Source organism: Anoplophora glabripennis, unplaced genomic scaffold (assembly GCF_000390285.2).
Source record: "Anoplophora glabripennis isolate ALB-LARVAE unplaced genomic scaffold, Agla_2.0 scaffold95, whole genome shotgun sequence".
Classification (NCBI taxonomy): Eukaryota; Metazoa; Arthropoda; class Insecta; order Coleoptera; family Cerambycidae; genus Anoplophora; species Anoplophora glabripennis.
Window position 1 is genome coordinate 655,835 of NW_019416252.1, and position 59,232 is coordinate 715,066.

A 59,232-nucleotide genomic window follows, 5' to 3' on the forward strand; every position below is an offset into this window, starting at 1 on the left:
TATATATATATATATAAGCTGTGCGACCTTGATACCACTTTATTTTTGTGTTAACTTTTGAAGTTGATATTTTAGAGTTTGTAACAAGTGACATTAAAAACATATTCTATTTTCGTCAAAGACATACTTAAATTTTGAGGTTCTGTTTCTGCCAACATTACAGTATTTCATTAGTTGTTTAACCATTCAACTTTATCTTGACATGAAGTTAACAGGAGTGTCGAAGTTTTAAAACTTTTTTTGCCGGTTTTGTCGAAGTAATGCTTTTTACAAACCATTTTATTGTGCCACTTTATACATTACTTTATTCGGAAAATATTTGTCAAATAACTACTTGTTTAATCCCACAGTACATTTCTAAAATTAAATAAGAATGCGTCTAGTAAAACCCAATTGTATTTAATTAGATTGTGCTCAGTATTGTAATTTAAAACAGAAAGAGAAGAAAATGGTAGTAAACATCGGGGGGACTATTTGCCGTTCCCATAAAATGGTTTAATATTGTGGCGTAAATCATCAGACACTTGTTTTGCATTAAATAAAATAAATATAATCTGTGTGTACTCGGTATCAAGGTATTATTTGGTGGACTTGGAAATGTAATGTACAAAAATATTTTTTTAAACGTAGATAATTATTTAATGTTTACATTTGTTAATTATAGACACTTTTGTCTTTGTGTATTAAACTTCGGCACGTGATTGCTTCTCATGTTTATTTTAACAACCAGTGTTGGGCTATTATCAATCTAGATTACCAATTATACTTATCACAACTAAATTTCACATTTTATAATATTGCATGCGTTATCTTTAGACTGCTCTCGTCTACCTTTTTGACATTCCAGTCTACCGACGTTATGATGTCACAGTCACCCAATCAAATTATCGGTTTTGATTTACCAGTCACTTGAAATTTTGATTTAAAATTATTTAAGATCTTATCGTCCTACGATTTTTTTTGTTTTGTTATTTAATCGGTTTAAATCGCCCCATTTGCCGCTGTAGGGTTCCAATAATTACGAGTAGAGTATGAAAATTATTCGTATTTATTTATTTATTTATTTATTTAATTATTTATTTATTTATTTATTTATTTATTTATTTATCTAGTTACGCCACCCCACAGTACAAGACCAATTACGGGATAAGGGTTTACATAAAGAAAACATAAAAAAGCAATATTCAACAAGACAAAACAGTTACTACGTTTACTACATATACAATTAAAATCGTACTATCTAATTACTTTACAAGTAGTTTTTTATATCAATAATACTAGCATCAAATACATCAAGCTGTTTTTGGGTAGCAGTGTAATTTTGACACAAACTGTAAAGGGGCGAAAACTTCAAGCCATTTGTTCGTGGAGTAAAGTTTTAAAGCTTAGTGTTCCAAAGGTAGATACATGAAAATTTAACATGTGTAATATATTCGGACTATTGGTGTTATTATGTATTACTTTATATAAGAATATTGAGGAACAAAGTTTCCGTCTATCAGACAAACTAAGATCTATCTAACAGATGCTATTAAGGTGGGTGTACGTTGTCAACTTTAAAGGTTAAACATGTTAGATAACAACGCTGGATCATCCAAAACCTCTAGAAAATCTAATTAAAAAACCAAAATTTTTATAAGCAGACAAAACAATATTCTCAATATGACTACTAAAAGTTAATTTTGTGTCGAACTTGTACACCCAAATCAACAATATGATTGACTCTATGCAAGACTCTGTTCAAATTATAACTAAAAATTGTGACATTATTTTTCCAGGAATAAGACAATAAATATATTACATTTACAAATATTCAACGGCAATTTATTCAGATGACACTAGCATTGACAGCATCTAAACTGCTTTGTAACGTTACACAGAAAACAATTTCATATCAGCATAAAGTAGACTGTTCACATTAACATTAGCAACGTCATTAATTAATAAATTAAAAGCAAGGGGCTTAAGACGGAACCTTTAGGAACACCAGATGTTGCTTCAAATTTAACAGACTGGAAACCACGGTATTCTACTTACAAACACCTATTGTTAAGATATGAAACTAATATATTATTTATAATTGGGCGGAAAACCGTACGAATTAAGTTCACCTAGTAGAATACGGTGGTCAAGTGTGCATGTGTCAAAGGCTTTAGAAAAATTGATATAAATTACTCCAACTTTTCTGTCCGCATCTTAGCTTCTGAAATAAACTGTAGAAAAATGAACAAATTTGTGAATGTCGACTTTCCTTTAACAAAACTATGCTGAGCATTGTTAATGCAGTTTCTGACTTTATCATATATTGAGTTATATAAAGATATTTCGAAAACTTTCGCAAAATTGGAAATTATAGTTGTTATCGGACGATAGTTTTCAGTGTTATGCTTGTCATCCTTTTTAAAAATTGAAGACACGCGATACTTTCCAAATAGCAGGAAATATGGAAATATAAATATGTCCGTTTTTAAGCATATATTAAAAAGAATAGTGAGGGATAAGTGAGAACGTGTGCATAGTCTAACTATAAATGATGGTATATCATCAGGCCCCTTTTTGAACCTAGGCTTGAAACCTCACATTCTGTGAGAAATAAACTAGGAGCTATATAAGCACTTTTAAAAAACAAAGCAAAGGCATTGTATGTTACAGATCATATACAATGTTGTCACTATTTTTTAGTTACATAACGTGTAGAGGTATCTACAGGGTATTTCAGTTCGAGTGAATCAAACACCACAGTACAGGATCGTATTGGTTGGTTGTTAAAATCACATTATTTACGAAATCTTTAGTATGCTTATAACAAATTGATTCAAATTTGGTCTGGTGTTAACATTTACACATGTTTTGTAGGTCAGTGGCGTAGGAATGGGTAATAAAGTGGGATTTTATTACCCCCAACTTCTACTCCAATAACCTAATAATCATTTAGGATTCATGTTTAGATTCCGTGAACAATTTTACATAACAAAAGTATACTTGTTGAAAATTGGTATAATGTATCGTTTTCCCGAAAATCTCTGTTGAATGGGAGACCGTTCTTCTGATAAGAAAGACAAACACTAACTAATATTTCAAATCTTTGAAATAAAGTGACATTTCCTGATAACAGATAAGTCTATTATTGCTTAGTAGTTCTTTCATGGCAATCGTTGTGTACGGATACTGTAATTGACGCACAGCGCAGATTTAAAATTAATATATGGGTGTAATGTTTTTAATAAATTATATCTGTTTAGGGATACCTATAATTACTTCAGAATGGCACAAATGAAATTTTAGAGGAGGTGCCATTGAATATGCTGTCTACCGCACTGTAGCGCAAAAAAAATGAATTCAGAGGAGTAATTCTCCACATTACGAATGCAATATAAATAATCACAGACCAACAAAATTTAACTTTTTTTTGGAAGCAGAAACTTAGATATATTTATCTGTCAGTATATTAAACCATTTTACTATTAAGATTTTAGAAACTCACCTGTGTTAAAATTTCAGGGTGAATGTAGAGCCCACATCTTAGTAGGTGTTGACTTTCTAACAGACGTAAGCTTTTCTTAATTTATTTTATTAAGTTAATTCAAATAAATTATAAAAATGTTCCTAAAAATCTTATCAAATGAAGTCAATGATCTTTGATATCAAAAATCTAGATATGCAAAAAATATCTAACCTCCTCGGCAAGTTGGCTGATGAATTATACCAGCAATATACAAGGTGTATTATAATTAACAGCGCAAATTGAAAAAGCTGTAAGTAACGATACTAGAAGCAAAAAAGTATTAGTAAACGTTGGTCCGCAAGCGAGCCTTTTGCGAGATAATTTAGAAGTTGTGTTTACCAGTTACCATTGCATTGACTTGAATACGTGTAAATGTCATCCTAGTTAGGAAAAGGTACCAGTACAAAATTAAGAAAAGTTATTAGATACTTTGGTCTTTGGTAAGAGTGTAGTTGTTTTTAATGAACACGAAAACAGTCTTTATGTTACAGTTACATGTTACAATTACTGTACAGACTACTTACTCATAATAAAGAAGTATCGTCCTTGTACCCGGATGCAGGTCTGTACTCGTCGCGCATTGAGTTTCGAATTCTTTCAAATGCGTCTGGATCATTTTAAAATTCTTGACAAGCATTAACCTATAACAAACTCTTTAACCGTGTTAACCAGAGTGTCGTACACAAAAATCCAAAGGCTTCAGATCAGGTGATCTTGGAGGCCACGGTACAGATCCTCCTCAATCCATCTTTGGCCATATCGGCGCTTTAGATGTCACAATAGCAGTAACTGGTGCTCCATGTACCACATCCTCTGGTGTTGCTCAAAGGGAACATCCTCAAGCAATCCTCGAAGTATCTAATAACTTTTCTTAATGTTGTATTCGTAGCTTTTCCTAACTAGGATGACGTTTACTCACAATCAAGTCAGTGGTGGTTGGTAACTACAAATTCTCGTTTGAGGACCCATGTCTATAAGAATTGTTCGTTTCTAGTATCGTGCACTTACAGATGGTTCAATTTGCACTGACAATTATAATATACTCTCTATAGTGAACACCTAGTAATTAATAGTTATCTAAAATAAAAATTCAAACCGATCTTTTCAATATTATTAATTGAAAAAACACAAAGGTACCTGGCATGTAATTAGTAAATAATATTCCTATTCCTATTCTTATTCTAATATTTTGACATTGTAGTCTCAAAATTTCAATTTTCTAAAATTTTTGTTATGTTTTATACCTATATATTTTATGTATTTTCAAAGAGGCCATTTAAAAAACCAACCAATATCGTAGCTGCGTGTTGAATTTTATCAAAGATGATGATAAAACAATAAAAATAAAAGATGTTTCTATGAATGATTTTTGTATTTTTCAATTAATAATATGCAATATATGTATTGATTTTAGTTTTTTTTGCATAATTATTAATTAACTGTTTAATAGATATGGTTATAGTTAGAGTAATTGTTTCTCACAATATCATCAGCAAAGAATCTAGTCTAAGAGTTTCCGCATACCTAGATTTAGTCCAATTCACGGAAATATTATTTTTGGGGGCGAACACGAGGGGTGGTTTGCATCCGTTTAAATCCGTTTTAGGCTTAAAAGAAAAAATTATTCGTATGGTTAGGGAAAAAGCATTTTTTTTTATTTTACAATGTTAATTCTAATCGTATAGGCATTTTTCTCATTAAGAGGTTGTTCACCCCTTAAACAAGAAATTTTAACGAAAAGTAGGAGTAAATATGAATTTTTTATAAAAAAATATAGTATTTCTGAAATAAAAAATAAGGATAGCAACAATCCCCAAACACGGAATCACTTCCGAAATATTTGTTTTTTATAATAAGTAATTTCCATTTTGTTTCATTTCAAAATATTAATTAGAATCCCAGATATTTAGAAAAAACTGATTTGGAGGCATACTTTAAGGCTGTATTTCACCCCGTAAATATGTTTTTCCGCCGATAAAAAACAGGTCAACTTAATTTTGCCAATTTGTTTACATAAATGATATTTTTTAATTTTTTTTGAGCAAATATAAATTTTTTATAAAGAAAGTGCAAAAAAAACATTTTTTCCGGAATAAAAAATAAGGTTTGCAACCTCCAAACTCGGAATCACCTGTGAAACATATGTTTTTTTTTATAAGAAGTAATTTCCATTTTGTTTCATTCCAAAATATTAATTAGAACCCGAGTTATCACGAAAATATTATTTTTGGAGGTGAACACGAGGGGTAGTTTGCATCCGTTTAAATCCGTTTTAAGCTAAATGAAAAAATTATTCGTATGGTTAGAGAAAAAGCATTTTTTTTATTTTACAATGTTAATTCTAATCGTACAGGCATTTTTCTCATTAAGCGGTTGTTCACCCCTTAACAAGAAATTTTAACGAAAAACCCGAAACAGGTCAATTTAATTTTGTCAATTTGTTTACATAAATCATATTTTTAACTCTCTTTGAGTAAATATGAATTTTTTATAAAAAAATATAGTTTTTCTAAAATAAAAAATAAGGATAATCACTTCCGAAATATTAGTTTTTTATAATAAGTAATTTCCATTTTGTTTCATTTCAAAATATTGATTAGAACCCCAGATATTTAGAAAAAACTGTTTTGGGGTCGAACTTTGAGGGTGCATTTCACCCCGTAAAAATGTTTTTCCGCCGATAAAAAAATACGTGTCTCTTAATCTTTTATGTTCTACAACATATATAAAAATCTTGAAAATCGGAGTGTTCGGGTTGGGATAGTTTCCATGTAATAAAATTTCATGTTTTCTTAATGTTTTGGACAAAAAATTATATGATATATATTTATGTTATTGTTATCACTATGTTATTATTAATACAATTCAAACTACAAGTCTACAAGTATTAATAAATAAATTTCCACGTTTTACATACATAGACAAGAATGCGCAAAAATATCGAGCTTTTACAAAATTTAGTCAACAAAAATATTAGTCCTCATTAATATTTACCTTTTTGAAATTAACAATGGATATTGAGCTTAGAACTTAGAATAATTCAAAGAAACACACGTTTACTAACGCACGCGCATTGACAATAGCGAACGAAATAATCTATCTTTGTCATAGGCATATTATGTCCACGACTTCGGTACCATGGTGCGACAAAGCGAACGTGATTTTTTTGTCTTTGTCTTTGCAGTGTCGTAGGAGCTAAATAAAATTCAGAAGATAAAAAGGTAAATAAATTTGTAGCTGTCTAAGAAACCAACGTAATAAAAAAATTCGAAGGCAACTTTTCATTATTTTAAATAATCAATCGAATAGTATAGAAAAAACATTGTTTTAGTTTTGTTAAATCATTAAAATTAACGATTAAAAATTTGATTTTGTTATAACTTTCTTATTAAAAATTAAAAAATATGTCTATTTCTCTGGAAAGAAACGTTACATTTTTTTAGAGCAGATTGAAAAAAAAATTACAAAATTCATTAATTTTTCTGTATGTTATGATTTTTTTAAATTTCTGAAATCATTCCTTAACTTCTAGCCTCCCTAACTCTGTTAATTTTAATAGTACGAGAAAAAATCAAGAGGCCATTTTTATGTAGAATTGTATGCTTTACTTACTTTCATTCAAAACTTTTTTTTCCAGCTCTTACTCTTTTTGAGTTATCTTGAAAAACCCCTTTGTTTTATCTTTTTTCACCCTTGGCCGGGGGTTGAACAAAAAATTACTCTCACTTATTGTTATAATATACCTCAAACTAACTCATATAAAAAATTCAGCCAAGTTGACGAAATTTCGATTTAAAGGCTTGTTTAATTGGACTAATTTTCGATATCAAAATCTCACATCTTTTGATAAGATTTTTCAGAAACATTTTTTGAATATTGATTGAGCTTAATATCTTCAAAATAAAGCAAAAACACAAGAACTAACAATAAAATAGATATTGTTAAAAAAAATGTAAGCTGGTCAAAATCGTGAAAAAGTTAAATAGCACCCTGTATAAGATAAAACAAGATCTTAACTATAAAGCATGTTATTTTGAAGTACGCGAGTACATATAAAGGGAGCGTGGCTTGCTGCTTTGAAATAAATGAAACCAATAACAACCTCATAGATTTCGTTATTTGACTGATTCGAAATAAAGCTACATCCCTTCTGTAATAAGTTTATTTTTAAGTTAATAATAAATATGTATCTATCAGAGTAACAATAATTTAACGTAGTAATATACTTTATACAATTTTAGTACATTTCGTTGGTAATAAATTATTGTAATACTGTTTGCAGAACAATAAACGGCATAACAATACTCACACAACCTTTGGCATTTAGAAAAATCTCACATTCACACGTTCACACACAAATTTCAAATTCAGGAGTCCCTATTTAATAGCACCTAGTTGAAAAACACAATTTTTTTCCAAGTAAAAAATATCCTTACTTCAGTTTTTCAAGGTAAAATAGGGAACCCTGTATATATTTTTTGTTGACTTTCCGAAATGTAATACTTATAATGAGCCCTAAATTTCGGTTACTAAACTACCTTATTAATTTAAATAACTTTATTTTCTAAAACCGTGCGACAGTGTTAAAGGCACATAACATATGGATAGTATTTATAAAGAAATATAGTATCTATAGTATAGTAGTTTTATCATTTAACAAACAATATTTCTCTAGGACATCCTTGGTAGTCCTGTAGCCAGGGGGGTCCCAATTGCCTCCTTCATTTAGATGGAGTTATCCAAGTGTTTTATATGTATTTTGAGCTGCAGAACACGAATTTTTTGGGTAGAAGTTTGCCCGGATGTCGATAAGTTTTTTATTAACAAAAAAAATTCTTTCTTATTATTTGACCCATTTTAAGAAGAAAATATCTCTCGCAATTTTTTTGTTAAACGCATAGTTTTCGAGATAAACGCCGTTAAAAACTCGAAAAATGCGATTTTTGCGATTTTCAATTGTTAATAACTTTTGATTGAATAGGTATTTTGTAATTCTGATGACGGCATTTGAAAGTTCACGTCAAATACTACAAATTATGAGTAATTGCAGTGCGAAAATTTTATTTTTACACTGTTATTTGAAGCTATAAACAAATAGCTATTGAGCGTTCTGAAGGGTGCGCCGCCATGTATATAAGAGAGCGGTTGCCTTCTTACAGGGGTTTAATACACGATCTTGACGCGTACTCTTCATTTCTGGACCAAAGAGACGATGAAAACTGAACGAAACATTAACGATTTAATGAAAATTTGCAATATTACAATAATCAAAATTATTATACAAAAATAATTTTATGTACGATTTTCTAAACTGTAAAAGTTTCAAATATTTTTATTCTTACAAGTATTTTTTTTCATACATGCACAGAAAGTGCAGCAAGATATTTGAAGTCGATTGCAGTTACATGCTTTTGTGCTGCACATTGCACAATTGCAGGTAGCTGGTAATTCTTCGGGAGGTGGTATTAAGATGTTTACCCTCTCTGGCAACATTAGATCGTCTTTAATAAAAAATTCATATGAAGTTGGGTCTATTTCGTTCATATGTTAATTTAAAACATTCGTTTGAATATGAACAACGTAAAAAGCCCGTAAGATGTGAAGTCTAATCGAATCAGAAGTCGGTGGCAAATTTTCTATTATAGAATGATTTACAACTACAATCAACATTTCTTATAATGTTAACTAAGAACTTTTCAGCTTTTTTCACGCTATCTTTTATACTTATGTCGGAACAATCTGCAAAATAATTTCAAAATGAAGAAAGAAAAGTATTACAGTTATTTTGCCAAAAAGTCATATTTACCCTTAGCAAAATTTCGTAAATATTCCACAGTTTGATTTCAAAGCTCTCGTCTGTGCCTACTTTGCTTTATAAACGATAATAAAATAGTTTATACTTACTTATATTAAAAGCGTAACGTCGTATAATTTACGTGTTTTTCTAATTATTATTTTTTAAACTTAATAATTTTAATTATTATAATATTGCAAATTTTCCTTACATTGTTAATGTTTCATTCAGTTTTCATCGTTTCTTTGGTCTAGAAATGAAGAGTACGCGTCAAGATCGTGTATTAAACGCCTGTAAGAAGGCAACCGCTCTATTACATACATGGCAGCCCACCCTTCTGAACGCTCAATCGCTATTTGTTTATAGCTTCAAATAACAGTGGAAAAAACAAATTTTCACACTGCAATTACTCATAATTTGTAGTATTTGACGTCTTTCAAACGCCGTCTGCAGAATTACAAAATACCTATTCAATCAAAAGTTATTAACAATTGAAAATCGCAAAAATCGCATTTTTCGGGTTTGCAAAAATCGCATTTTTCGGGTTTTTAACGGCGTTTATCTCGAAAACTATGCGTTTAACAAAAAAATTGCAAGTGACATTTTCTTGTTAAAATGGGTCAAATAACAATAAAGTACTTTTATATTTTGCCAAAAACTAAGTGTTCAGTATTTTACAATTTTTTTGTTAATAAAAAACTTATCGACATCCGGGCAAACTTCTACCCAAAAAATTCGTGTTCTGCAGCTCAAAATACATAAAAAACACTGGGGTAACTCCATCTAAATGAAGGAGGCAATTGGGACCCCTCTGGCTACAGGACTATGGGAAACAATATTATTTATTATGTACCTTTTATTATACAGGGTAAGTCATAATTCGGTGTAAATAATTTAACCAATCTTGCTCTGACGAAAACAAGGAATATATGCTTTCAAACCAAAATACAGTCCGTACGATATCTGTGAGATAGAATGCCTAGAAGACCCCTGCGTCACTTTCTTGAAATTAACCGCATTCGACACCCGAGATAGAAAGACATTGGCGGCGTAGCATTCACCGTAGAAGCTTGCAGCGCATATTGTGTTTTGCAGTTACGAAGGCGTGTTTCTTCGTAAGTGTATCGTCCTGTGCATTTTCAGTGTAATTTCTTATTAAAATACAATAATAGAGGTGAAAACTACAAGAAAGGAATTTATTTAAGTGAAAATAAAATACAATTAAAAAACTGTGTTGTAGCTGCTACAGGAGTATCTTTAGCTAGCTTCTGAAAGTGAAAGTTCTAGGTATGAAGATGATTTCGAAATTTTATCAGATTGGAGTCTGTAGTAGGTTACTTAAACACATGTTTCTTTTTTATCTTTTTTTGTACCAGCGTGTTTATAATAGTATTCTAGTTTATTTATGATTTGTACTCTATTGTACAGTAAGAGAAATAAAAGCGCATTTTAATCCAATAAATCTACTTTATAAGTATATATTTTAATATTCTCAAAACAACACGGAAAATTTCAAGGCACGCCCCTGCCACGGTAAATTGTTACAGTAGTTCTGATAACAAAATTTTATTAGTTTATTCTTTCTTAGAGTTCTACTCAACAAATATTGTGCGGATTGTACTTCTTTTAAAAGTTATAGGTCTTCAAATAGTCTGTTTTTCTTTATTTTTATTTAAGATAGGTTGAGTTGTTTCAAAATCTTATGAGCTTTGACCTTGATATGCGCAGAAACATAATTCCGACCGTCACCTAAATTATTCTACGTCCTAAAAACATTACATCCATTTGTTCACAGTCTATCTCGAGCTCTCGTAGCGTAAACAAGCCTTTGCTCTGATTACAAATATCATAATAAAATGCTCTATTCTTTATTATTTTAATTTAAGCAATAAAAATATATATAACGAACGTTCGCCAGTTGACTTTATTGATACCCGATCGCCTCATTTCATTTCTGGTTGTAATGAGGCACGTGATCTAATTCTGAGTCAATGTTTTCACAACGTGCTTATTAGAGGAATTATGTGGATACGCCACGCCTTTCGGGCATTTCGCGGCTCATGAGATTTTGAAACTACTTTACCTCGATCATTTTTAAAAAAATTTTGATGAAACTTAGCATAAGAGAGTTTTTGAGATAGCCAAATATGATTACAAGTTTATTTACCTAAGACATAGAAGTCGCTAAAAAAACATAAAACAGCCTTTTTAGTTCAATTTTTACATCTAATTATGACTTACACTATATAGACATTTGCTGATAATTCTTGCAAATCAACTCCATAATCTATTTTTCCTTTTTCAGTGTTGAAAATGTCTAGTGCTGGTGACTTTAGACAAAATAATAATTTTGATTTTTAGGCAGTTTTTTAAATCTCAAATTAGACCGATAGACGGGTATATACAGGGTGTCTCTAAAGGGTCCGTACAACGCTCCACCAGATATAGTACGGCTCTAAGTAAGGCGATTTAATTAAACTTGTCCAAAAATGATTATAACAAGTACAGGGTGTGAAAGTTGAAAAAATAAATAACATTTTCTTTAATATCTTTCGATTACTTCGAGCCAATTTCGTGAAATTTAGTATCCGGGGATTTTTTAGGATGAGAAATTCGAATTTATCGACGATTTCGTTGTATCTTGTAGAAAGGCGCCACAAGCGACCATTAGGACGCATTTAAACTGCCAAAATTTTTTTGTGCCACGATGTATTTATTTCACTTTGGGCTATAAAAAATTTTTCCCCCAACTTTTCTGCTTAAAAAAAGCATACCTACCTTGCTAATATCTCTAAAACCAACCGTTTTCAACAAAATGGCATTTCAATTTCTAAATGCATAAAAAAAATGTTTAAAAGTTATTTTCAAAAACATACAAAAAAGTTTTGGCAGTTTAAATGAGTTCTAATGGTCTCTTGTGGCACCGTCTAGAAGATACAACGAAATCGTCGATAAATTCGAATTTCTCATTCCAAGGAACACCCGGATACGAATTTCACGAAATTAGCTCTTAATAGTAAAGATATTAAAGATGTTTTTTCAATTTTGACACCCTACACCTCCGTTATTATCAATTTTTGGAAGACAAGTCTATACTCCGCGGTCGAAATTATAGAGAGTGACTCGGACAAAATATGAAAACACTATTACCATAATGCGTATAAAATATAAAATGATTTTTATACGGTTCAATATTATTTATCTTTGTGCCGCCAGTTACATTGAACGTCGATCTATATTCTATCTATGTCTTTTGAACTTGGTAGGGAATAGGGAAATGCTTTTTTAGTGGGTGTAAACGGACTTGATTTAACCTGTCCTGAGAAACGTCATAGCATAAGCGTAGACGAGAGGTCTAATTCCATGGCTATAATAAATTTATAAATTAAAAAAACACAACTGGGACGTTTTAAAATGCTGTAATAATTAAAATTGATCATAGTGCCGGTTATAGCAAACCGTAAAAAATATTAGATGTTATGTTTTATTATCTTTTTTCAATATTTTCTATATCTTGTTACCTTTTACGCAGACACGCCAATGGATTTTCGTTCCCGGCACGCTTCATCCCCTTACTAGTCCAAAAGCTAGCGATGAGTCACTCTCTATAATTTCGACCGCGGAGTATAGTTAAATCGACTTATTTTGAACCGTACTATGGTTCTGGTGGAGTGTTGTGTGACTAAAATTCGATAGTACGGGCCTACTGTTAGGATGCAAAAAATTTAATTAAAATTTGGGACATATCGTGTTAAATGGGATGAAGCTCCATTATCAATCGAAAGCATTAATCTTTAGGATTTGACAGAAACGACGAATGACGTCATCAATTATATTTTTCCAGAAACATACCCAAATTGTTTTCCTGTTAAAAAGCGCTCTTTTTTCTAATAAACGTTTATTAGAGAAAGGATCAAGTAGTCGTTGGAAAATAATTGAATGCTCGTTTTATTTAAACTTTTTGTATCCTCACAGTAGGCCCATACTATCGAGTTTGAGACACCCTGTACAGACCCTTTAGAGACACCCCGTTTAGTCTTCTCTTAAGCCGTACGTCGTGTTTTGAATAACAATTGTTTTAATTCTCCGAGCTTGTTATGTAAACAAATTTGAACGTGAATTAAGTCGTAACGTAACAAAACAAATCTAAAATACAATATCTTGCAAAACTTATATTATGTTTCAATACTGCAAAAAATAAGAAAATTATTAATGTTTCCTTAAGTAAATTTGCCTTTCGTATAAATATTATGTCGAGCTTTAGAATGCACATTTTTAGTCTTTTACACGTTTCTCATCAATTTATACAAAATTTTCTGCCAAGTGTCTGAAATGTATGGTTAACAGTAATATCATCGACATTTTTTTTATATGGACACTTAAAAGCTGCCTCCCTTAAAAGTCGCGAACTGAACGTTCCGCTAAAAAATTACTATTACCTACAATAAATTCAAGTCTGACTTGGTTCCATTTAAAAAATATTTAATGCGTTTTCATGACGTGATAAGGATATATCTTGAAAGACTTCAGTGTATAAAGTTACTTCTAATAAATTCAATTACTTAGACTAAGTACTTATTTGTGGTTATGGTCAATCGGAATCGGCGTCACATTCCGTTGCTCTCACAGCAGCATCGACGGCCACGCACTGAAAAAAATAAAAATAAAAGGTTTTGAAGTAAATATTGTAAGTATTCAGTATTTTAATGGGCATGGTGTTCCATTCCGGCTGGTACAGGCTTAAAACTGATGGATGGAAAACAGTAAAATCGGTGCTCCGTGTTCTTTTTTTTAAGCTAATGTGGTGCAGACAAATCCAGGTTAACTCGATTGGATTTTAAGTTTTTAAAATAATCAGTTAATATGCAAGTTTTAATGTGTTGTTTTCTCACCAAATTTAATCTACAAGCTCTATGACAAACTCTGACAGATAGTAGCTGGGTTAATTTCCAACTTATATGATGAATTCTTATATGAACGTAGATCCGATTCGTTTTTGTTTAGAAGTTACGAGCATTTTAAAAAATATCATTTCATATTTCTATCAAAGTAGCCTGATAAATAAAAATGATGGTTGCTATAATAACAATAATTATTTTTTGTGTTTAAGGTTTAAATATTAATTAACATGTATTAACCAAATTAGCAATCTTGAGACAAATAATAATTATTGTTGTAGTAACCATAATTTTTATTTATCAGGCTACTTTGATTCAAATGTGAAATTATATTTGTAATGCTTGCAATTTGTAAACAAAAAACGAAATGGACCTATGCTCAATTGTTCATAGATATAAGAAAAAATGTTATTAAAGATTTTCGAGTTGCTGAAATTCAAGTTAGATAGATTAAAATTTATAAATTTTCTACAGAATGTACGGGGGGTGGCATTAAATTTTTGCTTAACAAAATATTGAATGGATTTATGTGTATATGCAGTATTGTTACACTGTTGAAATATCTCAAAAAATTGGTAGACCTTTTTCCGCACCCTGTATATAAATGCATGGTAGTGTAAATCTGTAATATACATAATTATGGATATATACTTTAACTGAACTAAACTTAACCTTACCAAATTTAACATAATCTAATGTTAATCATATGTTATTATTACTGAAAGTGTATTATTTTTATTATGAATTATTTAACACATTAAGCAATTTTTATAACAACATAAAAGATTTCCTGACGTTCTTCATAAGAAATTCTGAAACTGGAAATTTGTTCCTCTGGTTAGTATTTATATTTACTGTATGAATGGATTGTACTCTGGTTCATCTGGATTGAAATTATCTCTTCTTGATTTCTATTGCCTCTCTATATTGACCAAAATTTTCTCTCACCATATTTTTTCTATTGTATTTATCTGCCCTATATTCCGCAACTGCTGATTTTTCTAGGTTATTATTCTTCAAATGACTGTAACAAAAGCCGGGACGCGTAGTCATTCATTTATTAGTTCTCGGAATGGATGGGCCAACTAAAATATTTTCGTCAACACAAATTATCGAAAGTTGAGGGCTTTCAAGTAGGTAGCGTCGTCCTTCGGAGAAATTTACCAATATTTTTAACAAGTTCACTTAGAGTCGGGGCCATGTGACAGACATCTGTTGCGTCTGGGAGGCGCCAGCGTAGAAACCTATATTTTTAATAACGCGCGAAGTCACGAGAAGAGCGTAGAGGTTCCAAAGTAGAATTAAATTAAATTGTGAAATAGATTATGATTGGAAAAGAAAGATATATGATAAGCTGGTTTTTTGACGGATTTTCCAAGGTATAAGAGTAGATTAAACGAGATCGACTAATCCGTTCCGTATTTGCTACACGGAGTCACTAGAGGAGGGCTAGGGTTACTTGTAAGGCACATAATTATTTATATAAAGGTAAATTCAGTCCATTAGATTCCCGCCAATAAGACAAGAACAGAAACTTCTGGACCCAAGAAATGGGCGTGGCGAAGCGAAGTGTCGAATTCGAGAAAGATCTGCAAGAAAAGCAGTTCTTCCTTGGGTTTCACATTGAGCAGTATAATTAACTTTAGAGTCTCGGGTTAATTAATTAAATTTAATAATGGATAAAGTTTTTTCCAAATTTTGCTATGAAGCGCGCATTTCCTGAATCTCAGTACGCTGTCGCGTGTCAATAAATTAATTAACAATGTTGTTCGAGCCGTTATGTTGTTGTTTTGTTTGTTTATTTTGTTTATTGTTGTTAAAACCCGTTCCTGTAAGTTTGGTGTTTCCTTTTGTTTCTCTCAACTTCAGTGTCACCCTGTACAGCCAGTTACTGAATTACATTCTACGTAAGCAATAAATGGCAAGTGCTTGAAATTCATTCTCTGAACATACAACATTTCTAAGTTCCCACGTATTAAATTAAAGTATAATGATAATTATAAACTCCCTTTCGAGAATTAAATAGTAAACTCTTGTGAAATCCAGACTCGTTATATTACTGGTCATAATAGATAATTAATTAAAGGTAGATAATTAAAGCAATAACCCCTCAGGTTACATGACACATGTGCTCCTTTATCCTCATCTTGACAAGTTTTTCCGTTTGTTTAATATAATTTTCGCATGTACAAGGGGGACCAGTCTTCGTGTTCCTTAAGGTGCTGTAGATGATCTGTGCTAAAACGATATTGTGTTTCCCTAAGGTGTGAAATATCTTGTCAGTACATCTTTGTACACAGGGCAGATAGGTTATCACCAGATAATGACTTTTTCCTTGTTCTTAGGTAATCTTCTGATGGCTTGTTAGATATTCATCTAGTTCATGTAGTTTCTAGACCAAATATTCCGGCTGGCAGATTAATAATATTGTTTTAATAATGAACACTACCTTGCATTAATATTTTATACATAGGAATCCGGATACACACTGAGGTATAATATTGAAAAATTTACAAATATACTGCAACTAGTTTGTTCTGATTGAAGTGTTCCTTGGCAATAAATGAAATGGCATTTTGTGGCAAAAGTATCAAAATTGGAAGCCCTGTATAATTTCTACTTACGTCGGAAATGTTCACCCTAGGCGACAGCAGCGTTAATTCTGGATAGATCCAAGGCTTGAACATGGGATTCCTTTGCTGCACCTTCCAGGATTCGTAACCTTCGGCTGCCTTTCTCAACTGCTTAACCACTTTGGGTGCGAATTTTTGCGTGATCTTGTTGACCAGCCATGGAGGCAGCTTACCTTTGGGGTCTGTTTGAGAAATGTACCCCAGGAAACACCCTTCGTCCAAGGTGCGTATCACGAAACCTGTCAAGTGCGAAATTGCTCTAAAAATTCAAAGAAAAATTGCGTGAGTTTATGTTACAGAAGTGCAGTAGCGAGCTGAAAAATGTTTCCAATCTAAAACTTTATACCTTAAAATCTAAAATTAATAAAATCCTGTTTTTAAAGGACCGTACGCAATTTAGGTTGGAAACTTTTTATTGTTCACAGCTGTACATACACACTGAAAGTAGTTTGTAATACATGATACAAATATAAAAAAATTTAGGATAGGTTGCGTTCCATTATCATCGCAATAATTACAACGCAGGTATTAATTAATACGTCTTGACACTTAGGAGCTTGCGATGAGGTAATTCCGCAAACTTGCATGCAAACTATTTAATAAAGTGCTGTTCACAGCGCATTTCCAAACTGTAAGTAGTTTTTACTTTATAGATTTAATATAATTTTCACATGAAGTGATCGATTTTGATGACAGGAACGTTAAATTGTAAATGGGTGTCCCTTTTAGTTTAGATAGTTTATTCCTATTCAGTTGGAAGTAGCAGTAGCAGTGATCTCTTCCATTTCGAAAACTAGTAGGGCAATGTTAAATTAAGTATGTTAAACTTGCCTCCTCGAATCTAACGAGATCTCATTCACTTCTCTATGATTTTTTGATTAATAAGGTCCGAGAGTCAATCGTACATTCCAGTGTTGTACTTTATCTTCATGCAACATTAAGAAAAATTGACTTTAAACGGCAATACATAAGGAATAGAATTTATTTATTTTTATCGAAAAATATCAATATTAAAATACGTGACACCACTTACTTCTCTGTCTATCCCTATCTACGATTATTTTGAAATAACGATTATTTGCGATATACTGACAAATCATCACAGAGTTACGGAATGGATGATTATCCATATTATTATAGAACTGTTGCTGCAAATTTTCTTTATCTCTAGATATGCGAGTATCTACAGTGTAGTATTTTCTCATTGAAATATGTATTTTCTTGTTTTGAACAATACAAAATAACTAGGTAAAAGGCAATGCCTGATTTATTATTTATTTATGTAAGTATGTTAACACAATATCCTGAATCCGTCCCTGGTTTTTGAGTTATGTACGGTTCATCTACGGACCTTACTGATTACCGAGAGTAAGCTACAAATGTTGATCGGAAAACCGATTTCAATATTCTGAACGCTCTCACGTTCACTATTTTAAGGTTATAAAGTGCTTCATTCAGTAACATTATACAATGTTAATGTTCTGTAATAATATGTTTATATACTAAGACATATTTATACAATTAACATGACGAAGAGATCATTTAATGTTATATCTCAATTTCTGGGATTGCACCAGTCTACATCAATGGTTGTTTTAGATAAGAATACTTTCGAATGTGGGTGAGTTATAACCTACTATACTTTAATTTTTAATGCTGTTCAGTGTCTGGCACAAAACATCGCTTTATACTTTTCCTGAAAAATAAACATAAAACACAAAGTCGGACTTAAGACTTACCTTATATATCCTTTCCTAGGAGCATAATCCTTATGGTCAACCGAATGATTAAGGATTAGTTTCTCGTTACCCATATCTAACCAGGACCTTTGAAGAATGAAATCTCTATTTTTCACAGGAGTTGGGCAAGATACTATAAAATATAACATATAAACATCACAAAAAGATCTTCCGGAGCAAACTACTCACAAGCGTAATATCCGACGTCATTATTTGGATTTAGGTATCCTATTTCTATGGAGGCCTGCATATGTTCGTCCCACTCCTTCCTATAGTCTGGGTCGTGAAGCACGTCGAACAGCGTGTTGGCATTCACATTTTGGAAGACTGTTTGTACTTTGACCATCTTAAAGCTACAGTTGCTGGTTGATTTGGTCCATACCTGAAATATACACAGTGTAGCAAAATTCCTGGATTATGTACAATAGTTAAAAATTTAGAACAAATTTTACACCTACAAAAAGGATTTGATACAACTGTTCACTGATGTAACATAAAAATGGAATTAAATTACTTATACAGGGTGTTTTTGGATTAAGTCGACAAACCTTAAGGAGAAATTCCTCATAAAAAAAAATTAAAAAAATCTATTAAACTATAAGAGTTAGGGAAAAAGTGAATGTACACTTTTTGTCAATAATAAACTATTCTATATAAAAACAGCATCATTTTTTATTTTCAGTAGGGCCGTATTAATTTTTTTTATAATTTAACGAGTCTGAGTCCCCATAACTCCGCCACTAGTTGCTTGTGGGACTTCTACTTCTATGGAAAAATGGTATATTATAAGAAGATGTGTCATGCCAAATTTGGCTTAAATACCCTTCTTGATTTAGAAGTTATTTAAAAAATTCGAATTTTAAAAAAAATCTTTAACGCCCTATATTTCGAAAATGAAGCGTCTATGGAAAAAAAATTATACTTGATTTTTTTCTTATTTTTTTATAAGGAATATCTCGTTAAAGTTTGTCGACTTAATCCTGAAACACTCTGTATATTAAGACCAATATTTTATATCACAATGAAAACAATAGTAGACATAAGGAAAAACTAAGACTAAATAAGGAATTCATAAAACAAGAAATAAAGACAGGAACTCAAAACAGTAATTAATAAAAAATTTCATATAAAAGAAAACTATTAACTAAAAATTTAACGACCTTGAAAATAGATACATCGACAGTGACAAACGGAGAAGAAAGAATTGCTAATAAAATTTCTCCGATAGGTAGGATTTGAAGTTATGAGAAAGTTATAGTTTTCAAATATGCGCACTTATTATTCAAGTATGCAAACTTACTTAAAACAAAATGTATGATATTGTTTGAACTGATCTTAACTTTTAGAGTTATATTATGGAAATTTAAATAAATATTTGTATTTTGTATTAATTCATTATAAAATGTATATTGATTGGAAAAAATCAAATGGTTCAGAATTCTTTCGTGAAAATAAAATATTGCAGTAGTCTCTCCTACAAATAGTCCTCCAATAGTTTAATTCGTACTTGTTGCGCCATCTTCAAAACAAATCAAGTAAGAGGTGTAACGCAGAACCGCTAGATGTCGGACCCGTCCCCGTCCGCGTCTCTTATCGAGCTGGCTCTGACTTGACAATCGGCGCCTGCTGCGACGCTCCGACGTCTTCACGGCTACGCATTAAAAAAATACAAACGCATAAATACCTTGGCGCCCCCCTGGTCGTACTCCAGCTTCCAGTTCGTGTGGTCGTCGACCAACAACTTCAGCATGTCGAAGTCGCTGTCCTCCGCTATCTTCACCACGCCCGGCTCCATCCTCCTGCAAGGAAACGACACTCTTTAGAAGCGAAAAAGGAACGCTCCGGCTCTCCATCGGCTCATACTGCACTATCGCAGAGGGTATGTTAATTGTTGTATATTTATCGATCTTATTTTGTTTTGTTGTGCGGTTGGCGTTTGTCTGTGTGTGGCGAGCTCACTTCACGACATGGCCTGACATGGATTGGAGCGCCTCGCTCGACGCCTGCCGCGATTTGGACTGAGGCCTGTTTACTATCTAGAACGGGGGCGTATGTACGGGGCGCATCCAATGAAGTTCAGACCGCCGTTCGGTAAATAGTAGGTATATAATCTGTATAATTTCAACCGCTAAGGAGTCGCAAAGCGAATAACATCGAAATTATTAAAAACATTGAATACCAATATACAGGGTGACTGAGAACTTATGGTTAGCCATTACAAGAAAACGGAAAGAGAAAATAGGAGACCGCTTAAAATCTCGGTTAACTTTTCCGGACAAAGGGTTCATCATCAAAATTATTTCTCCCAATTTCATAAATATTTTTCATCATGTGATGTCAATCACATCTTTTAAAAGATGTTCTTCGACATCTCCTTCCCTTCGAAAGATATTAAATACTGATTTTGGCTGCGTTGCCGAGGAAAACGTGCAAATTTAGTATATTCTTTATTAAAAAAAATTTATTGCTTTATAGAAATTGGAAAATGATTTGTGTTAATAATAAATACAAACTACGCGAAGCGCAAATGGCTCCATCGGTCGCGCTGCTATAACAGCTGGATTGTTCGTCGGTTGTCTCACCTATGACACACTGATGAGGACTAATAAGTCCGTAACCGGTCTGCGCCTGGTGGGTTATACTGACGAGCAATCCTAACTGTTGCACTGGGTGTTGCGACTGTAATTCAATGCCGGTCGGGGCATATAGCCCGCGGAGTAGTTGTTTCTCGCAACACTGGCAATTTATGAATACAAACGTTGAAGTATCTTGTTTTTCGTGGGTTACCATGGAAAACAAGATAAAATCAGTAACAGACTTGATCGAACTTGTGGTTTTTCTAATTTTACACCTATTAAACGAGAAGTGGTATAATTATTTTTTTAATAAATCAAACGGTTTTTGGCATACAAGTAAAAGTTTTTTTTTTAATGGAAACTATTGTTGACCAATGACCATGGCTAAATTGAAAAGGGGAAGTTCTGCGCTTTCCAAACATTGATCATTGATTAAAGATAAATGTGTGAAATATTTGCAAATTATTTGACCAAAATCATGGCGCCAAATGTCATACATATGTGAAATATAAGCACATGACAAATATCTCCTTGGATATAAATATAAATAGGGGAGTTTTAGAAAGCACAATCCAGGTTGCTCCATCTATGATCGTGTTTTGGTAAATTGTAGGTATACAATTTTTCCTGTACAGTTGATGTGACAATTTTACCCTTTTTGTTCGAGGCGGAAAATTAAAAAGCAACATTATTTTAACAAATATTTAATAAAAAGTAGTTGGCTAATCTTCAGATAAATGCAGTGAGTTTGTAAAGAAGGTGTTCCTTCAGATGAATTTCAATTATTTTTGGCCTATAATATTGACATCATTATGTCAGCTACTAAAGGACAAGAGGGTTCGTCTAATTGTTGACATTCCCCATATTTTTCGAGGAAGTTAGGCTATCGCTAAGGTGGCAGCAGGATAGAATTTATCAAATTTAAGAAATGGTACCTCAAAACTATTCTTTTTCTAACAAAGGATAATAAAAGCACGTTTTCCAAATTTATGGAAAATATTTTGAACATAAACATTTTTATCTTATTGATTATTTGGTTTATAAAATAGCAAAAGTGTAACTAACGTACACCGAAACAGTTTCTTATTCGTTTCGTAATAAAATGCGTTGCTTCTTTCTCAAAAAATCGGTTTCTCGACTCTTCTTTTTAAAATGAGGTTCAATTTATCTGATTGTGTAGGATTTTTACATGCATTCTAAAACAGTTTTGGCATGTGTGATTTTAAGTATTCTAAATGTACTTGTTACACCTATTACGGTGATCCACAGACTACTACGATTTTTTTTGCAATCAAATTTTTTCGAAAATCCTTTAGGGATTTTTTTTATTAAAAATTTGCCAACGAACGTAGCGTTCTTCAGCATCACTTAAAACTCCTATAGTCCAAATTTCATCAATTTTTATGGAAGAATTATTTATTTTATAGATCCTCGAAAAGTTTTATTTATTGAGTTTGTGTTTCCGTTAAAAAATGTAGAAAGCATTGGAAATGCCTGAATATTATTGTTAATCTACAATATTGTTCCTCGAGTTACTTTACAACAAATTTAAGTATTAACGTAACTTGATAATGTTTATTTAAACAAATTACATAAAAAAGGAAAAAGTTCAGTGGGATCAGGTCTGGGGCCTCAAGTGGCCATCCTATAAGCCCTATTCACAGATTTGTAAAATGGGTATTTAACCATTACCGGTGAGGAATTATGCACAAGACTACCGTCTACTAAAACGGCAAAAAAACTGAAGATCCAAATAAGGAAAGAATGTACTGAAATCAGCTGAGGTCAAGAAAAGTATAGAAAAATATTTTGCGGCGGTATGAAAAATGTATTTAAGTTGTTTCTATTTGTTTATATTCCAATATTTAAACTGCAAATGCTTTTCCTTTATGTAATTTATGTTTTGAGCTATTGTTTTTACGTTAATATTTTAATTTGTAAAGTATGTAGAGGAACAATATTGTAGATTAACAATAATGTTCGGGTATTTCCAACATTTTTTAACAGAAACACAAATTCAGTAAATAAAACCTTTGGGCTCTATAAAAAAGTTATTATTTTATAAAAATTGATGAAATTTGAGCCACCGGTGTTTTAAGTGATGCTGAAGAACACCACCTTGTCATATTTTTAATAAAAAAATCCCTAAAGGAATTTTCGGAAAAACCGATTGCAAAAAAAATCGTAGTAGTCGGTGATTTGCTGCTGAATCATGGTAATAGTTTCGTGCCAAAAATTTTTTAGTTGGGTGTCATAGTTCCTAATGGGCCACACTGTATATGCCCCATTCAAATATATTAACAGCAAAAGAGTAGACTGCAATAAATATGTATTATTTTCTTTAATGACTCCATAAATGTCACCAGTGTCAGAGATATTTTGACAGTATCACAACACGGATTTCAGTTTAAAAAATCTACACATAGTGCAATAACTTCCTTTTACACTCAACTGATTAATTTTGTCGACCGAGGTGAGTGCCACGCTGGGATATTTTGCGACCTCAGCAGGGCATTCGATTATGTAAATATTGATAGACTTTTGTATAAGTCCGAAAAATACGGAATAAGAGGATCTGCGTTATCATGGATCTCTAGTTTTTTAAAAAATAGAAAACAATCGGTTAGAATGACCTCTAAGCATAGTCAAGAGATTCGGGAGGTATGTTCTCGGCAGGTGGATGTTACGGTTGGAGTGCCTCAGGGTTCTGTTTTGGGCCCTGTGTTGTTTCTTCTGTACATGAATAACCTGGAAAATTGTTTACCTGACGGCGTTTCGGCAACTTTGTATGCTGATGACACTTCCTTAATTGTATCTCGACCTGAAAGCGATATTTTAGAAAGTGCTTGTAATGGTGCTCTTCGTGACCTAAATGACTGGTTTAATTGCAATTTTTTGTACCTAAATAGTGCCAAAACTAGTCTGTTGAGATTTCATACATCTCAGAACCGTAGTAACCTTAAACTTAATATTAAAGCCGGTAATGATATTTTAGGGGAGGATAGGAGTGTAAAATTTCTCGGTCTAATAATTGATGATACTATGACCTGGAAGGATCACTGTTTTGCACTTACATCAAAGCTTGCTTCTATATGCTTTTTCTTTCGAAATGTAAGGCAGAGCCAATTAATATGTATCTATTATGCTCAGGTATTTGCCAGATTAAAGTACGGTATATGCTTTTGGGGATTAGGTGCAATGACCTCTGATGTATTTTTATCCCAAAAGCGAATTGTTCGTTGTATGGTTGGGGCGACCAATCAAACTTCATGTAGAAATATCTTTCGTAGGCTGAGGATACTGACACTCACCGGTATATATTTGCTGGAAATCTGTACATTTATTTATGACAATTATGATACGTTTGGTAAACAGGGTGATCGCCACCTGTACTCCACTGGAAACAGAAATAATTTTTATGTTCCATTTAGAAGGCTTAATATAGCAAGACGATTACCTGATGTAGTAGGTTTGAGTATATATGATAGGTTGCCTTTGGATGTAAAACTCTGTAAAGGTAGAAAGGCTTTTATTGGATCCTTGAAGGCATTTCTGATCGAGGGATGTTTCTATAGTTTAGACGAATTTTACTCTGAATGTATTTAATTTGATTTGTTGATTGTTTTGTGTAAGTTTGTGCTTATTGTTATTTTTTCTATTGACGGATTCTATATAAATGTAAATGTTTATCTACAGGAATAAAATGCTTATCTATCTATCTAGATTGTCCCGGATATATAGAAATAATTATTTTCGTCGAACGTTATTTTTAACTCCCGTGTTATTTGCGCAAATCAAATTTGCTCCAAATATGTGTAACAGTTACTGTAAATAAGTGAATGTTAGTCCGTATTAGTGAAAGAAAAAATATTTGTACGAAAACATGTTGAATTATTATGACGTTATTGGAAAAGGAAATTATAATATAAATATTTGTGCCATATAAAATATTGGGGTTTTCGAACGTTATTTAAGTTTTAAATATATTAAGAACGCATAAAAATAAATAAAACTGGAATAATATCAAGGATACTAACGTATCTTGAATTTCCTTACTTTTTTACTTACCTATATTTATTTAAAACTTTTAAGTGAAACACCCTGTACAAATATCAAATTTTTAGCGTAATTACACAGTTTTTCAGAATTAGAAAAGACCGAAATAAATTGTCACCATCTATTTTTAGCAAGAGAATTACGTATATCTTAAATATCTTATCTACAACATAGTATTTGTATACAAACACAATTAAAATTGTTTAAATAACTTACAGTTGTATGTGCCATCAGGATTACAGGTGTCAGATGCTAGAGAGCCACACATTTTTATAAATAAAAAGAAACATTTCAAAGGCATAATAAAATGAAAAGCTAAGTATATTCCACTTGTTTTCCTTTCTAACTACTGAAAAACAATTTATGTGAGAGAACATCCTTTATTACTAAAACCACTAGTTTTATTACGTCCAGCTCTCAGCAGCTACTTTAAGATATAAATAAGCTTTTTATTGATTGAACGATTAAATCCTTCTTATCTACTTATCATGATTATACTGTCATTCATGAAAAAGTTTTGATACCTCGTCTTAGAAATCATAATCTCTTTTTTGTGTTTGTATGTTTATAATTATCGAAGTATCAACTGAAAAATATTTTAGAAAATTATACTTTGCCAACAATCTAACGAGAGCATAGGTAAACCGACGTACAGCAAAAAATAGGGCATCAAATTTATACGGTTTGCCAACAGTGTGTAGATAACAAATTTTATTCGCTTATCCTTACGTAATTAACACAGGCAATTGTTTTATTCCTCGAATAATTCGCCTAATGACTTTTTGAGGTCGACCGTGAATCGAAATTAAAACTGTATCTATGTCCCGTTGTAAATAATAGAATAGCCAGTGTTTTGACGTAAATAAACAATTTGCACTTCTACCTTTCCATAATATTTAACACTCTTTGGCCTAGAAGCATTAGTCATACGGATGCTAAAATAGGAAGGTGGTTCCTTAAATTTTGTCAGGTTCGTCGTCTTTATTCTAACACTGTTCAATTTCAGTTATTGTCCAAATTTCGAGGTAAACTGTACGTATAAGTAACTGAAACTATTGATTTTAACATCGCCAAGAGCTGCGAGACGTGTAAACAGAATCTGAAGAACGGCACGTTAACAGATTAAAACTTATTGACTTCTGACATTTGCCCGGACCACCAGTTATTAAAGGGCAATGTAATTCATTGAGCTGGTAATTGAACCAATCAACAAGAGGAGCAGCTTGAGCGAACATGAACTACGAATATTCCGAACATAGGCATCAGACAAGTTTATAAATGTATATTTCATATGTGTATTACAGCCTCTGGTATCTACATGTTTGTTTAATATACAGGGTGATTTGTGGAATACAGATTTTTACATACTCTAGTAAAATACAAAAAACAACATTTTGATGGTCGATTTTTTCAGTGTTTTTTGTTATCTTACACTTTTATTAACTATTTTATTATTGGTATGTTCGTATATGTGTATATGTTCACGGAAATTATATCTGGTTTGACAAGAAATTATATTTAGGCATTTTTTTAAGTGTTTTTTCAATATACAGGGTGTTTCTTAAATAAATGCGTTACTTGAAAAGAGTGATACAGGGCACGAAAATGAGCAACTTTTATTAAGCAACTGATGGTCTAAATACTTGTTTTCGAGAACATTTATTTAAAAAATTAACCATAAATGTAAATCGTCCCTGTGCATCGTGTGCACGTGCGTTGTGTGTCGCAATATTACTTAGCCTTAAAACTAACAGTACCGTGTGGCTTGTACTACGGGAACAGTTATTACAAGATCCCGATTTTACAAGCAAGGTACTATTTACGGGTGAATGTTGTTTTACTAAAGACGGCATACTAAATTTTTTAAGGTCGGGACATGAGGGGCAATGGATATGTAGGTATACAATTTTGAATATTGTTGGTTATAGTTTAATATTATTGTAAATGATAATAAATCATACCAATACACGGAATCACAATGATGTGGAATCTGTGGACATTCTTTGTTCTGTTCCTGCATTTTCTGACATTTACGCGAAATCTTGACATGAATGTGAAAGTTTTCCTACAAAATGTACTTTTCTGTTCCAAAGACTACATATTTAGGTGTCCTTGTTAAGGAAATTTTATTACATTTTGTATACATCACCACTTAACAATAATATTAAAATATACTATAACTAACAATATTCAAAATTGTATACCTATATATTCATTGCCCCGCATTTCCCGACCTTCCCCTACTACTCGTTCGCGTACGCGCGCTCGCCCGTTTTTGAGCATGTTTGGAAGAATTTTTCACCTATATCATTTTATCGGGAAATTAGAATACAGGGTGTTCCTAAATAAGTGTCGCAACGGAACACTGTATATTCCTCTTGTAAAAAGAAACATTCTCTTCCTCTTCCATTTTTCTCTACGGGTTTTCGTTTTCGAGATACACGGTGTCAAAATTTTCATTTTTTTTTAATTTTTTGCCAATATCTTAGGAACCGTTTGAACTACAGGACTGAGTTTTTGTACACGCATTACCACTATTAATAGTTACTTTTTTGCACCTTTCTCGAATTCGTTGAACGTGCCAGTGGTGGAGATTTTAAGGTATCGTAAGGGTTTTTCCCCCCCCTAACTTTTACGCCACTGGAAAAATTGACATTTGAGAGCAAATTCTGAAGCGCCAATGAATATACACAAAAAGAGTTCTCTTGGTTCATTGCTCTAAAGTCAACCGTTTTCAAGAAATATGACATTTTATGAACAAAAACAAACATTTTGCTAACGTTTCGAAAATCTTTTGTGATTCAAAAGATAGATAGTAATAATTAACAAGTTTAACGAAATTCAACAACATTTGCCACAAGTAGCTATTAATAGTGGTAATGTGTGTACAAAAGCACAGTCCTGTAGTTCAAACGGTTCCTAAGATATTGGCAAAAATCTGAAAAAATTTTTTGACACCGTGTATCTCGAAAACGAAAGCCCGGAGAGAAAAATGGAAGAGGAAAATAATGTTTCTCTTTTCAAGAGAAATATACAGTTTTCCGTTGCGACACTTATTTAGGAACACCCTGTATACGTTTCGTAGTATTATACTTCTACTTTTAAAATCCAACTGGAAAATTTAAATCGGACCACCTCCAACGCATCCAGAAACTTTGCAAAATAGTGCACCAAAAAATTCAAATTGCAATTGTGCCAAAGCTAATGGTCCGACAGCGCCTGCTTTATGCACACTTAAAGTACAATGAATTTTTAAAAAAAGGCTAAATTTTCCGATTTTTTCGGGTTTTCTTTGTTTCTAATTATCCGATGGGATCGATCGACCTCTCGTTTCATTCGTATTTCGATTCTCTACAAATTGTCTCTTTATAGCATTCAAATTGCTTGGTTAGTTTAGGTTTTATAAGCAAAAAACTATAGAAAATGCGTTTTTTACATAAAAATGTTTATAAAAAATTAATTAATGGTAAATTGTAGTAGGAAACATATAAGCATATATCTGCAGACTGTCTTTTACATGATAGTACAGTCCGTTTGCTACTACTCGTAGTATTTTTGTCACAAAATCACTTATAATGCTCTATTGATTGGCCTATTTGTTTATCAAAGTTGGTTTTAAATTCAAAGAGGAGGAAATTGAAAATGTAATAATATACAGGGTGATCCATTGAAAAAAGGGGTTGGGTAACGTCGAGAAGAAACAGAACACCTTGCATAATCAAAAATAATTAAAATGTGAATTGATTTGATGCAACTTGATTGAAAGTATTTTTTGTGTTGTTGATACTAGCAGATGTGCTTAAAGTATTAATATTTGGACAAATTATTTTTTAAGATTACGGGAAACCAAATATTAACCAAGGCGATAAGATTTCGCCACACTTAAATGAATCATGCCAATCATTTTTAATCGACAACTTAGTTTGTCAATATCAATTAATCTATTAAGACTATTTCTCAAGGTTTCCAGATTCAGGTAATAAAAAACACCATTAATTTCAGTTATATTATTATATATGCGGCCGCAGCGATCAGTGGCGTGCTTAATGGCAAGAACGAAGTTACGCTGCATATCATGCTAGACTAGCGCATCTTGGCGAGTTGTACCCCCACTAACGTTCTTTTTATACGAATATTTCATACTGTACTAAACTTGTCAGGTTTTTTTAGGCGGTGTTACAGTAAAAGCCGTAATAAAATTTTATTAAACACGATTTTGGAGGTTTCGTTTTCTCAGAGACATGACACAAATTCGATTCCATAGTAATAGAGTTATTTTTGAGGCAGAACGTCACTCGAAAAAACTGGTGGAGGCTTCTGTGATAGGGAAATGGAATTAAATTATATTTATTTCGCACTCGATATTTTCTTAATTAAAGTGGCATTCATTTTTTATCGTATTTCAATTTCCCGGGAAAGAATATGTCAGATAAACTGTGAACGCGTTTTTAGCGAATTGTGGATAATTCATTAAAAAAGGGAATTATACACCGTGTCCCATTTTAGTCGATCACCCCGAATGACTTTGAAGGATGACCTCCAATTGAAAAGCATTCAGAACAAAAGTTGTAAGGTTTTAAGGGGGCCGTACGATAATGATATTGGTTTTGACCTAGAGGTCAAACTTAGGGGTGATTTGGAGGTCAACCTCAGAATGTCAAATAGAAACCCCATTTATTTTATCCATAAATAGAAAGAGCAGGAAATTCTTCGTTCAGAGATGTATATTTGATCTTAGGTCAGATTGACCTCTAGGAGCCTTATGAAGGTCAAATGAACTTTCCGACTGAAATGTTCACATTTTATGGCAAAGGTTGATTATTTTTTGTGGTAAATTCCGTACAAACTACCGTGGTCATGATAAATGGTCTAATTGTGATTCTGGCCTTGAGCCCTGGGGTCAAAAGGGGTCATTTAAGCTGACTTGACTTTCAGGGGGGCCCCTAGGGTCAATCTGACCTAAGATCAAATACATATATCGGAACGTAGAATTTTCTGCTCTTTCCATTTCTGGATAAAACCAATGGCGTTTCCATTTGAAATTTCTGAAGTTGACCTCCAAATGACCCCTAAGTTTAACCTCTTGGTCAAAGTCAAGATCATTATCGTACGGTCCCCTTTAAATCTTAGCAATTGGCGGTCATCGTGCAGTTATTCGGGCGATCGATTAAAATGGGACATGGTGTATAATGATATTTACACAAATTTTGACACTTGTAATCCATTATTATTATTTTTTTTGGCCTTATCACAGAATAATACAGACGCGCAGTTCTTGCCGAAATCTATTGTTTTAACGGATTCAAATTTTGTGACGTACAAGATATATTTTTGGCAGTACCAGAGCGCAAAATTTGGAACGAAATAAACATTGCACCAGAAAAATGCAATATATTTCTCAAACGTAGAAATTCATTAGATCTATAATTTAAAAGCAAAATTGTAATTTTCAATTTGTACAATAAAGGTAAATACAGGGTGTCCCGAAATTAATGCAACAAAATTTAATCATAGATTCTTAAGACAAATTTAGGGGACCCGTATTTTATCTTTTTGGCAAGTGGCCCCCTCTTTCGGAGTTACAACCCCTGAAATCTGCCCCTAAGAAGCCTTTTTTTATGTCTCAGAACCCTGTTGTACGAGAATCACTAAATTTGGTACACAGGGGTTTTATGACATGTGGAATCTAACTGTCCTACGCTTTTTGGCGAGAAACCCCTTTAAGACACTTTTTCGTGGGCCCCCTTGTCTTTGGAACCAAACAAATTTGGTCGCAAATTTGATTTTTTTTTTTAATTATTAGTTAGCTTGAAAGCCTTGAATTTAAAAACTTTTTATCACATGATATTTTTTTCATAAAACGCAATGTTTTTGAGGAAAATGGTGAATGCATATTCGATCACATTTTGAAATTTTTCTCGAAAACATAAAAGTTTCTAAATTTAATGGCTTTTTAGCGGATTAATAATTTTTAAGAAATTTAAATGAGACCATTTTTTTTTTGGCCAACGAAAAAGTTTCTGAAGGGGGTTTCCCGCTAAAAACCGTAGGACTGTCAGATTCCACATGACATAAAACCCCTGTGTACCAAATTTAGTGATGCTCGTACAACAGGGTTCTGCGATATAAAAAAATATTATTCTTAGGGGCGAATTTCAAGGGGCTGCAACTCCGAAAGAGGGGGCCACTTAGCAAAAATAAAAAATACTGGTCCTCTAAATCTATGACCAAATTTTTTTGCATTAATTTCGGGACACCCTGTATATGACTACTTCTTAAATTAAACTAATTTTGATTAAATTTAAAATTTAAAATTAAAACAAATTTAGGGGACCCGTATTTTTTCTTTTTGGCAAGTGGCCCCCTCTTTCGGAGTTACAGCCCCCTGAAGAATAATCTTTTTTTTATATCTCAGAACCCTGTTGTACGAGAATCACTAAATTTGGTACACAGGGGTTTTATGACATATGAAATCTGATGGTGCTACGTTTTTTGGTGAGGAACCCCCTTAAGACAATTTTTCGTGGGCTCCCTTGTCTTTGGAGCCAACAAAATTTGGTCGCATATTTAAATTTCTTAAAAATTAAAAGTCCACTAGAAAGCCATTAAATTTAGAAACTTTTTGCCTCTTTATACTTTTTTCGTAAGAAAAATGTCAAAATGTGATCGAATGCATATCGTGATTCGCCATTTTCCTTAAAAACATTGCGTTTTACGAAACAAAAAATCAAGAGACAAAAAAGTTTATAAATTCAATGGCTTTCTAGCTAACTAATAATTTAAAAAAAAATCTAATTTGCAACCAAATTTTTCAGATTCCAAAGACAAGGGGGCCCACGAAAAAATGTCTTAAAGGGGTTCCCCGCCAAAAAGCGTAGCGCTATCAGATTCCACATGTCATAAAACCCCTGTGTACCAAATTTAGTGATTCTCGTACATGGTTTTGAGATATAAAAAATACTTCTTAGGGGCAGATTTCAGGGGGCTGTAACTCCGAAAAAGGGGGCCAGTTGGCAAAAAGAAAAAATACGAGTCCCCTAAATTTGTCTTAAGAATCTATGATCAAATTTTGTTGCATGAATTTCGGGACACCCTGTATACACAAAAAAACAAAGAAATGCAATATTTATTACATAACAGGCCGGTTTGAAGAAAAGAAAATGAAATTTTAAATAAATAATTCCTTCTCCTAAAAAGTTCAGCCCCGAAAACCCGTTCAACCCAGAAAAGTTAACACTTTGGAAACTTATTATGTTTTTGTTGCAATTGTTGACTTAAAGTAGATGGAAAAAAATCTAAAAGCTCTGCCACATTAATTGCAATAAAGCCAATATTTTTGATAATAATTATTTAGTTATTAATAAGTTATTGCAAACAAATAAAGGCACTTCGGCTTGATACTGGGGAGATGTCTCAATTTCATTTTCATGTTATTTTGCTTCTTTTTAAGCCACGTGTTCTTAGATCTGACAGCTGACCGTGTTGTCCACTGGCTGATTTTCTCTAAAACCGTAGACAACTGTATTTACTTGAGATTAGGCGGACCCTCTTGTTCTAAATATCTAATGGTAATATCAGTGTTACAAAAATAATATGACGTACGATTAACTTGATGGATTTGACCACTCTTTTGTCTTTGTACGTTGATTTTTTAAGCACCTTCATTGTCAAATTACATTTTGTAATGGCATATGGCGGGAAACTGGCTTTCCCACACACATATTTTCAGATTTGTTTGTCATATCTCATATACCAATATGAGTTCATTTATTCAGGCTTCTCATTAAAGTTTGTAATGGTTACATTTATTTTCCTCTATTTACACAAGGAAAGCAAAACATTCTTTGAAGTTATGCCGCCTGTATCGCTTTTTCAGGTAATTTTCTTCGTGTTTTATTTACTTTATTTTAGAAAATCACACTAAGATCGATAAATATAAACAAATACTTAACACAATCTTAACACATTTTATTTGTTGCAATGACTGCATCCGCATCAAATTTGATAAAATATCGGTAAAAATTAATTTATTAAAACAGTTTATTATGTGACTCATTCAATTAGTGAAAGTTTCTTAACACCCGGTATAAATTTGAGTCGGTAAAACAATTTCACGCTTCACTTGTTGATCCAGCACTTAACTAGAAAAAAATCTTACCTTGATATATGCCTCGTGTATTGGAGTTGAATGAGTTTTTAAAAATTCCTCCACGTAGATGACATATGTGGACGAAAATTTAATCTCTTTGGTAAAAAAAATGCTCTACCGCGAACAATACTATTCACTCCATCTCACCACGGCGTAAATAAATATTTCCGTCGCTGCTCGCCTTTCAAACAGTCCGCTACTAGTGACAGTCTGTTTATCAAATCTCAGATAAGATTCCACGACCAACCAACCGAGTCGGAGCAGTCCAAATGACGCGTCCACGGAGAAGGCCTGCGGGTTTCACTTTCGAATCGTGCGGGCCGGCTGCGATTTTCTGTCGTAGGGTCGTTGGGATGAACGTTTGACGTATGTGGATGACGGACACGTGAAATTTTGACAGTGCGAGGTGTTTTCCGTGAGTACCTTTTCATTATTTTAACTAATCAGTCGGGTTTCACTACTTACTGTGATTCGCCGAGCAGAGTGTTATTTTTTCGAATCGCCAGTGGCGTGATTTGGGTTCGGTTTTGCTGGGTCCAATTTTTTGCCGATTCAGTGACTTTGTAGTATTCACGCGATGATATTTGAAAAAGGAGTGTTACTGATTAAAAAAAGAACAAAACGGGAGAATTTAGGAAACAATTTTTATCAACAAATAAAAAATGCCTAATTACTAAGGCTGTCAGAACTGAGTTTCGGTGCATTATTTCTTTTTTAAAAAGGTTAGATTAGGTTTAGTTTCAAGTTAGATTTCTATTAAATTAGATTCGGTGTTTGATTGTAGATTATACTCTTTAAACTAAGAGGAGCGTTTTGAATATTGCGCGCCAAAATGTTGGTTTCTTATTGGTTAATTTCGAACCCACTTTACACTGCTAATAAATTTTACATTTTGACATTTGTTGTCATTTTGCCTCTTAGTTATCATCAGTTCGTTGTCATTGTGTTTTTACCTGCTTTTCTATCTATTTATTATCCCAGTTAAGTATAATTCAGTTCTTATCAGAACTAAACAACTTATTATATTGTTTGCCATCCGTTTTTTTTTCAATTTTCCATTGGATATGGATGATGTGCCGACCACGAATAAGGCAGGTGCTGGAATTACATCGCCGTCGCCCCCAAGGAAACGAAAACAACTCAGTTTGGGGCATTTATCTCTGGCAGAAAAACAAGCAATATTGAAATTGTACAAGAAAAGCCTAGATGATGAACCTACTCTTAAAACTGTCCAACTTGTATCCAAAATAGCGATGACATTAGGTAAATTTATATTAACATTATCTTTTGTTGAACTATATTACATATTGTACTTTTTTAAGTGTTGCAAAATCAACAGTATATCGAGCCATAAAACAGTATAGATCTACTGGAAGGGTGTCTACTTTCAAACACTGTGGTGGACGACCTGGGATTATTACATGTTTGGATGAATCAATGAAGAATTCCATAAGGCGTAGGTATAGTACACAGTTTTTTCTTTAAAAATGAGATCCCCACTTTGGACAAAATATTAACCTCAATAAAAATTCGTCAGGATTTGCCACAGATGTCCCGTTCATCATTATACAAATTTATAAAACAAATTAATTTCAAGTAAGGTTGAAGACATATCTCAGAGCAAGTATAAAAACATTTTATTTTTTTTGCAGATACTTAAAACGAAGTCGTAAAAGTGTGTTGATAGAACGTGATGATATAGTGAGATGGAGACATGACTACTTGACATCAATTTAAAAGTTTAAGTCTGAAGGTACACCTATTTATTATTTAGATGAAACATGGTTAAATGAAGGTCATACAAAAGAAAGGGTATGGGTTGATAATAATATTAAAAACAAACGTGAGGCGTTCAATGAAGGGCTGTCTATGGGATTAAAAAATCCGGCCGGTAAAGGAAAGCGTCTGATCATCTTACACGCTGGCTCAGAGGAAGGATTTGTTGAAGATTCGTTATTGATTTTCGAAGGCAAGATGAGTGGGGATTATCACGAGGAAATTAATGCAAATGTATTTCAAAAGTGGTTTTCGAATTTTTGAAAAAAATACCAGATAATTCTGTTATTGTAATGGACAATGCATCATACCATAGTCGAAAAGTAGAAGCTATTCCGACAACATCAACAAGAAAAATTGATATGAAGGCATGGCTACAATAAAAAAATATCGAATTTGAAGAAGGTATGGTGAGATCGCAATTATTGTATTTAATTCGCCAAAATAAAGATAAATATAATTTGTATACAACTGGCGAAAAGGCAAAAAAAGAAAATAAAGTTTTCTTACGATTACCGCCATATCATTGTGAATTAAAGCCTATAGAATTGATTTGGGCACAGGTGAAGAATGAAGTGGCAAGCAAAAATAAATCATATACATTGAAGGACGTAAGGGAACTACTAATAGAAACTCTTAATAATTACAAAAATGAACTGGAAAAAATGTGTAGAACATGTGATTAAGGAGGAAGAAAAAATGAGAACACTTGACGGTATTATGGACGATCTCATTGAACCTTTAATCATATCAATTAATAATAGCGAGAGTGATATGGATACTGACTCATCAAATAATTCAGAAAATTGTTAAAGACATGATTTGTCCCTCATTTTTACCAATAATATTAAACCAATATTACCAATTTTACCAATAAATTATAAAAACTTATTTTGTTACTTTGAACACCTGCAGATGATATATTACGAACGAAGTTCAGTTATCAGTTATTTGGCAATTACCCGGTAACTTAATAAACGTAGTTCGTAGAAGTGCAACAATTCAAAGTAACAAAAACACCATTATATGATTACTCCAATGCTAAATGTAAAAATGTGAATCAATAAATTTTTTTTTAAAAAGTGAAAACTGGAATCAATCATTTATATATGTTTGGTTCGTAGTATATTATTTCATTCATATTCAGTTTTTCAATGTTATGTAGAAAGTACCTATCTACCTACCTACTTTAAAAATATATTTATATAAAAGTTAAATAAACAAAGAATTACATATTTACTCATTGCACATTATTTTGAATAGGTACTTAATAACCCCATTTAAAAGTAATGAAAACTTATTGTACTCAAAATGAGGCTAAGCACTTGCAGTGAGTATATACTTGTTAGTCTGATGCTATCTGGGGTAGTTTTTAGTAACTTTTGCCGTGTAAATTTGTCTTTGGCATTCACTTCTTTTAGTTTAAAAATAGACTATAGGATAGTTTAAGATAGATAGATAGATAGATAGATAGATAGATAGATAGATAGATAGATAGATAGATAGATAGATAGATAGATAGATAGATAGATAGATAGATAGATAGATAGATAGATAGATAGATAGATAGATAGATAGATAGATAGATAGATAGATAGATAGATAGATAGATAGATAGATAGATAGATAGATAGATAGATAGATAGATAGATAGATAGATAGATAGATAGATAGATAGATAGATAGATAGATAGATAGATAGATAGATAGATAGATAGATAGATAGATAGATAGATAGATAGATAGATAGATAGATAGATAGATAGATAGATAGATAGATAGATAGATAGATAGATAGATAGATAGATAGATAGATAGATAGATAGATAGATAGATAGATAGATAGATAGATAGATAGATAGATAGATAGATAGATAGATAGATAGATAGATAGATAGATAGATAGATAGATAGATAGATAGATAGATAGATAGATAGATAGATAGATAGATAGATAGATAGATAGATAGATAGATAGATAGATAGATAGATAGATAGATAGATAGATAGATAGATAGATAGATAGATAGATAGATAGATAGATAGATAGATAGATAGATAGATAGATAGATAGATAGATAGATAGATAGATAGATAGATAGATAGATAGATAGATAGATAGATAGATAGATAGATAGATAGATAGATAGATAGATAGATAGATAGATAGATAGATAGATAGATAGATAGATAGATAGATAGATAGATAGATAGATAGATAGATAGATAGATAGATAGATAGATAGATAGATGGCTTTATTTGACCATTTGATATAGAATAGAATATTTATGGCAAGTCAGAATACACAAAAAATGAACACAAAGATAAAAACTAGTAGGTGTACATAAATAAAATTACTAAAAAAAAAACAAGAACTTACACACAACATAAATAAATAAGTTAGATTGGGATAAGTTCAGTAATCTAAAGAAGTAGAAGAAGTACCGGTGAATCTGTAGCTAAAAGGAACACGTTTTTCATAAAAATGACCTTAGTAAAATATTCATCTCTTAGGAGATACAATCTCTCAAAGTTTCCAAAGGAATATGGAATAGCGGCTAAACCACAAAAAGGTATAACAGTCGAATTTTACACAAATTTTAGCTGCAGATTCATCGGTGCCATGTGTGCTACTTTTGAAAACACCCTGTATGTTAAGGTGCAATTTTATTTTTTATTTTAATTGAAGCAACAGTATATATTTTTTTGTATCACTATATTTAAAAAGAGATGCATGAAAATAACGACAAAAAACAACTTTAATCAATCCTTCCTAGTATTTTTTCTTGAAATTTTGAGCATTTTCCAGAAATATATTTCAGTGGAAATGTCAGGGTTATCCCATATACTTACATATGTAACTGTTGGAAGCACCTTATATCCCGCTCTTTGTCTGCTTAGAAAATTTTCCAGTTTTTATCTACTATACCCAGCAGGCCATTTTTCTTTAATATTCGTAGAATACATATACAGGGTCTCATAACTCGTAAACTTTAACACCCTGTAGAACGAAAAGGAGCAATAATTGATTAAGGCATGTTTGGCTCAATCACTATATTTTGACGTTAACAATATGCCATTAAACTGTGTACCATTATTAATGACCCACCCTGTATAGAAAATTAATTATAATTGGAACAAAATAATTCACTTGTCTATGATTTACCCCTGACGAGTGTGTATTTTTTTTTAATTTGGAAAATTGGAAAAAATCAACCGTTAATGGTAAGAGATACCCAAATTTTATTGAGAAATGGAACTTTTCTTTTGACGAAAGTTGAAGTTTTTAAAACCAATGCATTTGAAATCAATACAGTTTTCTTTAAAGGGTGATTAATCTACATTAAGAAATCAATTTTTATAACCCTGTAATACTACTGTACATCATTTCTCTAAATATAGCTCGGTTGTTTTACATTATTTATTATACTGAGGCCACACAAATCAATAAAATATGTCTCATTATCAGATTTCCTATACACAATTCCCAAAACTTAGTCTTTAGACTATATTCTTTATAATCAATTTAAAATTGCGATCATTGTCTAAAATTGTACTGTATTATACAAGGTGTTAACGAAATAAGTAGGTACTTAAAATTGGAGAGTATGTAAAACATTTCGAAATATGATAAAAACCTTAGTAGAGTTTTTGTCAGTGGCGGCCCCTAAGGGAGATCCAGCCCCTTAAAGGGGTAACTCAGGAAACAGTTTTTATTTAATAACTTCAAAACGGTTTAATATTAAATCGCGAAATTTTGGGGTTGTATTACTATTTATATGCTTAATAATCGGTATAATATACAAATCAAAATTTGCTACAGGGGTCTAAGAAAATGCGAGATCATTGGACAAATTTACAATTTTTTTTACTTCCTGAACCGAAATTATGAAAATTATCATATTTTACATAAAAAAGGTACTCTTATTAGATTTTAATAGCATTTGCCGTTTTCTAGTAAAATCCATTTCAATAATTCATTACTTGCTCAAAAATTCCTACTGCAAAATAAATGTATCAAATTGTGCCATGAGAAAAAATGACTATTTTTATTTAATTTTCCTTTTGTACTATTATTATCGTTATTGTAATTGTTATGTAACTGTTACTAAATCAGGGTTTAATATCACAGTTAAGTAGATAGTTTTGTAGTAAACAGTAACATAAATAATTTTGAATAATTAAATGTTATTACTATTATTTTTATTTGAAAATCAAAAAATATAAAAAAAAGACCCATGAAACATAAAATTTTTATTGTAAATGTAGTTTCACCGTTGAAAGTAATTTTCTCATGGCACAATTTGATCCATTTATTTTCAGCAGAAATTTTTGAGTACATAATGAATTATTGAAATGGATTTTACTGGAAAACAGCTCATGCTATTAAAATCTAACAAGAATAGGTACCTTTTTATGCAAAATATGATAAATTTTAATAATTTCGGTTCAGGAAGCAGAAAAAATGGCGTATAAAAAAAATTGGAAAATTTGCCCCATGGTCCCGCATTTTCTTACGCCCCTGTAGCAAATTTTGATTTGATTTGTATATTATGTCGATTATTAAGTATATAAATAGTAATACAACCCCAAAATTTCGTGATTTAATATTAAATCGTTTTGAAGTTATGCAATAAAAACTGTTTCCGAAGTTCAAGGGGCTGTATTTCCCTTAAGGGCCGCCACTGACAAACACCTACTAAGGTTTTCATCATATTTCGAAATGTTTTACATACGCTACAATTTTGAGTACTTATTTCGTTAACACCTGGTATATTTTGACAGTGTAAATACTTAACTTTTAGAAAATTACTAAATAATTTAAATTATTATTGAGCAACCAAAAAAATTGAACTGGTAACAGTTACACTACTGTGTTTCATTATGCAAGTGTCATCAGTTGATTAATAAATATCCCGCAATAAATATTTCATAAATAAAAATATATGATAAACTTATCAGAGAAAACTGTAATTCGTAAGGCAACAAAAACCTATTGTAGATTATTATTGAATGTGCGAATAACAGTTGGTTTAAGTTGTAGGACTGTGAATTACTGCCGTGACAATGTCGTGCATACGAACCGGCGACACGGAGCTGGACCAAAAGGTCCATGAATGGCTGACGTGGGACAAAAACGAATCTACCTGCACCGCCTTAAAGGTCCTGGTGGCCAAAAATAAAGTGGAGGAGTTAAAAGCGTGTCTTTTGAATCGGATATCCTTTGGAACGGCAGGTTTGAGGGGGAAAATGGCAGTAGGCTATGCCTGTATGAACGACCTAGTGATCATACAGACTGCTCAGGGATTCCTCAAGTATTTGGAGGGGAAAAATGTTAATCTGTTGAAGAAAAATGGGATTGTGGTGGGATACGATGGTCGACACAACAGCAAGAGGTGTGTAAACGATTTATATGCACATATATCATAATTCTTTAAGTTCCTATATGGTTTATTTTTTGTGTGATTAGAGAAAAATTTGTTTGTTCAAATCAGGCGACTGAGGAGGCCACTTCATACATTCATAAAATCTTTAAAATAAATAATTATTTTTAGCATCAGTTATTTTTATTAAATTGTGGCTATTACAAAATTGCATGTTACATTAACTTAGTGATTATGTTTTATTGACATGGCCTTAGTTATCAACCATATCCCCTGTGACCAAACAATATTTAATACTTGATTATCTTCACTTACATATCGTTCACGATATTTTCTATATCAACAAAAATGAAAGGTGAATCAATTATCTATAGAACACTAGTATTTATACAGGGTGTCCCAAAAGTGACGCCCGTCCTCCTAGGATTTGACTAAGGAGACAAAAACGAATTGAAAATCAATAGTGGAAAATTTTCCGATTACTTTCCGTCGTCGAGTTATTCAAAAAAGTATTCAAAAAACTAAAAAAGTGAAAATCCATTTTTTTGTCTCAAAACTGAGGTCTGTGCTTATGGGAACCAAGACATATAATTTATAACCAATAGTAGATAAGTATAGTTTTCGGTTGTCAGTTGTACCTGGGTGTAAGGAATTATTTTAACCTGAAAAGGATATAGAAAAACATTTTTATAATAAAACAAACTAAAACCATTATGTGCTTAAGTAATAGAAATTGTTTTTACAAAAGGTGTTCAAATAAGTTGGCTTCTACTTCAAGACAAAGATTATCACGATTCAACATTGAAGCATGAACTCTTTGTAGCATCTCTTGGTCTATTAACGCGACAGCCGCGTATATACGGACTATAAATCTTTTCTTTTAAAGAACCCCAAAAGAAAAATCTAGGGGATTCAGATCTGGTGATCCTGGAGGCCATGGTCCACCTCTTTCAATCCATCTGTCTCGGAAGTTTTGCTTCAGATAATTTTATATTCGTAAACCATAATGTGATGGAGCTCCATCATGTTGAAACCAATAATTTAGTCTAACTGCTAACGGAACGTCATGCACCAATGGCAATGGTAAGTTTTCATTTAAAAACATACAGCTGCAGCAAATACAGCTTTGAACTACATAAATATTTAATAACCCAGCCCAAGTGTTTATTTTTAGTTTTTTTGATTAATTTTTTGAATAACTCAGCAGAGAAATACAATCGGAAAATTTTCCACTCTTGATTTTCGATTTGTTTTTGTCCCCTTAATCAAAACCCATAAGGACGGGCGTCACTTTTGGGACACCCTGTATAGAGCCTTCATAAATGTTTACAAGCCACATCACCAGTAATTTGGTTTGAACAGTAATTTTATTTCCTTCAGTTGGTCATTAAATTTCGGTACAATTAAAAATTATTAAAATAGTAAGATGAAGGTTGCATTAAAACACAACGTTCTGTTTCACCGGCTATGATTTTGATTGGCTTAATTTTTCACAAGATACTATTCCACCAATCAGCGATTGCATCATCTCGAGTGTAGACGTAACAGTTTGTCATTTGTCATTTTTTTTTTTCATTTTCGTGCAATGTTAGGTTGCCTAAGCTCGGCTGTCACGTGGCTTGTAAACATTTTTGAAAGCTCTGTTTGTAGGTGTAATCATTGTGCAGGATGCAGCTTGTTTCTGAGATTAACTGATGAGTTAATATTTACTCGGAACAGTAGTATTTTCATTAAATGACATACATTTTTTATTTATTTAAAGATGGGCAGAATTGACAGCAGCAGTATTCGTGTGCGGCGGATACCCAGTGAAACTGTTCAGTCAAGTAGTCCCCACCCCCTTTATACCATTCGCAGTTACGAAATATAAATGTGCCAGTGGAGTTATGGTAACAGCGTCACATAATCCAAAGGAGGATAATGGATACAAAGTAAGAGATATTTATCAATTACTGTCTAAAAGTACCATGGTTTTCCGGGTTATTATGCTGGTCGCTGCCAGTTAGGAATCTTTGACCTGCCCATGTTGTTCTCGGGCTGGGTTCTGTGGGGGCCAGAACCACTCCTTGGCCCATCGTGATGTTGATTTCAAGTTTTATTGGTTCTAAGGCCGCTACAGATGGAACCGCTTCTCAGATATTGGTGGTTTTCTGGTCGCATCTAATGCTTCCAAACATTTCGCCGTTCTCCACTGTCGGCATCTTCAGTAATGACTACGAAAGCTTTATTCTTAATTAAGGCTAAAGAAGTGTATTTTTAAATTGCAACTGGGGACGACCATGTACGTAAACCATGATATAACAACTCGGAAAGCCATATGGTACTAGTAAATATTGTCTAGTTGTTATGATCACTTAATTTTTTTAGGTCTATGCTGCAAACGGGTCTCAGATCATACCGCCGGCTGATACGAACATTCAAACTTCGATCATGCAGAATCTTAAACCTTTGGAGACGTCTTGGGACACGTCGGTAATAGAGAAAAGCTGTTTGCTGAAAGATCCACTACAAGAAGTACTAGACCACTACTTAAAAACTACGAGTGAAGCTATTTTACCTGAGCACAAGCAACTGAATGAAGAAGTTGGAATGCCTTTTACCTACACCGCTATGCATGGGGTTGGGTACCCTTATGTTCAAAAACTTTGTGATATCGTAGGGATAAAGATTATACCAGTATTAGAGCAGAGGGATCCTGATCCAGAATTTCCAACAGTGAAGTAAGTAAAGAAGAGAAGAATGCTGCACGTCGGAAGACTTGGAACGGCCGTGAAATTGCTCCATCGTATCAGGATTTTCAGAGATTTTGGTATGTTTTTGATACTATGCCACACCTATAGCTATTTCATTTCTCAACTGTATACGTTAACGTGAAACTGATCTTTTTGTTTAATTTCCATTTTGGATTGTTTCGATACGACTATTGTTCACTCACCAATTGAAGTTTAGTTGATTTCGGTATGTTATCAATTCACAGCCACACACAAAAAAAAAGTTGGGTATACTTTTTATGCGACATATATTTTTCGTAGTAATTTGGCCTCCTGAACCTCTGGGGTCAGAATTGGCCCATCACGTCACAATTTTTTCCTAACCTCAAAAAACTTGTGAATAATAGTGAAAATTGATGAAAATTTACTGGGAAAATTTGGAAAAAAATTATTTCCACATCAAATAGTACATTTTCATGTAAAAGACTGAATTCAAATCCACTGTCAGAATTGAACTAGAACGTGTGTTTTTTTTCTAACCTCAAAAAACCGAGCAGGAATCGCTATTTTCAAATTCTGAACGGATTTTGACCAGATTTTGTATAAAGGGTTTTGTTGGGTCGCTGATTACGAATATGAATTCACATTGTAAAAATTCAAGATGGCTGATCCAATATGGCGGGTGTACTTTTTTTAAATCCACCGCTTTCAGTAAAATTTGGCATCATAAGGATTGCTGATTGATCTCATCTTCATTAATCACACATCTGGAGCCAGATTTTCATAAATCAAGGTAAAATTTGTAGGCAGAGTCATAATTTTAGGCCGAGTAAGCGGCATTTTTTCGGCAAAGTCACATTTTTAGATTGAAGGCATAAGCAGATGCAGTGATGTGCTGTGTGGCAGTAATGTGTCCTTTTCCTTGAACTTTAAAATTATTAAGAAATAAAAGCATCTAAATGCCATAGGAAAACTGCATAGTAGTTTTTTTGTCTTGTCCCATGGAAACAAGCACATCACACTACACATCATTACATGTGTAGAGTCCTTAAGTCATTTTTTTAAGCGAAGTCACATTTTTAGACGGAGTGTAATCTTTTACCTTGGCTCCAGATGTGTGATTAATGAAGGTGAGATCAACCAGCAAACCTTATGATGCCAAATTTTACTGAAATCGGTTAATTTCAAAAAAGTACACCCGCCATATTGGATCAGCCATCTTGAATTTTTACAATGTGAATTCATATTCGTAATCAGCGACCCAAAAAACTCCTTTATACAAAATCTGGTCAAAATCCGCTCAGAATTTGAAAATAGCGATTCCTGCTCGGTTTTTTGAGGTTAGAAAAAAAACCACACGTTCTAACTCAATTCTGACAGTGGATTTGAATTCAGCAGTCTTTTACATAAAAATGTACTATTTAATGTGGAAATAAATTTTTACCCATTTTAATCTTGAAAACTCAATGATATTAACTATAAATTTACATACCTCTCATGATACGGTGTGCTCGATTAACGTAGGTCCCCTCGCGTCTAAAAATTAAAGTGCTTGATTAATGTGAGCAGCTTAGGATAAATATATCTATTAAAAAATATTGCTCAAATACTGGAATCAAATTAATGTATACAATATTGAGTGGAAACATATATGAAGGTGTGACATAATCTCAAAAACATTTCAAAATAAATTTTCTGCAATTTTAGGTTTGAATTTCTCAAACTTCTGGCATGGTGGAGCATTTTTACTGCCACGGCTTAGTTCAATACAGTCAAGTACTGTTGTATTGTATAATCACTATATTTCAAGCTGGCGCCCAACGTGGAGCATTTTCATTCCACATATGTCAATATTACGACTAATTTCCAGATTTCCTAACCCAGAAGAGGGGAAGAGTAGTTTAGATCTGTCCTTCAAAACAGCAAATGAGAATAACAGTGTGGTTATACTGGCAAATGATCCAGATGCAGATAGGATGGCTGCTGCAGAAAAAAATCCAAAGCAAGTAGTCCTTAAACTTTCCACGAGCTTAAATTATTTTAAAGTAACTTTTTCAGGACTGGAGAATGGAAAGTTTTCTCGGGAAATGAGTTAGGGGCTTTTTTTGGTTGGTGGCTTCTCCATTGCTTCAAACTGAAATACCCAGACGAGCCCCTTAGCAACGTTTGTATGATTTCGAGCACTGTAAGTTCCATGATTCTGCGAACCATGAGCAAACAGGAAGGGTTCAAGTTTTTCGACACACTTACAGGATTTAAATGGATAGGTACGATATTTGTTTCTCATCCTAGGGTTTTTTTCACGTTTCAAGTTTTAAATTCTAGGAAATTTAGCATTGGATCTGATGAAACAAGGCAAGAAGGTAATATTCTGCTTTGAAGAAGCAATAGGGTTTATGTGTTCCAGTAATGTGGTGGACAAAGACGGAGTTTCCGCAATGTGCCAGTTTGCCACCATGGCAACTTACCTGTATAGCAAGAACCAAACTTTAACAGAGAAATTGGAGGAGATCTATTCGATTTACGGGCAACACCTGTCGTGTAATTCCTACTACATTTGCCATGATCCGATCAAAATAAATGCGATTTTTGAAAGGATCAGAAACTTTAATGGTCCAAATACGGTGAGTTGTTGGAAATGAGTTAAGAATTTTTCATTAAAAGTATTTCTTTGCAGTATCCGCAAGGGATTTTGAACGGCAAATACAAAATAATAGGGGTGCGTGATCTAACAACCGGTTTTGACAACAACCAGCCGGATAATAAGGCGGTTTTGCCTGTTTCCAGCAGCAGCCAAATGATAACATTCCAATTTTCGAATGGGTTGGTTTGTACTCTCAGGACCAGCGGAACCGAGCCAAAGATCAAGTATTACACTGAACTGTGTGCCAGCCCTGATATGAAGTAAGTACTATTTTAAACATTATGGTATGTATGTGTTCCACGAGCAAATGCTCAAATTTGAAAGAAATATTTCTTAGGTAAAAATAAGTGGAAAGGTTTATATAAACTTTGATTTTGAAAGTCACTGTTTTGAAAATATAGGCAAACATGTTTGAAATATATTTGTAATTTATGAATGAGTCAAAATTTTATGAATAATACCTACTAGATTACCAGTATTGTAGATAGGGGTTTCGTTTGAAAATTGTAAATTCTACACTTATCATTTTTTTCAAAATTCCTCTCATTACGTTATTAAAGCACATTTGAAATCAAAACTCGTTTGTTAAATTTTTGTATTTTCTTAGAATGAAGGCTCGGTATTATATACACAACAACAAATAAACATAATATAATGTAAAATAAATCAACAATTATTTCATGTAATAATTTGCACTAAAATCTAAGAAAATACAAAAATTTGGCGGCAGCATTTTTTCGAAAATGTGTTGATTTAACGAAGAAGAAATATTTAAAAAAAGTCATAGTCGTAGAAGCACACTATACAAAAAGGCCAAACCCCGCGTATCTACGGCACTGGTACTTAAAATCCAGAATTACTAACATAGTCTTGTAAGTACTGTAAATAATCTTACTGATATTAGTTTTTCAAAGTACATGGTTCAATTTTTTTAATTCCATGTTTTTATCATGCAGGGACAAGGACGTTATAAAGAATACTCTAACTGAAATGGTACAAGGGATTTGCGAGGAAATGTTTGAGCCCAGCAAGAATGGACTTGTGGCGAAAGCTGATTAAATTATGTATTTGGTACAATATTCCATGTCAAAGCATTTAATTTCATTATTTTTTTATTTGAAAATAATTTATACTTATAAAATAATTATACATTGCACTTAATTGTAGGATGTGGGAAGAAAAATAAAGGATTCTGTAAGAAAATGATTATTTGTCTTTTTTTATACATCCAAGAATAATATGAATATAAAAAGAAAAACGATTTTGATATATACATGCATTGTGATATTGCACCGACAAAATCTACAGGTATGCTTAATTTCTGATTAATTTTGTATGTCTTTTAAAAAAATTAATAAAAGTGTTCACTAAACAATTGTGATGTACGAATTACCGCACATCTACCGGGTGATACTTTTTTGAAACCATAAATCGTCTAGTGCCTGATTTTTTTTTACAATTACACTGTTCTTTTGCGTAAACACAACTTCTCTATTCTATCCCTCAACTTTTTGATCTCGTGAAATTTTTTGGATAGTGTTTATAAAAATGTCACAGAAGGCAACCAAATCAATGTAATTTCAAAGTTACAAATACACCATTAAATGATACAAACAGTAATGATACATTATTAAAATCTAGAATTGATTGATTTTATACTTAAAAGAATTATTTATTGCCTTGACATTGGTGCATTAAGAACCAGAAAACTTAAATGAGAAATTGCAGCACTTCCGACCTGCTCGTAGAAGAAATGGATCTAGTCAGTACATCCTTAAGGAAACACAATGTCAGTATCATCTACAGCACCTTAAGAAAGATAGGGGCAGCCACCAGAATAGAGATAATTTGAATCGAGACAAAGGGTTAGAACTACCTGCAATTTGGAAACAACGCACCCGCAAAAATGCAGCAAGTATAAATACCAGCCAGAGGACCAGTTTCAATGTTTCTTTTCAAGAACAAACATAAACTGACGAAGTGGTGACCAGCCCGGAAATTGTTCAAACATACGATGCATGTTAACTTGCATAAGTTTTTTTATTTCATTTGTTCTTCTAACTAATTTTTCTTCTCGCATACCTATAAACCCAACTGCTCCACTTTTTTTAGGGTAGGTATATCTTCACTGGCATGTGTAAAGCTGGTGGTCTTTTTGATCTTTCTTTACATATTTTTTTTATTTTTCGACATTATTTGAAGAGTTACTTTACATCTATGTCCTACTGTTAGTCTACCTTCTATTTTCTGTTCTGTATTTTGATGTTTTTGGCGAAACTATTGTGCCCGGATAAGTAAATGACTTTAAATAGTCCAATTAACGTTTAAAATATTTTTTGTTTGGAGAATACAATCTTTTGTAGGAACGAAGCTTAGCAAAATATACTTACACTGTTTATGTACTATGTTTGCTAGATTTGAGAAAGCAGAAATAACATTCGTGTAGCCATTTCTAGTTATCTGGCTGCAAAACAGGACCAATGTACTAATCTATCTGCCAGGAGACATGCAAATAAAAAAATACTAAAAAACAATAAAACTTCTTCATCTTTTGTCTCAAAAATGATGATCATAATAAGTCATAATGTTTCAGACATTTAGTCGGTGTTGCTTGACAGTCGGCTCAAGATTTTAATATCATTGTCTCCAAATCATTTTTTGTTAGTCTGGTATGACAAAGACAAAAAAATGCTTCGTTCTGCTGGAAAATGAAATTTCTGTCATCAAATCGTTCTGGTGCTGCGGACAGTAAGTTTCTCTAAGGTGTTCCGTTATTTATCCCTATAGACAAGGCGAAATCGGCGGCTTCGTATGAAAAAATTAGTGGATTCGATTTTTTTGCATAATCACCTCCGTGAGATGTCCCTGGAGCGGATTTTGATCCTCATTCAAGGACATCTCACGGAGGTGATTATGCAAAAAAATCGAATCCACTAATTTTTTCATATGAAGCCGCCGATTTGGTCTTGTCTACTAGTCTTTTACCCTTTTTGCCGACACGCATTCAAAGATCATGAATAACTACATGTAGAAATTTCGCTGTATGTTTTCTACGAAAATCTCCAATACACACGTCAAACTTAGACTCACTGAAAATTGTTTGAGTCCAGTGTTCGCTTTTCCATGTAGCTTTAAATTTAGCGCAACCTTAAGTTTGATTGTTGGTTCCACACAGAGATAATTTCTCTCACAGCAATCCTTTGGCGCGTGCAGATATTAACCAAAGTTATTTGTGACTTTTCTATTCATATTTAGAAGTCGACCAGAACTCTTTCCAAGAATATTTACGCTGTCAATTTCTCGATACCTTTAATTATATCTTCAATTGTAAATTTCAACACAATCACTTCGTCAGCCATTTTTGTCATTGATTTCCCTCGTTCATACTGTTGACACAATATATACGCGAATTGTAGTAATGGATATTTTTTATTTTCGGCATCTACGAGTATTTGGTTTTTGAGGTAAAAAGTGTTCCATCTCAATATTTAGTTGTCAGGAAAGTAAGCACGATAATATTGTAAAGTTTTTATGCAGGGTATTTGGAAAAGTTGGTACAAAATTTAAGGAGGTGAAAGTAGAGTCAAAAATAGTAAAAAAAGTTCCTATAAACATTGGTCCTCCGGAGCACAGTTACTGAGGTATTTATTTATTTAACAAAGTATACTCAACAGGCATAGCTCAATTACAGAGTATATGAGAAACGAAATACAGAGTATGTAACAACATTAAAGTTAACAAGTATAAGATATAAACTTAAAACAAATCATTTAACATTAGCTTTAAGGACTTACTACTAGCGTTGAATACATCACAATGACTTTGTATATTGCATGTTGTAAATTGTACATAATCTGTATTTGAATGGTTTTTAAAATAACTTTCTTTCTGATTAAGATAATGTAAAGAAAATTGTAGGTGCTAATCATATCATAAGGGTATTTAACTATCATCATTTAACAATATTATTTTTTAATGGATTAGACTTTTTTGAAAAAAAATGTCTTCTTTTTTTCAAATTCTGCATAGTTTAGTCAGAAATAATTATTTTGTAAATAATGTATGGCTCAAAACAGTAACTTTCTTTAACATCAGAAAATTTCTGAAGGGCCCCATATTCTTTAAATAGTGTTTTCCGCAAAGACAAATAATTTTAAACATTTAATTGAATTTGATGATAGCTTATCAAATAATAGGAATGTTATGACATGCCACCTGAGTATTTTCAAAGACGCCGCAGTAAAACGAATAAACAGGTGCAAAAAACGATCAAACCATCAAGGTTTTAGGTACTGAAATCTACGAAAATACTAACTTTTTTATATATAATTCCACATGTAAATATTCTTATAACATTTACTTGCTTAGTCCTACATATAAAATTGTTTACTTTTATTTATAAGTACGTGAAAATAATTCTTAAAATGTGGGGTTAGAATAACAGCAAACGCATGTTTTACAAACGCTTTTTTTAGTTATTATTTTATTTGAGTAAATTTAAATGGTAACAATGAATAAACAAAACATCAAGGATTTTATTTTTCTGCTTACTTTTGTTCTACACGTTTTACTTTTAAAGATTTCAGTACCTAAAAACGCCAGAAATTTCACTATTTCTCGGCCAGGAATATGGCCACCTTAAGGGTAGTTAGAAAACTATCCCTATTAATAACCAATTTTGATTAAACTTATGATAGTTAAAGGACCTTATGGTATGATTATTACCTACAATTTTCATTCCATTATAATAATCAGAAAGAAAGTTATTTAAAAAAATATCCAAATTCCGAGACCCCTTTGGAGGGCCATATCTCAGTAGCGGTGCTCCGGAGGACCAATGTTTATAGGAACTTTTTTTACTGTTTTAGCTCTATTTTCATCTCATTTCTTTTTCAACTTTTCCAAACACCCTGCATATCAGAACCAATTTAATTTGTAAAATAGTCGTAAAATAGATACGGTAATATAGAATACGTTTATTCTAAGGTTGTGTGAGAATATTAACTGCTAATGCCAAAACTATTGCTAGTTCGAACACTTCGTTGTTAGGTACCTACTATCGAGATTGTCACCTCGTGAAATTTAAATTGAAAGCACCTGAAGCCCGTTCGAATAATGTTTAAGTGTCTTCCTGTTAACATTGAATGAAATTAAATATGAGTGTGGGGGAGAAAAATAAAATAACCACGTTTAAAGCATACTCATTTATTTATATTTTACTGTAGTCCAGTTTCAGTTGGAGGGTTCCATAATATCTGAGTTTATTTATTTGTTTCTGCAATCGCCTTTGGCCCATCCCACTTGCTTGTAGCAGAATCCAGAACAGCAGTTGCCAAGGCTTCCATCTGGTTGGCATACGCCACCATTGAGTATGCAATCAGCTGCCAGGGCGGTCTGTTGTAGGCAGACAACGGCGATGACTACGATGAAAAGTACTGTGATGAGCTTCATTGCAGCTGCGGGTTGTATGAAAATATCTAAAAAAATATCAGATAAAAAAATTGACAAACTAGTGGAAAGAGATTAAAGTAGTATATTTACAACAAAGGACGAAATAATTATTTACACCATAAAGGAAGTAAGTATTATTTACCAGTCGAGGACGATTTTGCGCTCGAACCGAGCGAGAGCTCGCAATAGTGTCCGAGACTGGTAAATTATCCTTAACTGCTGCGTGATGCATAACATTTTATCTTTATCATTTTATCTGGCACAGTTCTTTATGAAATAAAGATTAGGTTTTATTTTTTGACATTTCTTAATCAATTCATTTTGACATTATTCGAAGTCTTGCAAAGTCGCCTTGGTTTTTTTGGATTTTGACGTTTCTAAGGTGTTTACAAACAAAGCTACATGAAAGTTACAATTTTTCTGGTTTTGAATTATCATTTCTAAATGAGTGATTTTCTGCCTGCGAATTTTTATTGCCCGAAAGTCGAAAGTGCGCAACGACGAGCATATAGAAATTTCAAAGAATGGTGCCAGAACAAAAATACTTGTGTTTCTGAAATGTCACTGCTAGCATATTTCATGGAGAAGTCAAGAACTTTAAAGTCACCGGCAAGTTTGTGGAGTGAATACTCAATGATTAAGTCAACTATTTTCATAGAGGAGAACGTGGATATATCAAAATACTCCAAGCTGAGAGCATTTTTGAAACGTAAGAATGTCGGCTATACACCTAAAAAGTCCAACGTTTTTACAAGAGAACAAGTCAACGATTTTCTCGTTCAGATACTCGATAACACATATTGAAGGTAGCATTGCAGGAGCAAAAAATCATATTAATGTAAGTTTCTTCCATTATATAAATTGTGGCTTTGTCAAAATCGAACTTCTGTGATGGTCTTATATGATTAAATTTATTCGACGACAATAGAATAAAATCTTAAATGAACACGATTATATTGTGTTACCGAAAGCAGTGATTATTTTCAATAATTTTGTGGAACAAAATTGGTTTAATTCCAAGAAAGTTGAGTAACGTAAAAGGGCTCTAGAATGATGTCATTAATTTTCTTGTAGTTTTCAGACAAATGAGATTTTATGAAAACTGCTTTTTTTCTATTTTATTTAATTTGTAACTATAGATATTAGAAACTATTTAATTAAAATTCTTCATCAACTGATGCTGTTACAATTCTTTTAAACCTTCTTGATTTTATTTCACCACAGTTACTTTTTATGTTCGCCATATTTAATATTTAGATGCCTCCTTTTATTCTAGTGTATCCGATTGTGGTAGATTTTATTTAATTTTCAGTCACATTTGGAAGAAAAACCAAAATATAGTTGATACTGGCCAATGTTATACATGTATAGAATGTAAGTATACATGTTAAACTCAAGAGTGCTTAATTTTTTTATTATTTCTACGTATAAAACTGAAGCCTTTGTTACGAAACTCAAAAATTTTCACAAATAAAAAAGTTATTCGGCATCACAAAGAGCAGCCAAAAATGAACGACACTGTCCCTAACTCTTAAGTCACTCATTTTTTTTTTTTTTTTTTGAAAAAGGAGCCCGAGGCATCTTAGCTACTTTTTTGTCTCCTCTTTCCCACGAGCAATGCGAGAAAGCTCTATTTATTAACAATGTATCTAACTAGTATTATGCACTTTTTATAGAATAAACTTAATATAACTAATGAAAAAATATACTTGCCTCTTAACACTGTGAATGTCTCTCTCAACTTGGTTGCTTATTTAGTGCAATGGGTATTTATACAAAACCTAAGGTACGTGAGTATGTGAAAATTTTAATATATTTTGCATTATATTCTAGGCATATTAGCTATTTAAACTGATTTCCAGAAAGCGTAATTTATTTGTCAACAAGTGATAACTGAAGAATTTGCGGTAAAAGCCAATGATTAAACTTATTTTACGCTTATTTAAAATTCAATGACAGCAGTGTGAATTTAAAACACCTCAAATTATTTTGAAATATAATTCTTATTTAATACTTGAAGTTTTAGGGGAATAATAGCATTTACAGTCGGTACGATATTTGTTAAGATATAATTTAAATAAAATATTTTTCTTTGTTACGTTGTTTTTAAGTTTAACCCATATTATTTCAATCATATGAACTGTGAATGTAATGCCGCCAATGTCTTCCTACGTCAGGTGCCGATTGTGGTTAATTGCGGAATTCGTGACATAATTAAAACTTAAAAATTTTAGGCAATTTTCTATCTATGGGGTAGGTAAAGGAACAACAAGGTCACGCCGGAAGATAAACTGTTTGTTTACTAACATGGACCTAGTGCTCGTCGTTTTCGCCAATTTCTAAAATTTCTTCCTCGATCTCAAGGAAGTCTTCCAGCGTGACCTCGTTGTTTCTACAAATATCCTATGTCGCGGAGTTTTATAACTAAATTTACAAACATCCGCGGAGCCGGATGATTTCGTAAAGGAAACCTTTCCGCGTACAAGCGACATGTTTCAGCTGCATTTTGTTGACACTCCCTGTAAGTTAATATTATGTCGGCTAGTTTATTGTTTTCATAAACATGTACCATTGTTATTGCATAAAACACCCACAAATCAAAAATAATATCACGCATGAATTATTTAGCACTGTCAAATCAAAAAGCGTACTCAAAACCGTACAACTACATAAAAAAGACATACCCAGTATCAGTAGTAAACAAACATTTTATGTTTTTACAACGGAGTGGTCGAAAATGACAATAAATCAGGTTTGTATTATAAAGTTTTTAAATTTAATTTTTTAAATAATTGTTAATAATTGCTTTATTTAACAACTTCTAGACAGGGTGTCCCGAAATTCATGCAACAAAATTTGGTCGTAGAATCTTAAGACAAATTTAGGGGACCCGTATTTTTTCTTTTTGCCAACTGGCCCCCTCTTTCGGAGTTACAGACCCCTGAAATCTGCCCCTAGGAAGTCTTTTTTATAACTCAAAACTATGTTGTACGAGAATCACTAAATTTGGTACACAGGGGTTTTATGACATGTGGAATCTCACAGTGCTACGCTTTTTAGCGAGAAACCCCCTTAAGATACTTTTTCGAGGGCCCCCTTGTCTATGAAACCAGAAAAATTTGGTCGCAAATTTGATTTTTTTTTAATTATTTGTTAACTAGAAAGCCATTGAATTTAGAAACTTTTTTGTCTCTTGATATTTGTTTCGTAAAACGCAATGTTTTTGAGGAAAATGGCGAATCACGATATGCATTCGTCACACTTTGATACCTTTCTCGAAAACATTGCGTTTTACGAAAAAAGTATAAAGCGACAAAAAGTTTCTAAATTTAATGGCTTTCTAGTGGACTGATAATTTTTAAGAAATTTAAATATACAACCAAATTTTTTTGGCTCCAAAGACAAGGGGTCCCACGAAAAATTGTCTTAATGGGGTTCCCCAACAAAAAACGTAGCACCATCAGATTGCACATGTTATAAAACCTCTGTGTACCAAATTTAGTAATTCTCGTACAACATAGTTTTGAGTTATAAAAAAAACTTCCTAGGAGCAGATTTCAGGGGACTGTAACTCCGAAAGAGGGGGCCAGTTGGCAAAAAGAAAAAATACGGGTCCCCTAAATTTGTATTAAGAATCTACTATCAAATTTTGTTGCATGAATTTCGGGACACCGTGTATAGAAGTTGTAAGTGCAATTTGTAAGCTCAGTTGTACACCACTGGTTGTACCTTTAGAGCTCATATTTTAGGGAATATAAGGCCTACTATCATACATTATATGTACCAAATTTTATTGAGATCGTTTAATAGATTCCGGAGATATAAACAAAAAATCAAATTTTCTTAACAACTTTAACACCCTGTATCTTTAAAACGGGGCCGTTCCAGACCTATGTTTATAAGGCAAACACGTATTATTTTAAAGAGATCTATCTGCCCTCGAAGTTTTCTGCATACAATTCGGACCACCCTGTGTAAGAATTACACAAATATAAGTACAGCAATGTTTCTATACGTATTAGAAATGAAGTCAGTGCTTAAGAAAGTTTTTTAAAATATTAGGGGTGAAATAACAGTAAACATATTTATGTAATTATGTTTATTATGCAGTGTACATATCTGAAGTTACATTTTTCATATTGTGGGATCCAAAACTTCTGTAAAAGTTTAACGGTCCTTGCAGTATCCTTCTTTCCACCCTACTTGCTTGTAGCAGAACTCGGAGCAGCAATTAGTGGTTCCGTCTGGTTGACAAGGAGTACCATTGGGAGCACACGCCAGGATAGTCTGTGGCAACCAGAAAACCGCCACCAACACAACGAGAAGCATTGCAAAGAACTTCATTCTGAATTTCAGCAACTAGAAAATATTATATAGAACAATATTAATCTTTTTAGTGGTACTGTTAAATATTTATATTATTATTTTAATTAAGTATACTTATAAGTATAAAATTAAATTAATTAAACTGCGGTTTAAATGTAGGTTTGAATACATTTCAGGATCGTTGAATTTAAAATGTACTACACATAAAACATGTCTAATATATAAAATTTTAGCCCAATTACTATTTTATATAATTTAAGTAGAATCTTTCAGTTTTTACTTCACAGCCGCATTTACTCTAGTTATAAGTCAGTCCATCAGCATGGACTCATAAAAGGTAGATCAAGTATTTCTAACCCAATAACAGTCGCCCAGTTTGTAGCTGAATTCATGGATAAACAATTGTAAACAGACGTTATTAACAGACTTTTCTTTATAAAAAAACCGGTCCGGTCGAATGGTACGAAACTTTGCCGAATGATAGTCCTCAATGTGTCTATCAAAAAAATCCATGGGACCTAGGTCTGGAAAACTACTGTTCTGAAGCTACAGTCTTCTGAAGTTATCGAATCCACGTGCTCGATGACCATCAAGTCAAGTTTTTTGAAGGTGCTTCAGCTATTTTCTGAAGACTGAGGAATGCTGCAGATATGCTATTGATGGTTAAGTGTTCAGCACGCGTAAAAACATAAGATGTCGCTCAAGCACTACGTGTCGTTGCCCCTGTTCTTCAGTAGGCGCTTCACCGATTTTCTGAAGACTGAAGCTGACACAGCTATTTTGACCACGGATTCGCATTCAGCACACGAAAATACATCAAGAAACAGCCAGCTTGGTCACTTTATATAGAAATATTTGCTTTTACTCGCCCGTAAATCATTGGACTCGATAACTTCAGAACACTGTAACAGTAGGTTTTCAGACCTAGGTCCCATGGACTTTTTTGATCGACACACTGAAGACTATCATTCGGCAAAGGTTCGTACCATTGGACCGGGGCCGGTTTTCCATAAGGATAGTTGCGGTGTCCTTTGACCATGAAATATTACTGTCAAAGCTTAATAAATTTCGTATCTTGAATTCCCTATAAAAATTATTTGAATCTTATTTGTCAAATAGATTTCAGTATGTCCTACTTAAAAGGTGTAAATTTGTGGATACTTAGTCCCTTCTGGAGCCCCACAGAGATCTGTTCTTGGGCTCCTATTGTTGAGCATTTTTATCAATGACATAATCAACTGCTTAGGTACATAAAAATTACCCTGTCGATGCTGATGACCTGAAAATATTCTCAACCATTGAGAACATTGACGATTGTATACGTCTTCAAAATAATTTGATTCAAATTGTTAAATGGTGCCAATTGGATAGACTTATTATGAATACTGAGAAATGTAACATAATATCTTACTCTTAAAAATAATCAAAAATAATATTTGACTATAATTTTAATGATAAGTTGTCTTTCAATTTGCACATTGAAAAAAATAATATATAAAGCATGTCGAATGGTTTCATAGTCAGAAACAGTAAAGATTTGTCCAAATAAACACTGAAAACTTTTTATTTTTCATTTGTTATAGCTGTTTTACATTGACAATTTATTTATCAATTAATTCATGAAGTCACTTCATCAAGAAATTGGACAAGTGAAATGCACCAAATCTGCTGTCAAATAACTTCATGAATTTATTCATCAAGTTCTTGACGAATTAGAGCATGTTCTAATTTTGGTCAATTTCTTCGTGAAGTTCGGAAGTACCAACCCAACAGATTTCCAACCTCAGATCAGCAATGAGGTTATGTTATTGGAATATGTAAATAATTATGTGGCGTCGTGCTAGTTTTGCATTGTTTTTACTGATTTGTTACTTACAAAAACTAATATTTATATAATATGTGTCAGAACGGTACCGCTGTTGTATCACTACAATTATCAGTGGAAAGGTGACATTTTTGAAATTTATATGCTTCTTTGATTCATTGGTAGACCTGATTCATACGTCAAAAAACTTGACAAAGTTTGTAGCAGTGTAAAACCACACTGTTTACCAATAAATTCGCGAATTAATTCATGAAGAACTTCGTCAATTTATTAATCAATAGATTGTCAATGTAAAACAGCTATTAGATCTAAGCTTGAATATTATGCTGCACCCATTTGGTCTCGACGCTATAATTAATTTGTACAGAATATCGAAGCAGCAAAGAAGGTTTGTTAAATTTGTAAATTTTAAAATAGACGGTTTGTTTCCACCTGTTAGGTTTCCACAATCTGACTTATTAAATTGACATTCCTTGAAAAGTCTTGATTTAAGGCATCTGTGGCTCTTATTTAAAATTTTGCATAGCCATTTTGACTATCCAGATCTTTGGCATTTTACTTAATTTTTACGTTATTTTTATGCATTGGTTTTTTCTCTTGTAATGTTTCTTCTGTATTTCCTTTTGTAGTTGGGTTTTTACACTTGTAGAATGTCAATAAATAAATAAACAAATAAATTGTATGAAATTTTCATTTTTAGATGTACTGATCTCTAATGATGACAGTAAATACAATATCAGACAATAACTATTCTGTTTCGTTTTAAAACAAAATAATATGTATTCATCGGACTACATAATACTGATATTGAAAATGTAACTTACCTATTGACAATGAAGACTGTTGACTAAAGATAAAGAGCTAGTATTTATACTTGTACAAAGTATGTCCCTAAATATTTACAATTTTAAGCATGTAATCTATAGTAACTCGTATTATCAACCCGATAGGTACATATGGTATTTTAAAGTTATTACTAGAATGCTCTTTATGACACAAATGCATATGTCAGTATCGCAAGAATAGTATGTACAATAAACATAATTTTAGACAACATTGTTCAAGCTAACTTAGTCAGTTTTGTAGAAAGAAAGATCATATAATAAGTATTTATAATTATTCTATTTTAAAGCGATTTACTTCTTTGATTTCAAGATATTTGAATGGGACAAGATGCAGACGTAGGTACGTAGAAAGTCCTGCTTAACAAGGATATGTAATAAGAAAAATAATTACCTATAAACTTGAAAATATTTTTCATTTTATAAGGAAAATAATCGATAAAATAAAAATACCACGAACGTATACTTAAAAATTTTCGAAGTTTCAAACAAAATTTTAGCATCCATATTTAATGTCGATGGTTTCATCTTATAGATGAAAATAAAATAAAAGCATAAAATTTCTTACTGGTTGATTATTTGGCCTATAAAATATCTAAAGTATGACAAATTATAACGAGCGTTCGAATAAAAACGTGGTCGAAGTTAGCTCTGACACATTGGACGTAGGGAGTAGCTTATAGCGACCAACTTAACCTCATTTTTCAACGAGCTGTATAGCAGCTGTCAGTTTCAATAACGTTAATGACTATATAACTTTATTTTAAAGAATAATCGTGATAACAATAACAAACAATTAAAGGAGCTGCGGAAAGTGTCCCCCTCCTTGTTATAACAATAAATTAAAGCAGCTGCTGAAAGTGTCCCCCTCCTTGTTCCAAGCACTTTTCACACCTGTTCCTCAAAGAATTAAAGACATTTT

At 32.5% G+C, this 59,232-nt stretch overlaps 2 protein-coding genes and 1 pseudogene across 3 annotated transcripts; 2 read left to right on the forward strand and 1 right to left on the reverse strand.

Moving 5' to 3' along the window:
- Positions 1 to 13,764: 13,764 nt before the first annotated feature.
- On the reverse strand, positions 13,765 to 33,588 carry LOC108905850 (START domain-containing protein 10). The gene is made up of 6 exons (XM_018708885.2): positions 33,360 to 33,588; positions 20,254 to 20,368; positions 18,759 to 18,951; positions 18,570 to 18,702; positions 16,822 to 17,089; positions 13,765 to 13,947 (listed from the first exon to the last, which is right to left on the reverse strand). The coding sequence occupies exons 2-6, from the start codon at positions 20,362 to 20,364 to the stop codon at positions 13,891 to 13,893; spliced, it is 762 nt and encodes a 253-aa protein (XP_018564401.1). The 5' UTR covers positions 20,365 to 20,368; positions 33,360 to 33,588; the 3' UTR covers positions 13,765 to 13,890.
- Positions 20,362 to 47,072, forward strand: LOC108905847 (phosphoglucomutase-2). Of its 2 annotated transcripts, none has more exons than XM_018708879.2 (9): positions 20,362 to 20,448; positions 40,166 to 40,523; positions 42,274 to 42,442; positions 42,879 to 43,231; positions 45,093 to 45,224; positions 45,281 to 45,489; positions 45,548 to 45,846; positions 45,900 to 46,126; positions 46,823 to 47,072. In XM_018708879.2, exons 2-9 carry the CDS (start codon positions 40,195 to 40,197, stop codon positions 46,923 to 46,925), a joined length of 1,821 nt encoding a protein of 606 aa, XP_018564395.1. In that variant the 5' UTR covers positions 20,362 to 20,448; positions 40,166 to 40,194; the 3' UTR covers positions 46,926 to 47,072. The 2 variants fall into 2 exon arrangements, with proteins under 2 accessions (XP_018564395.1, XP_018564394.1); XM_018708878.2 differs by lacking the exon at positions 20,362 to 20,448 and adding an exon at positions 33,639 to 33,765.
- Positions 34,415 to 35,487, forward strand: LOC111692634 (annotated as a pseudogene).
- Positions 47,073 to 59,232: the final 12,160 nt, after the last annotated feature.

Excerpts from the sequence above, each read along its gene's own strand:
- LOC108905850 (XM_018708885.2), bottom strand. The coding sequence starts at position 20,364 with ATGGAGCCGGGCGTGGTGAAGATAGCGGAGGACAGCGACTTCGACATG. Across the intron at positions 17,090-18,569 it reads CCTAGGAAAGGATATATAAG|AGCAATTTCGCACTTGACAG; the intron begins GTAAGTCTTAAG and ends TTGAATTTTTAG. Across the intron at positions 13,948-16,821 it reads CTAGGGTGAACATTTCCGAC|TGCGTGGCCGTCGATGCTGC; the intron begins GTAAGTAGAAAT and ends TATTTTTTTCAG.
- LOC108905847 (XM_018708879.2), top strand. The coding sequence starts at position 40,195 with ATGTCGTGCATACGAACCGGCGACACGGAGCTGGACCAAAAGGTCCAT. Across the intron at positions 42,443-42,878 it reads AGGAGGATAATGGATACAAA|GTCTATGCTGCAAACGGGTC; the intron begins GTAAGAGATATT and ends TAATTTTTTTAG. Across the intron at positions 43,232-45,092 it reads CCAGAATTTCCAACAGTGAA|ATTTCCTAACCCAGAAGAGG; the intron begins GTAAGTAAAGAA and ends ACTAATTTCCAG.